The sequence below is a fragment of the Oncorhynchus kisutch genome, linkage group LG13, assembly GCF_002021735.2.
Source record: "Oncorhynchus kisutch isolate 150728-3 linkage group LG13, Okis_V2, whole genome shotgun sequence".
NCBI classification, from domain to species: domain Eukaryota; kingdom Metazoa; phylum Chordata; class Actinopteri; order Salmoniformes; family Salmonidae; genus Oncorhynchus; species Oncorhynchus kisutch.
Window position 1 is genome coordinate 4,829,552 of NC_034186.2, and position 72,089 is coordinate 4,901,640.

The following is a 72,089-nucleotide window of genomic DNA, read 5'->3' on the forward strand; positions in this document are numbered from 1 at the left end:
TGCGTAGGTGTGTCCAAACGTTTGACTGGTACTGTATGTCATTGGCTTCATTCTCATTTACGGAGCTCAAAGATGGGTAAATAACAAAACAGATTTTATATTCTGGACTCATGACGAAGGCTAAAATAAGTCCGTTCTCTATGGCCAAACAGACCATTTTTTTTTGTCTTAATTAGATTTTAGGTTCAAGACATAACAGAGAAGGACAATAGATCTTCGATTACGAATGGACTTGTAAGCCCAAACTCCAGACAGCACTTTCACATAAACATTTATGTCGTCTGAAAAAAATACATTGCACAGTATGATAGAAATCAATTGGATCAAAACAGATACAATCCCACTGTGCAAAAAAAACTGGTTGTAATTTCAACTCTCCCCCCAAAAAAATCCATATGATGATGTGGTATCAATGTGGATTGTTTTTTTGCTAAAAGTCGTCAACGTAAAGTCGTCAACGTAAAGTCGTCAACGTAAAGTCGTCAACGTAAAGTCGTCAACGTAAAGTCATCAACGTAAAGTCGTCAACGTAAAGTTGTCAACGTAAGGTCATCAACGTAAAGTCGTCAACGTAAAGTCGTCAACGTAAAGTCGTCAACGTAAAGTCATCAACGTAAAGTCATCAACGTAAAGTCGTCAACGTAAAGTCGTCGACGTAAAGTCATCAACGTAAAGTCATCAATGTAAAGTCATCAACGTAAAGTCATCAATGTAAAGTCATCAACGTAAAGTCGTCAACATCGTCAACGTAAAGTCATCAATGTAAAGTCGTCAACGTAAAGTCGTCAACGTAAAGTCATCAACGTAAAGTCATCAACGTAAAGTCATCAACGTAAAGTCATCAACGTAAAGTCATCAACGTAAAGTCGTCAACGTAAAGTCATTTTGTCTTTCTTTTCACCCAACTTTTAACCTTGATTTCACGTTGAATTAAATGTTAGTTTACAACTCAATCTAATGTAAATCTAAACTAGACCTCTGTTCCCATTGGGATGTATCTGAACTTAGTGTCTGTACTTAGTGTCTGTACTTAGTGTCTGTACTTAGTGTCTGTACTTAGTGTCTGAACTTAGTGTCTGTACTTAGTGTCTGAACTTAGTGTCTGAACTTAGTGTCTGTACTTAGTGTCTGTACTTGGGACTGGAGTCATACCATACAATACCGATGTCAGATTGTGAATGAAAGTAAACGTTCAGTGGCTTTGTCAGTATCTAAAAACACTGCTACAAAATTAGACAATTACTGCGCCAAGAACCAGTCCAATGACTACTGTATTAGCATAGTAATACACAAAGCCCTGTTTACCCCCTACCACATAGACAGGATATTAGCATAGTAATACACAAAGCCCTGTTTACCCCCTACCACATAGACAGGATATTAGCATAGTAATACACAGGATATTAGCATAGTAATACACAAAGCCCTGTTTACCCACTCCACATTGACAGGATATTAGCATAGTAATACACAAAGCCCTGTTTACCCCCTACCACATAGACAGGATATTAGCATAGTAATACACAGGATATTAGCATAGTAATACACAAAGCCCGGTTACCCCCTACCACATAGACAGGATATTAGCATAGTAATACACAAAGCCCTGTTTACCCCCTCCACATAGACAGGATATTAGCATAGTAATACACAAAGCCCTGTTTACCCCCTACCACATAGACAGGATAATAATCGTAAGTCCATGGACCCAGTGGGTGCATCTGTTTATACGCTCTCTAAAGAAGTAGTACAGGAGATAAGATAGGCAGGGAAAGTGAATGTTTTCACGTGTGTCCTTGGATCTAAACATTTTACTAAAAATAACAGTAGCCTCTTTGGAAAAAAAGCTACAACAAAACAACAACAACAACAACAACTTTACTGCTGAGGTCTCAACTGTAACTACTGTTGACTAAATACAGCCAGAACACATTTTGGCGGTGGCGATAGAATTAAAGATATAGCTTTATTTATTGTACACCCTATTGCACCTGAATTCATATCATATCTACAGCTATCAATTAATGCTGATTCTTGACTGAGGACTCTGAGGGGGTAAGTCGTCTGGTGCGTGGCTCAGTATTCCTCCGTATTATAAACAGCAGCCTGCAGGGTTCCCAAACTCACCTCAGTTCTGACCGTCCAAATCCGCGGTGTTCTCCGTAGCTGTATTGCCTCACAGTACGTTGCTCTCTCTTTCCCTGAGTTCAGCACAATGAAACGTCAGTCTATCAGACATAACATAGTGCATCAGCACAGGCCCATATAGTCTCTCTCTTTGTGAACCTGATTCAGCCACTGTCTGCACACTAGCAGATACTTAAAGGGGGGAGGGGGGGTTTAACTGTAAGAGTTATGGGAATATGGAGTATGAGGGAGACTAGTCTCTACCTGTCGAGCTGGCTCACATCCAGACATCCAAGCTACAGAGGCACAATCTATCCAGACATCCGCCTTGCCTCCCACCATTTTTAAAATTCTCTGGCTTTAACGGCCTAGGGTTTGGTTTTAGAGAGTAAGAAAGGCACGAGAGGACACACGGGGCAGGAAATCACCCAGGAGAGGCCTGTGTCTCCACAGAGGGCCTCAAATCAAATCAAATCAAATTTTATTGGTCACATACGTGGTTAGCAGATGTTAATGCGAGTGTAGCGAAATGCTTGTGCTTCTAGTTCCAACAGTGCAGTAATATCTAACAAGTGATCTAACAATTCCACGACAACTACCTAATACACACACATCTAAAGGGATGGAGTAAGAATATATACAGTCCATATGAATATATGGATGAGCGATGACCGAGCGGCATAGGCAAGATGCAATAGACGGTATAAAATACACTATATACACATGAGATGAGTAATGTAAGATATGTAAACATTATTAATTAAAGTGTCATTGTTAAAGTGACTCGTGATCCATTTATTATAGTGGCCAATGATTTCAAGTCTATATGTTGGCAGCAGCCTCTCCATGTTAGTGGTGGCTGTTTAACAGTCTGATGGTCTTGAGATAGAAGCTGTTTTTCAGTCTCTCGGTCCCAGCTTTGATGCACCTGTCCTGACCTCGCCTTCTGGATGGTAGCGGTGTGAACAGGCAGTGGCTCGGGTGGTCGTTGTACTTGATTCTCTTTTTGGCCTTTCTGTGACATCATATGCTGCAGGTGTCGTGGAGGGCAGGTAGTTTGCCCCCGGTGATCCGTTGTGCAGACCACACCACCTTCTGGAGAGCATGGCAGTTGAGGGAGGTGCAGTTGCCGTACCAGGCCCGACAGGATGCTTTCAATTGTGCATCTGTAAAAGTTTGTGAGGGTTTTAGATTACAAGCCAAATTTCTTCAACCTCCTGAGGTTGTGGGTGGACATTTCAGTTTGTCCGTGATGGGTACGCAGAGGAACTTGAATCTTTCCACCTTCTCCACTGCTGTCCCGTCAATGTGGATAGGGGGGTGCTCCATCTACTGTTTCCTGAAGCCCACGATCATCTCCTATGTTTTGTTGACGTTAAGTGAGAGGTTGTATTCCTGACACCACACTCAGAGTGCCCTCACCTCCTCCCTATAGGCTGCCTCGTCATTGTTGGTGATCAAGCCTACTACTGTTGTGTCGTCTGCAAACTTGATGATTGAGTTGGAGGCGAGCACGGCCACGCAGTCATTGGTGAACAGGGAGTACAGGAGAGGGCTGAACACACACCCTATTGGGGCTCCAGTGTTGAGGATTAGCGAAGTGGAGATGTTGTTTCCTACCGTCACCACCATGGGGGGCGGCCCGTCAAGTCCAGGACCCAATTGCACAGGGCGGGTTGACCTCTGACCTGACCTGGCTCAGGCTAAGACCCAGATGCAGACATGGGAGGCAGATAGTACGAGTCTCAGAGTTTATTATAGTACAAGGGGCAGGCAAAAGGCACGTCAAAGCAGGTAAAGAGTCGTAATCCAAATCAGATTCAGGCAGGTACAAGACGGCAAGCCGGATCAGGGTCAGGACAGGCAGAAAGGTCAGAACTGGGAAGACTAGAAAAACCAAAAAATTAGAGTGCCGGAAACATGCTGGTAGATCTTGACGGGACAAGGCGAACTGGCACAGACAAACAGAAAACGCAGGTATATGTAAATACACAGGGGATAGCAGGGGGAGATGGGAGACACCTGGTGGGAGGGGGGGGGTGGTCTAGCACAAAGACAGGTAAAAACAGATCAGTTGACAGCTGGTGACAGCTGGTCTAGGATCATAATGAGTAAGACAGGGTGGACTAGATACCAGGTCCGCACCCTGGCATTTCCCAGTTTTATTTTACAGGGAAACTGAGTTGCAAGAAAATTCAGCTGAACTGGTGTTGTTTCGACCTTCGACCTCTATTAAAAGCCTGCAAATAACTTGATCTTGTTTTGATGAGGTGGTAAAGTGACATATCCTCCTATGTGATGTTGACACTTACTGAAATATTTTTCATTTTGGGCATTGGTCATATTTTTTTTAAGCCAGGTGCTGGTACCCCAAAACAGTCAAACATTTTAGGAGCTGCCTGGCACTCGGCTCCCGTGTGTACCAGGATGGCCCAATTCAAGCACAGCATGTCTATGACCAGTGCCGGATCACCTCATCTGGGGCCCTGGGGCACCTACCTCCAGGGGGCCTGTCATGCCATATAATGTCCCGCTGCCCAAAAGTGCCCCCCCCCCCCCCCCCCCCCCCGCGTCACAATGGTATTAAAAAAACGATTAGCGTCTGTTGCTATATCAACGGAGTGATAACCCAAATACGTTGAACTATGGAGATCATTACTGCCTAAATTCTGTTCTTTTCATCCCCACTCTGCAAACAAAGCTGATTTCCGTGACATTCTTTTGATAAGCTAATAATATGGAAATATTACTTCAAACTACTTTTTGGGTACCTTGTGAATCAAATCAAATCAAATTTATTTATATAGCCCTTCGTACATCAGCTGATATCTCAAAGTGCTGTACAGAAACCCAGCCTAAAACCCCAAACAGCAAGCAATGCAGGTGGAGAAGCACGGTGGCTAGGAAAAACTCCCTAGAAAGGCCAATACCTAGGAAGAAACCTAGAGAGGAACCAGGCTATGTGGGGTGGCCAGTCCTCTTCTGGCTGTGCCGGGTGGAGATTATAACAGAACATGGTCAAGATGTTCAATGTTCATAAATGACCAGCATGGTCGAATAATAATAAGGCAGAACAGTTGAAACTAGAGCAGCAGCACAGTCAGGTGGAAGTTGAAACTGGAGCAGCAGCATGGCCAGGTAGACTGGGGACAGCAAGGAGTCATCATGTCAGGTAGTCCTGGGGCATGGTCCTAGGGCTCAGGTCAGTTGAAACTGGAACAGCAGCATGGCCAGGTGGACTGGGGACAGCAAGGAGTCATCATGTCAGGTAGTCCTGGGGCATGGTCCTAGGGCTCAGGTCCTCCGAGAGAGAGAAAGAAAGAGAGAAGGAGAGAATTAGAGAACGCACACTTAGATTCACACAGGACACCGAATAGGACAGGAGAAGTACTCCAGATATAACAAACTGACCCCAGCCCCCCGACACATAAACTACTGCAGCATAAATACTGGAGGCTGAGACAGGAGGGGTCAGGAGACACTGTGGCCCCATCCGAGGACACCCCCGGACAGGGCCAAACAGGAAGGATATAACCCCACCCACGTGAACATTTCCACATGAAATCCATGGCTTAAGCGTTGCTACGTTTTGGAAAATAGCAAAGAAAAGTGGTAATCTGCTTGACACATTAAAGTTAAACATTAAACTTACCTTACAGATCACAAGGTCAGCCTCCCGGAGCATTCTATGCAGAGTTCTTCTGCCTCCAGTGTCTGTGTTCTTTAGCCCATCTTAATCTTTTATTTTTTTGTTATTGGCCTGTCTGAGATATGGCTTTTTCTTTGCACTGGTGACTATCAGTCAACATCTGCAGGTCTCACGTCTGTACAGCAGGCGGTAGGACGAGTACTCGGTGGAGGCCTGGATGCTGCTGTTGTGTGGACCGTTCCTGGAACCCATCAAGGGACTTTTCCATGGCAGTCTTGAGGGTCTTGAGGGTCTGGTTGGTCCATTCATCCAAACCTGGAGGAGGGGGTAGGAAAGAAATATCTATTGACAATGTAAGATATTGAAATATATCTGATTATGTACCATGGAAAACAAAAACTAATTGTAAAAAAATCAAACAAACCATTGGTAACAGAATATAACTTATAACATCCGTACCTTGTTCCAGAGTTCACGACCTCGGTCACTCAAGCTGACCTCAGGAGAACCGTGGGTTTTGAAGATGGCCACCTCCAAGGCGATGACGGACTCCCCAGTTTCATCCTTGATGGGTATCATACAAAACAAATATCTGTTTGGTTCCTAGCACCCTATTTAATGGGTTACAGAAGGGAATGGAGAGTAAAACACGTTGTGTTCCTTTTACTGACCTTAATGGGTATTGCCTCAACCCACTTGGTAAAGTGATCAGTCACCGTCAGACACCAGCTGTTGCCAATCCTGGATTTAGTGAAGAGTACGATGAGATCCACCCCAAACATTTAAAGTGTTACAGAGAAGTTGACTTTATTCTCACCCGTATCTGTGTCCTATTGTCACACCTTGATCAGTTTCACCTGTCTTTATAATTGTCTCCATCCCCCTCCAGATGTCCTTCATACAGTATGCAGATTTTCATATGTGTAAGGATACTGACACACAAACACACATTCACAAACACAATATAATATTGAACTCTGTTGTGGTCAAATAAAAGCAGCCATTACAAAACAACTGAGTAAAATGTGACTTGTGCCACTTACTGATCATGTGCCACGGTGAAACAACTGATGGGTTGACCAATCATGTGCCATGGTGAAAGAACTGATGGGTTGACCAATCATGTGCCACGGTGAAAGAACTGATGGGTTGACCAATCATGTGCCACGGTGAAAGAACTCATGGGTTGACCAATCATGTGCCACGGTGAAACAACTGATGGGTTGACCAATCATGTGCCAAGGTGAAACAACTGATGGGTTGACCAATCATGTGCCATGGTGAAACAACTAATGGGTTGACCAATCATGTGCCACAGTGAAAGAACTGATGGGTTGACCAATCATGTGCCAAGGTGAAACAACTGATGGGTTGACCAATCATGTGCCAAGGTGAAACAACTGATGGGTTGACCAATCATGTGCCAAGGTGAAACAACTGATGGGTTGACCAATCATGTGCCAAGGTGAAACAACTGATGGGTTGACCATGTGCCATGGTGAAACAACTAATGGGTTGACCAAGCATGTGCCAAGGTGAAACAACTGATGGGTTGACCAATCATGTGCCAAGGTGAAACAACTGATGGGTTGACCAATCATGTGCCAAGGTGAAACAACTGATGGGTTGACCAATCATGTGCCAAGGTGAAACAACTCATGGGTTGACCAATCATGTGCCAAGGTAAAACAACTCATGGGTTGACCAATCATGTGCCAAGGTGAAACAACTCATGGGTTGACCAATCATGTGCCACGGTGAAACAACTGATGGGTTGACCAATCATGTGCCAAGGTGAAACAACTGATGGGTTGACCAATCATGTGCCAAGGTGAAACAACTGATGGGTTGACCAATCATGTGCCAAGGTGAAACAACTGATGGGTTGACCAATCATGTGCCATGGTGAAACAACTAATGGGTTGACCAATCATGTGCCATGGTGAAACAACTAATGGGTTGACCAATCATGTGCCAAGGTGAAACAACTAATGGGTTGACCAATCATGTGCCACGGTGAAACAACTGATGTGCATCAACTCCGGCGCCACAGTCTTCACCCTCTCAAACTTCTGGCAGACTAGACAGGTGCTGACCTTTAGGCACAACGTGGCACATTGAAACATTGTGTGCTCTCTGATATGACAGTCAATTTCAGATATAATAGAATGTGATTGATAAACAAAAGGTTATTTCACTTTCCCAGCTGTCCACATCCTTGACAATCCCACTCCAGAAGAAGCGTAGGTTTATTTTGCCAAGGATACGGCTTCACTACGAAATGGCCAGCATGCATCTCCATCAGCACGGCCTCCTACTCCGTAGTGAAAATCACCCTCCTGTATGGCTGGTCATCCTTCCCCTGTGATTGCCTAACAAGTTGGAAGAGAAGAGTTGTTGAAATACTCAAGTCTAAGTAAATGTGCACTGCTATTTTTCTTACTTTCTTCATCTCTCTCCCCCCTCTCTCTCTGCCCCTTCTCTCTCTCCCTCTCTACCCCCACTCTCCCCCCTCTGTCGGTCCCCTCTCTCTGCCCCTCTCTCCATCCCCCTCTCTCCCCCTCTCTCTCGTCCCCTCTCTCTCGTCCCCGCTCTCTCGTCCCCTCTCTCTCCCCCCTCTCTCTATCCCCTCTCTCTGTCCCTTCTCTCTATCCCCTCTCTCTCCCCCTCTCTCTATCCCCTCTCTCTCCCCCCTCTCTCTATCCCCTCTCCCCCCCTCTCTCTGTACCCTCTCTCGTCCCTCTCTCTCCCCTCTCTCTGTCCCCTCTCTCTCCCCCCTCTCTCTATCCCCTCTCCCCCTCTCTCTGTACCCTCTCTCGTCCCTCTCTCTCCCCCTCTCTCTCATCCCTCTCTCTCCCCCTCTCTCTGTCCCCTCTCTCTCATCCCTCTCTCTCCCCCCTCTCTCTGTCCCCTCTCTCTCCCCCCTCTCTCTATGTCTGACTGTCTGTCTAGTAAAGACACCTAGTTAAGATCAGTTGGAATGACCATAATGGCTTACACCTATCCATTTGATTTGTCAGGGTTAACTTATAGCTAGATAGCTCATTATGACAGACATATAACTACATGTATAGCTAGTAACACGTAGATGACCAATTAACTAGACTGACAATGGGTTGTTGAAAAATGGTTTGGACACACCTACTCACTCAAGGGTTTTTCTTTATTTTTTTCTACATTGTATAATAATAGTGAAGACATCAAAACTATGAAATAACACATATGGAATCATGTAGTAACCAAAAAAGTGTTAAACAAATACAAATATATTTGAGATTTGAGATTCTTCAAAGTTGCCTCCCTTTTGCCTTGATGACAGCTTTGCACACTCTTGGCATTCTCTCAACCATCTTCACCTGGAATGCTTTTCCAGCAGTCTTGAAGGAGTTCCCACATATGTTGAACACTTGTTGGCTGCTTTTCCTTCACTCTGTGGTCCAACTCATCCCAAACCATCTCAATTGAGTTGAGGTCGGGTGATTGTGGTGGTCAGGTCATCTGATGCAGCATCATCACTCTCCTTCTTGGTCAAATAGCCCTTACACAACCTGGAGGTGTGTTTTGGGTCATTGTCCTGTTGAAAAACAAATGATAGTCCCACTAAGAGCAAATCAGATGGGAGGGTTACTCTGCGTCTTACAAAGACACGGCGGTTTGAACCAAAAATCTCAAATTTGGACTCATACGACCAAAGGACAGATTTCCACCGGTCCAATGTCCATGGCTTGTGTTTTTTGGCTAAAGTAAATCTCTTCTTCTTATTGGTGTCCTTTAGTAATGGTTTCTTTACAGCAATTCGACCATGAAGGCCTGTTTCACTAAGTCTCCTCAGAACAGTTGATGTTGAGATGTGTCTGTTACTTGAACTTATCCTCTGCAGCAGAGGTAACTCTGGGTCTTTCTTTCCTGTGGCGGTACTCACGAGAGCCAGTTTCATCATAGCGCTTGATGGTTTTTCCGACTGCACTTGAAGAAACGCTCACAGTTCTATACATTTTCCGCATTGACTGACTTTCATGTCTTCAAGTAACGATGGACTGTCATTTCTCTTCGCTTGTTTGAGCTGTTCTTCCCATAATATGGACTTGGTCTTCTAATTAACAAATCGGGCTACCTTCTGTATACCACCCCTACCTTGTCACAACACAACTGATTGGCTCAAACGCATTAAGGAGGAAGGAAATTCCACAAATGAACTTTTAACAAGGCACACCTGTTAATTGAAATGCATTCCAGGTGACTACCTCATGAAGCTACACAACAGGTGTAGTAGACCTCACAGTGAAATGCTGAATACAACAGGTATAGTAGACCTCACAGTGAAATGCTGAATACAACAGGTGTAGTAGACCTGACAGGGAAATGCTGAATACAACAGGTGTAGTAGACCTGACAGGGAAATGCTGAATACAACAGGTGTAGTAGACCTTACAGTGAAATGCTGAATACAACAGGTGTAGTAGACCTTACAGAGAAATGCTGAATACAACAGGTGTAGTAGACCTTACAGAGAAATGCTGAATACAACAGGTGTAGTAGACCTGACAGGGAAATGCTGAATACAACAGGTGTAGTAGACCTGACAGTGAAATGCTGAATACAACAGGTGTAGGTAGACCTTACAGGGAAATGCTGAATACAACAGGTGTAGTAGACCTGACAGGGAAATGCTGAATACAACAGGTGTAGGTAGCCCTGACAGTGAAATGCTGAATACAACAGGTGTAGTAGACCTGACAGGGAAATGCTGAATACAACAGGTGTAGTAGACCTGACAGGAAATGCTGAATACAACAGGTGTAGTAGACCTGACAGGAAATGCTGAATACAACAGGTGTAGTAGACCTGACAGGGAAATGCTGAATACAACAGGTGTAGTAGACCTTACAGGGAAATGCTGAATACAACAGGTGTAGTAGACCTTACAGTGAAATGCTGAATACAACAGGTGTAGTAGACCTGACAGGGAAATGCTGAATACAACAGGTGTAGTAGACCTGACAGGGAAATGCTGAATACAACAGGTGTAGTAGACCTGACAGGAAATGCTGAATACAACAGGTGTAGTAGACCTGACAGGAAATGCTGAATACAACAGGTGTAGTAGACCTGACAGGGAAATGCTGAATACAACAGGTGTAGTAGACCTGACAGGGAAATGCTGAATACAACAGGTGTAGTAGACCTGACAGGGAAATGCTGAATACAACAGGTGTAGTAGACCTGACAGGAAGTGCTGAATACAACAGGTGTAGGTAGACCTGACAGGAAGTGCTGAATACAACAGGTGTAGTAGACCTGACTGGGAAATGCTGAATACAACAGGTGTAGTAGACCTGACAGGGAAATGCTGAATACAACAGGTGTAGTAGACCTGACAGGGAAATGCTGAATAGAACAGGTGTAGTAGACCTCACAGTGAAATGCTGAATACAACAGGTGTAGTAGACCTGACAGGGAAATGCTGAATACAACAGGTGTAGTAGACCTGACAGGGAAATGCTGAATACAACAGGTGTAGTAGACCTGACAGTGAAATGCTGAATACAACAGGTGTAGGTAGACCTTACAGGGAAATGCTGAATACAACAGGTGTAGTAGACCTGACAGGGAAATGCTGAATACAACAGGTGTAGGTAGCCCTGACAGTGAAATGCTGAATACAACAGGTGTAGTAGACCTGACAGGGAAATGCTGAATACAACAGGTGTAGTAGACCTGACAGGGAAATGCTGAATACAACAGGTGTAGTAGACCTGACAGGGAAATGCTGAATACAACAGTTGTAGTAGACCTGACAGGGAAATGCTGAATACAACAGTTGTAGTAGACCTGACAGGGAAATGCTGAATACAACAGGTGTAGTAGACCTGACAGGGAAATGCTGAATACAACAGGTGTAGTAGACCTTACAGTGAAATGCTGAATACAACAGGTGTAGTAGACCTGACAGGGAAATGCTGAATACAACAGGTGTAGTAGACCTGACAGGGAAATGCTGAATACAACAGGTGTAGTAGACCTGACAGGGAAATGCTGAATACAACAGGTGTAGTAGACCTGACAGGGAAATGCTGAATACAACAGGTGTAGTAGACCTGACAGGAAGTGCTGAATACAACAGGTGTAGGTAGACCTGACAGGAAGTGCTGAATACAACAGGTGTAGTAGACCTGACAGGAAGTGCTGAATACAACAGGTGTAGGTAGACCTGACAGGAAGTGCTGAATAGAACAGGTGTAGTAGACCTGACAGGGAAATGCTGAATACAACAGGTGTAGTAGACCTGACAGGGAAATGCTGAATACAACAGGTGTAGTAGACCTGACAGGGAAATGCTGAATACAACAGGTGTAGTAGACCTGACAGGGAAATGCTGAATACAACAGGTGTAGTAGACCTTACAGTGAAATGCTGAATACAACAGGTGTAGTAGACCTGACAGGGAAATGCTGAATACAACAGGTGTAGTAGACCTTACAGTGAAATGCTGAATACAACAGGTGTAGTAGACCTTACAGTGAAATGCTGAATACAACAGGTGTAGTAGACCTTACAGGGAAATGCTGAATACAACAGGTGTAGTAGACCTGACCAGGAAATGCTGAATACAACAGGTGTAGTAGACCTGACAGGGAAATGCTGAATACAACAGGTGTAGTAGACCTGACAGTGAAATGCTGAATACAACAGGTGTAGTAGACCTGACAGGGAAATGCTGAATACAACAGGTGTAGTAGACCTGACAGGGAAATGCTGAATACAACAGGTGTAGTAGACCTGACAGGGAAATGCTGAATACAACAGGTGTAGTAGACCTGACAGGGAAATGCTGAATACAACAGGTGTAGTAGACCTGACAGGAAGTGCTGAATACAACAGGTGTAGGTAGACCTGACAGGAAGTGCTGAATACAACAGGTGTAGTAGACCTGACAGGAAGTGCTGAATACAACAGGTGTAGGTAGACCTGACAGGAAGTGCTGAATACAACAGGTGTAGTAGACCTGACAGGGAAATGCTGAATACAACAGGTGTAGTAGACCTGACAGGGAAATGCTGAATACAACAGGTGTAGTAGACCTGACAGGGAAATGCTGAATACAACAGGTGTAGTAGACCTGACAGGGAAATGCTGAATACAACAGGTGTAGTAGACCTGACAGGGAAATGCTGAATACAACAGGTGTAGTAGACCTTACAGTGAAATGCTGAATACAACAGGTGTAGTAGACCTGACAGGGAAATGCTGAATACAACAGGTGTAGTAGACCTTACAGTGAAATGCTGAATACAACAGGTGTAGTAGACCTTACAGTGAAATGCTGAATACAACAGGTGTAGTAGACCTTACAGGGAAATGCTGAATACAACAGGTGTAGTAGACCTGACCAGGAAATGCTGAATACAACAGGTGTAGTAGACCTGACAGGGAAATGCTGAATACAACAGGTGTAGTAGACCTGACAGTGAAATGCTGAATACAACAGGTGTAGTAGACCTGACAGGGAAATGCTGAATACAACAGGTGTAGTAGACCTGACAGTGAAATGCTGAATACAACAGGTGTAGTAGACCTTACAGTGAAATGCTGAATACAACAGGTGTAGTAGACCTGACAGGGAAATGCTGAATACAACAGGTGTAGTAGACCTGACAGGGAAATGCTGAATACAACAGTTGTAGTAGACCTGACAGGGAAATGCTGAATACAACAGGTGTAGTAGACCTGACAGGGAAATGCTGAATACAACAGGTGTAGACCTGACAGGAAGTGCTGAATACAACAGGTGTAGACCTGACAGGAAGTGCTGAATACAACAGGTGTAGACCTGACAGGAAGTGCTGAATACAACAGGTGTAGACCTGACAGGAAGTGCTGAATACAACAGGTGTAGACCTGACAGGAAGTGCTGAATACAACAGGTGTAGACCTGACAGGAAGTGCTGAATACAACAGGTGTAGACCTGACAGGAAGTGCTGAATACAACAGGTGTAGACCTGACAGGAAGTGCTGAATACAACAGGTGTAGACCTGACAGGAAGTGCTGAATACAACAGGTGTAGACCTGACAGGAAGTGCTGAATACAACAGGTGTAGACCTGACAGGAAGTGCTGAATACAACAGGTGTAGACCTGACAGGAAGTGCTGAATACAACAGGTGTAGTAGACCTGACAGGAAGTGCTGAATACAACAGGTGTAGTAGACCTGACAGGAAGTGCTGAATACAACAGGTGTAGACCTGACAGGAAGTGCTGAATACAACAGGTGTAGACCTGACAGGAAGTGCTTACTTATGAGCCCCTAACCAGCAATGCAGTAAAAAAAAAAATACGGATAAGAATAAAAGTCACAAGTAATTAAAGAGCAGCAGTAAAACAACAACAGCGAGACTATATACAGGGGGGGGGGGGGGGGGGGTACTGGTACAGAGGCAATGTGTGGGGCATCGGTTAGTTGAAGTATTATGTACATGTAGGTAGAGTTATTAAAGTGAATATGCATAGATGATAACAACAGAGAGTAGCAGCGGTGTAAAAGGGGGGGGGGGCATTGCAAATAGTCTGGGTAGCCATTTGATTAGATGTTCAGGAGTCTTATGGCTTGGGGGTAGAAGCTGTTTAAAGGTTAGAAGCATCTTGGACCTAGACTTGGGGGTCTGGTACCACTTGCCGTGCGGTAGCAGAGAGAACAATCTTTGACTAGGGTGACTGGAGTCTTTGACAATTTATACGGCCTTCCTCTGACACCACCTTGTATAGAGGTCCTGGATGGCAGGAAGCTTGGCCCCAGTGATGTACTGGGCCGTTCGCACTACCCTCTATAGTGCCTTGCGGTCAGACGCCGAGCAGTTGCCATACCAGAGATTGCATCACCTGTGGATCTGTTGGGGCGGTATACAAAATGGAGTGGGTCCAGGGTTTCTGGGATAATGGTGTTGATGTGAGCCATGACCAGCCTTTCAAAGCACTTCATAGCTACAGATAGTCGTTTAGGCAGGTTACCTTAGTGTTCTTGGGCACAGGTACTATAGTGGTCTGCTTAAACCATGTTGGTATTACAGACTCGGACAGGGAGAGGTTGAAAATGTCAGTGAAGACACTTGCCCGTTCGGTCAGCCCATTGCTCGCAGTACACGTCCTGGTAATCCATCTGGCCCAGCGGCCAAGTGAATGTTGACCAGTTTCAAGGTCTTACTCACATCGGCTGAGGAGAGCGTGATCACACAGTCTTCCAGAACAGCTTGTGTTCTCATGCATGTTTCAGTGTTATTTGCCTCGAAGTGAGCATAGAAGTAGTTTAGCTCGTCTGGTAGAGGGCATAGCGGGATTTCTTATAAGCTTCCCGGTTAGAGTCCGGCTCCTTGAAAGCGGCAGCTCTACCCATTAGCTCAGTGTGGATGTTGCCTGTAATCCATGACTTCTGGTTAGGGTATGTACTTACGGTCATTGTGGGGCCGACGTCATCGATGCACTTATTGATGAAGCCAATGACTGATGTGGTGTACTCCTCAATGCCATTGGAGGAATCCCAGAACATATTCCAAGGGGTCGCTGCAAAACATTCTCTCTGCCCCATGGAAACATTTGTAGAATTGCATGAAACTGGATATAATAAAATAAATAATACAATTGCTACGTTTTCTCTACGCCCCACAGCAAAATGTGTAGAAATTTTAAACTTACATTTTTTTCTCTCTCACTTCGGGCCCCGAAAAAAGCTAGAGCCACGAGACTAAGGGAAGATTTAGACGTTTTACTGCTAATTTCCTGCAGTTGTACACATTATGATGTGTCCATATGCTATTTGCGGGGGGGGGGCTGACCTCCAGGGTGCCCGCAACGGAAGTGTTTATATGTTATCAGGGGCGGCCCTGATCTCCTGTCTATGACCAACTCTATCAGACTTGATGATGAGACATAGGTGATTGACTGGAATTTGTGATTTGGAAATGTTAGATATGATAAATGCAGGGCCGGTCCTGGCCGTTTTGCCTCCCTTAGGAATGCCCATGCCCTCTGTGGTAGGCCTGCCATTTAGACACCAACAAAAAAAGATATCCAAAAAGACATTGGCGTTGGTCCCCGTTTACTGGTGTGTAGCCTAGCATGTCGGGCCCGCAATGGAATTTTATGATTGTCCATCCATGTGGTCCACTGTTTGTAAAACAGGCCGTTGCATTGGCTTTACTTCTGTGAACAATCACTTTGGCGCCCTGTTGATTAAATATAAACCCAAAATACCAATGACAATAGTTATCTTAAAGTCTATCAGGAGCAAATAGTGGTCAGTGGTCACCTGTGATGTGATCTAACTCCTCTCTCTCTGATTGATTTTCTAAACCTTGGCTGGATTAGGGTCTTGAGGTCAGTTGTCAACATGGATGCCTGACTGTCTGAAGGTAGAGAAGTAAAAGCTTGGGAGCAGGGGTCTTGACTTTTTTTGGTGCCATTGTTTGAAGCGCTGTCACTATGAGCATTTAAAAAAAGAATGGGTCTCAGCAGCATACATATTTAATGCAAAGAGGAATGGCCAAGCCTATGGAATAACAGATGCATCGTGCAGAGCCAAGCCTATGGAATAACAGAGGCATCGTGCAGAGCCAAGCCTATGGAATAACAGATGCATCATGCAGAGACAAGCCTATGGAATAACAGCTGCATCGTGCAGAGCCAAGCCTATGGAATAACAGATGCATCGTGCAGAGCCAAGCCTATGGAATAACAGATGCATCGTGCTGAGCCAAGCCTATGGAATAACAGATGCATCGTGCAGAGCCAAGCCTATGGAATAACAGATGCATCGTGCAGAGCCAAGCCTATGGAATAACAGATGCATCGTGCAGAGCCAAGCCTATGGAATAACAGATGCATCGTGCAGAGCCAAGCCTATGGAATAACAGATGCATCGTGCAGAGCCAAGCCTATGGAATAAAAATGGGGCTTTTATTGCTCAATCTAATTCATGCTGATAAAAATAATCCATAAGACTAATGGACACATGCTCAAAGCTTCTGATGGGCTAATTGACATAATTGGAAGGTGTTCCTGTGGATGTATTTCAAGGCCTACCTTCAAACTCAGTGCCTCTTTGCTTGACATCATGGGAAAATCAAACAAAATCAGCAAAGATCTATGAAAAACAATTGTAGACATCCACAAGTCTTGTTCATCATTGGGAACAATTTCCAAACGCCTGAAGGTACAACGTTCATCTGTACAAACAATAGTACACAAGTATAAACACCCTGGGACCACGCAGCCATCATACCGCTCAGGAAGGAGACGCGTTCTGTCTCCTAGAGATGAAAGTACTTTGGTGCGAAAAGTGCAAATCAATCCCAGAACAACAGCAAAGGACCTTGTGAAGATGATGGAGGAAACAGGTACAAAAGTATCTATATCCACAGTAAAACGAGTCCTATATCGACATAACCTGAAAGGCCGCTCAGCAAGAAAGCCACTGCTCCAAAACCGCCATAAAAAAGCCAGACTACGGTTTGCAACTGCACATGAGGACAAAGATCGTACTTTGTAGAGAAATGTCGTCTGGTCTGATAAAACAAAAATAGAACTGTTTGGCTATAATGACCATCATTATGTTTGGAGGAAAAAGGGGAGGCTTGCAAGCCGAAGAACACCATCCCAACCATGAAGCACGAGGCTGGCAGCATCATGTTGTGGGGGTGCTTTGCTGCAGGAGGGATTGGTGCACTTCACAAAATAGATGGCATCACGAGGAGGGAAAATTATGTGTATATATTGAAGCAACATCTCAAGACATTAGTCAGGAAGTTAAAGCTTGGTCGCAAATGGGTCTTCCAAATGGACAATGACCCCAAGCATACTTCCAAAGTTGTGGCAAAATGGCTTAAGGACAACAAAGTCAAGGTATTGGAGTGTCCATCACAAAGCCCTGACCTCATTCCTATAGAAAATTTGTGGGCAGAACTGAAAAAGCGTGTGCGAGCAAGGAGGCCTACAAACCTAACTCAGTTACACCAGCTTTGTCAGGAGGAATGGGCTAAAATTCACCAAACGTATTGTGGGAAGCTTTGGAAGGCACCCTGAAACATTTGACCCAAGTTAAACAATTTAAAGGCAATGCTACCAAATACTAATTGAGTGCATATAAACTTCTGACCCACTGGGAATGTGATGAAAGAAATAAAAGTTAAAATAAATCATTCTCTCTACAATTATTCTGTCATTTCACATTCTTAAAATAAAGTGGTGATCCTAACTGAACTAACACAGGGACTTTTTTACTAGGATTAAATGTCAGGAATTGTGAAAAACTGAGTTTAAAGGTATTTGGCTAAGGTGTATGTAAACTTCCGACTTCAACTGTAATTTAATCCTATTATTATATGTAGTAGAAAGTGATGGGTTAGAAGAAGCCTACATAACCAACCTATAAAATAAAATGTAACATCCATATATGGCCAGCTATGTTAATGTTAACATTGATTTATCCTGCAAATAGATGTCATTCAATTGGTAATATACATGTATGTCTTCTTCTAATGCCTCTTAAGGGGAAAGTAATCTAACAGTAACGGAATGTAATCAGATTACTTTACTGAGTCTGGGTAATCCAAAAATGCTGTTACTGATTACTTGAACAGGTAACTAGTAACGGATTACATTTAGAAAGTAACCGGCTCAACCTTGTATATAAAATGGACATATCTATTTGAATACAGACTAGCTCAAATTATTACCTGTCATTGAAAATTGGCTACCAAATGGATCATAATTTTCTGGTAAAAAAAAGTGGTTGTGCAAAAACACACGTTCGCACCCCTATTTTGGAAGTGGGATGCAGCCCACTTGCTCCATTGCTAAGGCGCCGATAATTGTCAATACTTATTTATCAGAAAGTATCTGTCCAAAAGGTTTATTCGTCATTCATTCATTTATCCTTCATTTATAATGGCGTATTTATAAGGAAATGTGAATGAGTTGGACTATCAAAAATAGATATTCATTTTAAAGCACAGATATGTAAAGTTTAAAAAAAAAGTAAAATGCATACGTGTACATTTGATTATACTAAAGGCGTCATCGAGTGCTTCATTGAATCCTATAGCCACATCATCGACCGAGAACTGGGGGTTAACTATCTGCGACAGTGCAACAACAATGTAACAACTGGTTTAAAACGACACATCGTTGGCTACAATGTTGCAAAACACATGAAATGTCAGCTGAGAATACTTGTTACAGTCACTCATCGCATTTTCGGGCTACAGTTACCGCATCAGAAATAGCGACAAACCCCCCCCCCCCCCCCCCTGAATTGTAGCTACTCGGGGTTTATGAAACGTCATCTTTCGTCAAGAGTTTAATCATGTGTGTTTGATTTCTCAAGCTGTAGCATTTAAAAAAAAAAAAGAAAAATGGTATAAAACTGAAACATTTTCAGATATATACACCACACGATTAAATCATAATCAAATGTAGTCATAGTGAAAGTGTTACAATGAAAATATACTATTTTTTTCCTTCTTCTCACTGTATGACAAATCTGTGATCTGTAATCAGAGGCTCTTTGGCGTGACGTTAGAGGATAGGATTGGAGGGTGGTGCAGGTATATAGCCCTCCTTCGGCCTACACTTCCACCTTCTCGCCAGTGGAGTTTCAGCACAGCTTCTGCACCACCCAGGGCAGACGAGAACATAAACACGAGTAAGTAGCTAAGAAATTGTTTCACAATGTAACGTGTACGAGGAACATTAAAGACGATGTGCTCATTATTACCGTCGACATGTAGCCTATTTGGAGGGGCTGATAGTTTTGTCGAGGACGCAGTGAAATATTATCACTGTCTAAAAAAAAAATGTGCTCTGGCCTGAGTCGACTCCATGTCATTTCTGCCCTTGTTCGGCTGCCTTAATGCCTACGTGGACTTTGTGTAGCTTTTATTGTGGATGCTAACGTTTCCGTATTAAAATGGGAGAATATATGTAGCTATCAATTTTTTTATTTAAAAAAATAATAATAATATGTAAGATCTTAACAATGTTCTCGATTTCATGTTTTTAAAATATTTTTATTACATTTTTAATGATGAGTTTCACTGGTGAAACTGGTTGTTAGCCTCCGGAGCTAGTTAGCCGCTTAGCACTGCAGCTACGTGTCATTACCGCGGACGGTCCAAGTTTTATACCAGTTTTATTACCGAGGAAACTAATGCGACGACACAAAGTTTTTCAGTACAAGTAATGTCTCGCAAACCCAAAACGCAATAGGGCGTTTACATTTATCTTTTTATAATTTTTTTTATTTTTTACTGGAATGCAATTTTTTTATTTTAATATATTTTTTTATAATGTTTCGCAAATAACGTTTTCTATTTAGATGTTTTTATGTTAAATCGTCCATTTGTCGACGCAGTTACTAGCCGTGGTGGTGGGAACCAGGGAATATTGGCTTATCTATTTAACATGTCTTTGGTCGGTTAGCTAGCTACCTTATATATATTCATCTGTTGTCGTGTTATAGTCTGTCATTTTCCACATCGTTTGATTTTTTTTTTTTTAGCTAGGTAATTATGTATTTGTGTTTGTTTTTGGTTCAACGCTAGCCAGCTAACTAGCTATTTTTTTTTTTGCTAGCTTGTGAATGAGGGAGAGAAGTAGGCCAGTGGGCTAGCTAACGTTAGCTAGCTATGTCTTGTTTAGCTTTTCAGCTGCAAAACACCAACACGTTAAATCTATCACGGTTGACGAACTAGGGTGAAAGTTCAATAAATGCCTGTTTATATGAATGAGGCTAATTTCTCATTAGATTTTAAAGGCCAAATTTAATGGAGTCTGTGGTCCTCACTGGAATAGGTATCAACGTACACCTCATTAGGCTAATATGACAAAGCTGGCCAAGTCTAGTAGTAGAATATAATACTTCCCAATGGTCTAATATCAAACAACATTATGTTTAAAACTACATTTTACCTTCAAGCAAGTAGGCCCAGATTTGTATGCTAGCTACTTCTATAGGGGGATCCCTCCAGCCATTAATTGGATGTCAAAGCTTAGTTTAATTTCCCCCCCCCCCCACCCCATAAATCCTCACATGTGAATATACCACTTAATCTATTAATTGAATGTCCAGTATTTTATCACGTGACTGTCTGTGAAACCAGTATGTTTTATTTATTTATTGTGCTTTTCAGGCAAAAGCTGGCAGGCTGACACGAACAGGCAGCTTTACAGGACGGATTATCTGGTAACTGACCATTTAGCTGGTAAGAAGTGACACTACTCTAAGCTCTTAATTATAGCCATGCTGCAGTCCCTTCTAACCTGCAGTTTTCAAATGGAAGGCAGTGGAGTAGATGGCCTTGTTGGCCACATCCACTGGCTCAGTAATTAAAGATCAAAAGCTGACAATTTACTTTTTGAATACTAGAGGGGGGTGGCAGGCTATATATTATTGGGTCAATCACAAACCAGATGCTTGTCAGATTTATCTGGATTTCATTGGGATACTTTGAATCAGTGTATACAGTACCAGTCAAGTAGGTGGACACACCTACTAATTCCAGGGTTTTTCTTTTCTTTTGACCATTTTCTACATTGTAGAACAATAGTGATATCAAAACTATGAAATCACACATGGAAGCATGTAGTGACCAAAATAGTGTTAAACAACAAAATATATTTTATATTTCAAGTAGCCACCCTGTTGCCTTGATGACAGCTTTGCACACTCTTGGTATTCTCTCAACTAGCTTCATGACATTTCAATTAACAGGTGTACCCTAAGTTACTTTGTGGAATTTCTTTCCTTAATAATGCATTTGTGTCAATCAGTTGTGTTGTGACAAGGTATGGGTGGTGTACAGAAGACATCCCTATTTGTTAAAAGACCAAGTCCATATTATGGCAAGAACAGCTCAAATAAGCAAAGAGAAACAACAGTCCATTACTTTGACTGACCCCCATGTCTTAATCTGGAAAATCTCAAGAACTCAAATAATCAAAGAGAAACAACAGTCCATCATTATGTCAAGACATGAAGATCAGTCAATCTGTAAATTTGCAGTCGCAAAAACCATCAAGCGCCATGATGAAACTGTCTCTCACGAGGACTGCCACAGGAAAGGAAGACCCAGAGTTACCTCTGCTGCAGAGGATAAGTTCATTAGAGTTACCAGCCTCAGAAATTGCAGCCCAAATAAATGCTTCAGACTTCAAGTAACAGACAGATATCAACATCAACTGTTCAGAGGAGACTGCGTGAATCAGGCCTTCATGGTTGAATTGCTGCAAAGAAACCGCTACTTAAATGACCTATAAGAAGAGACTGGCTTGCGTCAAGAAACACGAGCAAAGGACATCTGTCCTTTGGTCAGTCCAAATTTGAGCTTTTTGCTTCCAACCACTGTGTCTTTGTGAGATGCAGAGTCTGTGAATGGATGATCTCCATGTGTGTTTCCTACCGTGAAGCATGGAGGAGGAGGTGTGGGTGCTTTGCTGGTGACACTGGGATTTTATTTAGAATTCAAGGCATGCTTAACCATCATGGCCACCATAGTATTCTGCAGTTATACGCCATCCCATTTGGTTTGCGCTTCGTGGGACTATCATTTTTTTTCTCTCAACAGGACAATAACACAAAACACACCTCCAGGCTGTGTAAGGGTTATTTGACCAAGGAGAGTGATGGAGTGCTGCATCAGATGACCTGGCCTCCACAATCACCTGACCTACACCCAATTGAAATTGTTTTGGATAAGTTGGACTACAGAGTGAAGAAAAAGCAACCAAGAACTGCTCAGCATATGTTGAACTTCAAGACTGAAAAAGCATTCCTCGTGAAGCTGGTTGAGAGTGTGCTTGTCTGGATGACAGCTAAGAGAGGGGGGGGGGTGTAAATGATTCCATTTGTTATTTCATAGCTTTGTCTTCACTATTCCACTATGTAAAAAATAAAGAAACCCTTGAATGAATACGTGTCCAAAATTTGACGTACTGTATATAACATTCTCAAATCTTTCTAGAGAAGGCTTGAAACACTTCAGTAGTCTACCTTGTGAAATCTTTTCAACGTTTTACATTGATTCATGCAAGGCTGTTTTTCTTGCTCCATGTTAAACCAATGAGGCGCCGGTAGTATGGCTTTCCTGGGCCGGCCTGTATGTAGTTCACTGTGCTAACGCACCACTGATTCGGCCTGCTCAGCCTTAAAGATGCCTAGCCTAGAAGGACGAGGCCCCTTAAAGGGTGCTGCTCTGGAAAGCATGTGAAAACAGCTGTACTAACGCCATGCTAAGGATCCCAGGCACCACCTCCACTGACTGTGCTGTGTGCCAGTACAAAATATAATTACTAGAGTGGACCTTCCCATTCAAGTAGATTTTCTGTGATTGGTTTGATTCTATTTGATGGTATAAAGTCCCCCCCCACTGCTTCTCATTCATTTGAAGCAAAACTAGTTTGTAGAGGAATAGCCTAGTAAATGTTCTCAGGGGGTCACCCCCCCCCCCCCCCCCCTTTTGCCAAATCCTAACCTTAACCATTAGTGAGGAAAGTACAAAACTGACCCAAGAGGAGTGTCTTGGGACAACTTCACCCTACACCTAGCGCATGTGTTCAGGGTCCAGTCTGATCTACTTGGTTAGGACTGGGGAGGGGGAAGCTGATCCTAGATCTGTACCTAGGGGAAGCTCCAGTGGGTGGATGAACTGAACGGGTCAGTGGGGGAAATCCTCTTAACCTTGGAAAGCTCATTCACCCAGCTTAGAAAGGCCTAGGCCAACAACTCAACTTAGTTGTTCAAATCAATGTATTTGTCAAGTGCCGAATACAACAAGTGTAGACCTTACTGTGAAATGCTTACTTAAAAGCACTTAAACCAACAGTGCAGTTCATGAAGTGTTAAGAAAATATTTACCAAAGAAAAGTAACACAATAAAATAAGAGGCTATATACACAGGGGTTACCGGTACCTAGTCTGTGGGGGTACAGGTTAGTCGCGGTAATTTGTTCATGTGGTGAAGTTTACCCTAGGTACAGATCTAGGATCCTTCACCTAGCCCAGAGGCAGGCAGATGTCAATTTTGATTAGTTTCCATCTTACTGTCCAGATGAATTGCATGCAGCTGGCAATACACTCCTATCTCACATGGACAGGTTTAAACATAGGACTTTCTCCAGTTAGGCTGTAATGGTGTCAATTTCCTCCTTAACTAGACTTTAAAAAAGGGGGGGGTGAAATATGCATTCTTTGTGTAAAACACCATTTTCCATCACTGTGATTAAGTGGCTAATGCCTAGGAATGCTAGTTCTGGATGTTGTATCGCGGTCAGCCAATCAGGTTGCAGCAGTCTGTTTACCTTTTGCTCAACGTAGGGTGCAACATCAGGAAGTAGCATTAGCCACTAACATGGTGGCGGAAATGGCGTTTCATTAAGAAAGTACACGTTTTCCAATATGTATTTTCCTTCTCGCCATTAAATCTAGTTAAGGGGGAAATCGACACTTTTGCAACCTGAATGGAGAATTTAATTTAAAAAAAAAATGTTTTATTGAAGGTACGAACCGGTTCATTGGCTGTGTTGCTTGCTGCGTACAATGCGTTTTGGACGGTAAATTGAAACCATCCACACCAGATTAATATCACTATCAGCTGGCCTTTAGGTTCACCCCCAATCCTAACCTTAACATTTTAGTGTGGAAAATGCTGAACTGAACAGAGATCAGTGTGTAGTGTCAACATCACATGTTGCTACTGCAATGAGTCAGTTTTTTCCTCTTGGTTATGCTAAATTTGCCTAATCGGTGCACTAAAGCTATTTGTCAAGACATTCAAAGAAAGTGTTGACATGTGAAATAGGTAATAGCTAGAACATAGATTATCCCTCCTGGAAAGGCACAGCTTCTTTTGATAACGGTAGATAAGACAGTGGGGCCTAACATCAAAGTCCATTCATGCTGATAAATGTGTTTTTGTACTACTATATATTTAACCCTTCACTATAAGTGTTATTTATTTTTTCGTGGTTTATTGTATTTTCTAGCCATGAGACAAGGCCTTTATAAAGACATCAATGATTTTAATATTCTTTCCCCTTTTGAGTCTGCAATGTCTTCGCTATGCAGGCTATTTTAATTATTATTTTTTTACCCCTGATTTAACAATGTCCTTTTCTCCTTTACTAGTGATACACTCGTACTCCGTGTAAACGTGGGATTTCGACCATGAGCTCAGTCGCTGTACTTACGCAGGAAAGCTTCAACGAGCATCGCTCTGGGCTCGTTGCAGAGCAGGCAGGTGGTGAGTTGGTTTTTATTTGTTCCTCTGGGTAGAGTAGTCTGGCCTTCAGTTATCAATGACCATCTCAACAAATATGCTACCTAGAGCAACAAGACATGAGTTGTGTTAACTGATAATGTACCTGTCATTTATCAGACACTCGTAGTCAGTGAGGTTTTTTAAATATATGGTGGCTTGTTTCTAATGGTTCTGACACAGGGTCTAGTTCTGCTGGAGATGAGGAGGCCCCAGCCTACAAGGATGCCTTCCCTCCGCTGCCTGAGAAGGCTGCTTCACCCGAGGGGACCCAGGAACCAGTCAATGCCTGGACCTCCAAGATCCGGCCCCTCAAATCCTCTGTCATCACCCAGGTAGCTACGCCCCTCTGTCGTCGCCCAGGTAGCTGCAGCGTTTACGCAACACTTTGTTGCATTGGCGGAGTAAGAAACTGTTGTAGCAAATGGTATCCCTAATTCCATATAGTGCACTACTATTGACCAGAGCCCATAGAGCTGTGGTCTAAAGTAGTGCACTATGTAGGGAATAGGGATACCATTTGGGACACGACACCATGTTTGTTGTAGCGAATAACTCTTCCTTCTGCCTTTGGTAAACCTGGGTGTGTAGACCTTTTAAAACGAGTCTATTCAAACATGTGATGTTTGCTCTCTGCTAATTTATGACCCTCGCTAGGTTTTCCACGTTCCTCTGGAAGAGCGCAAGTACAAGGACATCAACCAGTTCGGTGAAGGAGATCAGGCGAAGGTCTGTGTGGACATCATGCATAAGACTGGAGCCCACCTGGAACTCTCCATGGCTAAAGACCAGGGCCTGTCCATCATGGTGTCTGGGAAACTGGACGCAGTGATGAAAGCCCGCAAGGAGATTGTGTCCCGACTGCAGACTCAGGTCTGTGTAAATGGGATGAGTTCTTATTTGGCTGTTGTAGTCATTATAACAATGTAGGTTACATCGTATATATCAGAGATGCATTTAGACTGATCTTTGTGATTTCCCAATGGTTGTACTATTAGTGTGGTTTTGAGGCCCCCACCTCAGGACTCCCTGGGGGGAAAAAGTGTCAATTCTTACTGAGTGGACTATCATGGCTAAATAAATAAAAATGAAATGAGTCATCCCATTTCAATATGAATTCATGCACGGTTACTGAAGTTAATCGAAGGTGACTACTTTTATTTATTTACCTTTGTGGTAATATTAACTTAGGTTTATCAACCTATTTTCCTTCATGTTGCTTTAAAAAAAATATATATATATATTTTTTTACACCAGGCTTCAGCTACTGTGGCAATCCCCAAAGAACACCATCGCTTTGTCATCGGCAAGAATGGGGAGAAGCTGCAGGAGTTGGAGCTCAAGACTGCCACCAAGATCCAGATTCCAAGACCAGATGACCCCAGCAACCATATCAAGATCTCTGGCACCAAGGAGGGCCTGGAGAAGGCCAAGCACGAGATTCTGCTCATCTCTGCCGAGCAGGTAGCCAACCTGGTGTCGTATCAGTTACCTAGTGATCGCTCTAGTGTCATCGTCTAGAACTACTCTCCACTCGCTAAGTTAACTATCACATAATGACCTCTTTAACTCACTATGGAATCCTTTGCGGCACAACATTTTTCTACTTCAGGTCATATCTGTTACCTTTTTATCTAAAACTATCTTTTTATAATATCTGCCATTTTTAAGTTAACCACCCCACTTAATGAACATGCCCCTATAGCACTAACGCTAGCCTTGCTGTTATTACACTGCCATGAACACAGTTCGGAAGCGAGCCAGTTCAGTTTGAAATGTTATATCAGTCCGACGTGTTGGACAACCTAACTGACGACTGTCTGCTCTCTTTCTCCCCCCCCTCCAGGACAAGCGTGCTGTGGAGAGGGTGAACATCGACAAGGTGTTCCACCCCTTCATCACTGGTGCCTACAACAAGCTGGTGGCAGATATGATGCAGGAGACAGGAGCCCGCATCAACGTCCCCCCACCCAGCGTCAATAAGACGGAGATCGTCATTACTGGGGAGAAAGAGCAGGTGGCCCTTGCTGTGGCTATGATCAAGAAGATTTATGAGGGGAAGGTGTGTAGGTCTATGCTCTGTCCTCTCTAACAGCATTTTAATATGAAATGATATGGTCCCTTCAAACCTGCTTCATGGCAAATATTACTATTGCTATGATGATGGTGATTGGAGGGGAAGGTACAGTTGAAGTTAGATTACATACACTTAGGTTGGAGTCATTAACTCGTTTTTCAACCACTCCACACATGTCTTGTTAACAAACTATAGTTTTGGAAAGTTGGTGAGGGCATCTACTTTGTGCATGACACAAGTCATTTTTCCAACAATTGTTTACAGACTGATTATTTCATTTATAATTCACTGCATCACAATTCCAGTGGGTCAGAAGTTTACATACGTTAAGTTGACTGTGCCTTTAAACAGCTTGGAAAATTCCAGAAAATGATGTCATGGCTTTAGTAGCTTCTGATAGGCTAATTGACATAATTTGAGTCAATTGGAGGTGTCTGGTTCATCCTTGGGAGCAATTTCCAAATGCCTGAAGGTACCACGTTCATCTGTACAAACAATAGTACGCAAGTATAAACACCATGGGACCACGCAGCCGTCATACCGCTCAGGAAGGAGACCCGTTCTGCCTCCAAGAGAGGAACGTACTTTGGTGCGAAAAGTGCAAATCAATCCCAGAACAACCGCAAAGGACATTATGAAGATGTTGGAGGAAACGGGTACAAAAATATCTATATCCATAGTAAAATGAGTCCTATATCGACATAACCTGAAACGCTGCTCAGCAAGGAAGAAGCCACTGCTCCAAAACCGCCATTAAAAAAAAATCCAGATTACGGTTTGCAACTGCATATGGGGACAAAGATTGTACTTTTTGGAGAAATGTCCTCTACTCTGAAACAAAAACGACTGTTTGGCCAGAATGACCATTATGTTTGGAGGAAAAAGGGGGAGGCTTGCAAGCCGAAGAACACCATCCCAACCGTGAAGCACAGGGGTGGCAGCATCATGTTGTGGGGGTGCTTTGCTGCAGGAGGGACTGGTGCACTTCACTTAATTTTCCTCCCTCGTGATGCCATCTATTATGTGGTTATATTGAAGCAACATCTCAAGAAATCAGTCAGTAAGTTAAAGCTTGGTCGCAAATGGGTCTTCCAAATGGACAATGACCCCCAAGCACTGAAAAAGCGTGTGAGCAAGGAGGCCTAAAAATCCTGACAGTTACACCAGCTCTGTCAGGAGGAATAGGCTGAAATTCACCCAATTTATTGTGGGAAGCTTGTGGAAGGCCACCTGAAATGTTTGCCTAAAGTTATACAATTTTAAGGCAATGCTACCAAATATTGAGTATATGTGAACTTCTGACCCACTGGGAATGTGATGAAAGAAATAAAAGCTGAAATAAATTATTCTCTATTCTGACATTTCACATTCTTAAAATAAAGTGGTGATCCTAACTGACCTAAGACGGAATTTTTTACTAGGATTAAATGTCAGGAATTGTGGAAACTGAGTGTAAATGTATTTGGCTAAGATGTATGTAAACTTCAGACTTCAACTTATGTCCTGCTAGCTAAAATTGTGCTAAACAGGAATGATTGAGTGTCTGCGTTTAACATGTTTGGAATGTCATGTTGCCCCAGGGTACCAGGGCGTGACTTCAATTGTCTCAGTAATCTGAGGTCTTGTGAAGGTTCCTACTAGTGTCAGTGACACGACTGCAGTCTTTGACGGTCTCTCTTTCTTTTCAGTCTTAACATTTTATTCGACTTGGGACCAATGCATATTCAAAATGTTATATTTGTAACAGTCAAATGCACTGAGTTACACTTGATCTTTACACTAATTTCCAGTGCTCTGTTCACCCTTTACTCCCAACAGAAAAATGCCACCACCATCGCGGTAGAGGTGAAGAAATCTCAACACAAGTACGTGATCGGCCCCAAGGGAAACACCCTGCAGGAGATCCTGGAGAAAACTGGCGTCTCGGTCGAGATCCCACCCCCAGACAGCAACTCGGAGACAGTCATCCTGCGCGGGGAGCCAGACCGGCTGGGTCAGGCTCTCACTGAAGTTTACGCCAAGGTAGATATGTTACACATTGCAACAGAAACACTACTACACAGAACGTACTATACAGGCCTCACTGAAGTTGGGGCCATGGTAGATATACATTACACCTATACGCAGCACCTTTCACATGGCCTGGGCCTGGCATTCACTGACGTTTAGTCCAAGGTAGATGCATTATTATTTTTTAAAGGGTTTTACTTGTAATTTTTGTTTACCTTCCTTAGTTGAATGTACTGATTTGTAAGTAGCTCTCCTATAAGGCTACTTGCTAAATGACTAACGTGTAAACCATAGCACCTTTTCAGGGCCTCTTGGTCCAAGAGGATGTCCCATGACCTCAATGGGTTCTCGGTTTCTAAACGTGACCCTGTTTGTGTGTTTTCCCAGGCCAACAGCTATACTGTATCCTCAGTCGTAGCTCCTTCCTGGCTTCATCGATTCATCATCGGCAAGAAGGGGCAGAACCTGGCCAAGATTACCCAGCAAATGCCCAAGGTGTGTGTGTGTGTGTGTGTGTGTGTGGCGTGTGTTTGTTCCAGAGGGGGATGCAGGTCACGTCTGACTTCTTGTTTTCTCTGTGTATTGCAGGTGCACATTGAGTTCACTGAGGGCGAGGATAAGATCACCCTGGAAGGCCCCACCAAAGACATGCAGATGGTGCAGAGTCAGATGGAAGCCATCGTCACTGACCTGGTAAAGACCGTCCGAATTACAGACTGACCAGGCTAGCCTCGTCGGTCCGCTCCATGCAGACGTCCGTTTACCAAAACCCAGATTATGCCTATTAGATTACTGGGCTAAAGCGCATTCAAGGTAGTCTCCCTTGAGCTTTAGCTTTGTAGTTAAAGAGTTAGACTTAATCTGAGTCTAGGCCTAGTTTGTTTCATTGTCCCAACGACAGACTGTGTAAACCACACTGGTTTCCTTGGTTTTAGGACTTGGTAGTTGAACATGGCAGCAAATGAATGATTGTATTTCCTTTCCCCTACTAGGTGAGCCGCATGGATTATTTGGAGATTAGTGTGGACCCCAGATTCCACAGACACCTGATTGGGAAAGGTGGTGCCAACAGTAAGTTGTGTTTAAAATATATATTTTTTTAAAGCAAAGCAGGGGTTGGTTTGAGAAGTGGGGCGAGTAAAGATGTTAAATACAAAGATATGGGCCTCCTTGGGTGGCGCAGTGGTTAAGGGCGCTGTACTGCAGCGCCAGCTGTGCCATCAGACTCTGGGTTCGCGCCCAGGCTCTGTCGTAACCGGCCGCGACCGGGAGGTCTGTGGGGCGACACACAATTGGCCTAGCGTCGTCCGGGTTAGGGAGGGCTTGGTCTGTAGGGGTGTCCTTGTCTCATCGCGCACCAGTGACTCCTGTGGCGGGCCGGGCGCAGTGCACGCTAATCAAGGTGGCCGGGTGCACGGTGTTTCCTCCGACACATTGGTGCAGCTGGCTTCCGGGTTGGATGGCGCTGTGTTAAAGAAGCAGTGCAGCTTGGTTGGGTTGTGTATCGGAGGACGCATGACTTTCAACATTCGTCTCTCCCGAGCCCGTACGGGAGTTGTAGCGATGAGACAAGATAGTAGCTACTAACAAATGGATACCACGAAAAAAGGGTAAAAAAATAATAATTAAAATAAAATAAACATTCCAAAGATACACAAATGTCTGAAGATATTTAGCGTATTACTAAATGGTGGTTAACTTTATTCTCCTGCCCTGTTCAGTAAACCGCATCAAAGATCTGCACAAGGTGTCTGTGCGTATCCCCCCTGACAACGAGAAGAGCCACCTGATCCGCATCGAGGGAGATCCCCAGGGGGTTCAGGAAGCCAGTAAGGAGCTGCTTGAGCTAGCGTCGCGCATGGTGAGTATCACGATACTCTCTCTCACGTCACCATAAATGTCCCCGTGGGAGTTGTCCCTCAACCTTTCGTCTCTCTCTTGCAGGAGAACGAGCGTACAAAGGACCTGATCATTGAACAGCGTTTTCACAGAGCCATCATTGGCCAAAAAGGGGAGAAGATTAAGGACGTTCGTGACAAGTTCCCTGAGGTGAGTCACAAACCGTGTTGCCGTGGCAACGCACCCGATGACGCCGTAGACCGTGGCTCAGTAAGACTTCAGTCAGCAAGGCTCTATTTACACAGGCAACACAATTCTGCTCTTTGGCCCAATTATTAACAGAGCAGAATATATATATTGATATTTTATGGCTCAAAAGACCAATTAGTGGGAGAGGGGGGGGGGGGGGGGGCTCAGAATCGGGCTGCCTGATTTTAAACGCAGCCTTCGAAGCCATGACGATCGTGTGTGGCAGATCCATATGTTTAGACTAGCTGTACGTGTATGGCTCTGGTAAATGCTATATAATGCTTCAGTGTATACAGCTATAACATTTTGCTGCATAGTTACAGGAAACAACTATTCATTTTGGTTAGGATGAGCACTTAAAATATATATTTTATGAGAAGGTATATATTTAAACTTTTCCAAGCTGTACATAAAGTGTTTGTGTTTAATGTGTCGATTTTTGCAGGTCATCATCAACTTCCCAGACCCGGCAGCGAAGAGTGACATCGTTCAGTTGCGTGGTCCAAGAAATGAGGTGGAGAAATGCTCCAAGTTCATGGCGAAGATGGTTGCTGACATGGTATGTAGATCATGAAACAAAAAGTCTAAACGATCGACTCTCTGTGACAACTAGGTTTAACTTATTTAAATAAATAAAACAAAATGTTCACATTGCATGAGGTTAGTGTAATTGTGTTAAGTACATTTGGCTTTCAAGACATTGTGCTGGTAAAGCACTTCATTTGATAGCTCTTAAGTGTATTGAACATGTCAAATTTTGCTTTGCTGGTTTCGAAAAATGTTTTCACATTAACCGTTTCATCTATGATATGATTTTTGTCTTTTTTTTCAGGTGGAGAATGGCTTCTTTCTCTCAGTTCCCATCTTCAAACAATTTCACAAGAACATCATTGGGAAAGGTGGCGCCAACATCAAGAAGGTATATTCTCATTTAATAAGATTATGAATTTAAACTTCGTTTAGGGGACAATTCTTTCACAATTTCAGGATTTTTTAAAATAAGGAGGAGGAAATGGTATTACCTGACAAAGGAATTCCCTCCATTTCCAGATTCGTGAGGAAACGAACACCCGGATTGACCTGCCTGCCGAGAACAGCAACTCTGAGATGATCGTCATCACTGGCAAGAAGGAAAACTGTGAGGCCGCAAGAATCCGCATCCTGTCTATCCAGAAAGAACTGGTAACTTACTGGCTTTTCTCAGGATGATTGCCTTCTAAGATGGCCTGTGTTCTTCTATGGCAATGCCGATAAGGATAGAATGTTCGTACGTTTCTAATTTCTCTCTCCCTTACAAAACCATGTTTCCATTCTGTGCCCGGTGAACTACATTTGTACACTGTTGTGTCCCTCCCACCCCAGGCAAACATTACAGAGATGGAGGTGTCCATCCCTTCAAAGCTGCACAACTCCCTGATTGGCTCCAAGGGCCGTTTCGTCCGCTCCATCATGGAAGAGTGTGGCGGCGTCCATATCCACTTCCCCACCGAGGGCTCCGGCATCGACACGGTCACCATCAGGGGCCCTGCTGAGGAGGTGGAGAAGGCGAAGAAACAGCTGCTCTCTCTGGCCCAGGATAAGGTTTGATCCTGTTCTTATCTTATTTAGGCTTTTACTTATCAGTAGGTTGAGGACCAGGTTAGTTTTTCTTTGTTCATTTTGGCTATGGTTGTCATGAGAGTTGGGTTCAGTTTCAGGGAGTAAACTGAAATTCCCAATTTTCCTTCACTAAAAAGCAATTGAAATTGAATTCATCCCAACTAGGGTGACCACATTTTAAAATGCCCAAATATGGGATGATTTTGAAGCGCAAAATTCGGTGATGCAGAAATGAGACTGGCTGTTTTTATAAAAATTTGGGAATATTTAGCCACAGTAAGAATTCTGGTTGGTCTCAGGAATGTAAAACTGGTAGGATTTCTTTTTAACGGAGTTGAGACTTGAGTATGTTGAATGAGCAACCAATGCTCATTGAGAGCCTACCAAGTGTGGTGAAATGACCTCTTTGTCTAAGGCTACAGCTACTTGGGCCTACTTACTATGGTAGTTATTTGTTTTGAAGCACACTTTTTGTAAGTAGTTAGCGGTCCTCCAAGTTTTTAGCTGGAATTTAGCCCAAAAAGGATTCGACAAATGTGATTGGTTGACGATGTGTCATCTTGCGCTGCACAGAATATCAGTTCTCAATGACGATTGGAACAGTGTTAAACCTCACCAGCACCACGTCCTTAAGATATATCTGGTCATAAGCACAACATGAACGCGTACCATACCGGTTAGAATGTCTGAATGAAATACGGGACATATGGACTTGTTAAAAACCCTCTCTGGCCCTGGGACACACAGCCACAAACTTCAGAGAGAAACTCTCCAGCCCAGCAGAGGCTACCATCCCCTGGTTTTGGACCTCTGGTGTTGTTAGGGGGTTGCCAAGGGCCCTTCTAGAACACTCCCCTGCCTGTGATTGGCTGACCTGGTCTGTGAAGGGGTCTCAAACCCCTAATAGTTGGACACAGAGGTCCAGAGAGACAACTGGTCAGAACTCTGCACCACCTCAACACAACTCAATACTGGACCCTCCCTGAACAACCTTCCTAACTGTGTTAGTGGTTGGATGACCATAAACCACTATACACTACCTCACTCACCCTACTGCCAGTCTCCTCGTGTTTCCTTATGATGATTATCAGTCCTCTTAACAGGAACTCTGGGACAGTTGCACCTATAATTGAAACCGACACCTCTGAGACGGCAATTTATTTGATGAAAATGTAATTTGTTGGTATTTTATTTGATAAAAATATAGCACATAATTGTTTGGTAGGGGGATAAAGAGCCAAAAATGCGAGACTGTCCCAGTACAATCTGGGACGTGGTCACCCTAATCCCAAACCTGGTCGTCAGTAGTCCATCTACACTTTTTAAAAGAAGTAACCTGAACTAAACAGCTCCACCATTATGTCTCCCCCCTCTCTCTTTCCCTTAGCAAACCAAGAGTCACACGGCTGAGCTGAAGGCCAAGCCAGAGTACCATAAGTTCCTGATTGGTAAAGGAGGCGGTAACATCCGTAAAGTACGTGACAGTACTGGAGCCAGGATTATCTTCCCGGCACTTGACGACGAGGACCAGGAGCTGATCACCGTGGTAGGGACAGAGGAGGCCGTCAGAGAGGCCCAGAAGGAACTGGAGGAACTCATCAAGAGCTTGGTGAATCTTTTTTTTTTCTTTAAATTTATTTTTTAACAATATATTTTGTTGATTTGATTAGTCAATTTCTCCTGCATTTTTCCCCCCTATCAAAAGATTCTCCTGACAGCATTGTTTTGTATTGATTTTACGTACAGAATCATACTCGCCTGTATTTTTTTGTCATTTTTAGAGTGTAAGGAAACGGTCATTTTGATACTGACCCCAAACTTTAGATTATACACTCACTGTTTTGTTTGACACATTTTTGAATATTAAACCCCGTCCCTCAGGATAACGTGGTGGAGGATGTAATGAATGTGGACCCCAAGCACCACCGGTACTTTGTGGCTCGCCGTGGGCAGGTGTTGAGGGACATCGCTGATGAGTACGGCGGCGTGATGGTGAGCTTCCCCAGGAGCGGTGCCAACAGCGACAAGGTCACTCTGAAGGGAGCCAAAGACTGCGTGGAGGCAGCCAAGAAACGCATGCTGGAGATCATCGAGGACCTGGTGAGTTCACAGGGCTTTACTAACTTATTTATGACCGATTTTCCACGGGAGGCTTACCTCAGTGTTTTACCTAAAAGTGCTGTCCTTTTGATTCCACTTCCACGGCCCAGCTCCAGTCTCTCAAGGCCATGGCCTTTGTGGACCTGCTCTTAACTGGGGCCAAAAGTACTTGTGGTCAGGTTTTCAGCTGGCATTTACACTGAAATTGTTGTAATTTAAATTTTTGTTCAGAGTTTACAGTTCAATATAAGGAAATCTGCCAATTTAAATAAAATTCATTAGGACCTAATCTATCGATTTCACATGACTGGGAATAGATATGCATCTGTTGGTCATAGATGCACTGTACCTTAGAAAAAAAAAAAAGTAGGGTTGTGGATCAGAACCAGCCAGTTTCTGGTGGGACCACCATTTGCATCATGCAGCGCAACACATCTCCTTCATCAGGCTGTTGATTGTGGAATGTTCCACTCTTCAATGGTTGTACAGTTGCTGGATATTGTCAGGAACTGGACCACGCTGTCGTACATGTCGATCCAGAGCATCCCAAACATGCTCAATGGGGTGACGTGTCTGAGTATGCAGGCCATGGAAGAACTGGGACAATTACAACTCCCAGGAATTGTGCACAGATCCTTTGAGAATGGGGCTGTGCATTATCATGCTGAAACATGAGGTGATGGCAGCAGATGAATGACACTACAATGGCCCTCAGGATCTCATCACAGTATCTCTGTGCATTGTGTTGGTTGTCTGTAGCTTATGCCTGCACATACCATAACCCCACTGCTACCATGGGACACTCTGTTAACAAACTGCTCGCCCACACGACGCCATACACGTGGTCTGCGTTTGCGAGGCCTGTTGGACGTACAGCCAACTTCTCTAAAAACGAGTTTGGAGGCGGGTTTATGGTAGAGAGATGAATATTTGATTCTCTGACAACCGCTCTGGTGGACATTCCTGCAGTCAGCATGCCAATTGCGCACGCCCTCAACTTGACATCGGTGGCATTGTGTGATTATTTTTAAACTGCACATTTTTAAAGTGGTCTTTTATTGTCCCTGGCACAAGGTGCACCTATGTAATGACCATGCTGTTTAATCAGCTTCTTGATAAGCCACACCTGTCAGGTGGATGGATTATCCTGGCAAAGGAGACATGTTCACTCAGGGATATAAAGAAATTAGTACACAGAATTTGAGGAGCTTTTTGTGCTTAAGGAAAACAATTGTTTTTAATATATTTTGTTCAGTGTGTGTGTGTGTATAGATATCTATCTCTGAACATGGGTTAACACCTCAGAGAGCAACGGTCTTGATGCAGAGGTTGTTCACCACAGGTCTTTGGTGTCACTCCTGATGGGAACACAGTCACACTAGATTTAACATAGAATACTGGTGACCCCACTGGTGAGGGGGGAGTCTCAGGCGGGACTGCCTCAAAAGACTCGTCCCTTGGGACATAAGGACGCATCAATCTTTTAGTCTCGTTCACCCAGTACCATGATACCCATGTCATAACTAGCCTGTCCTCTCTGATTGGCTAACGGTCCTCTGTCTCCAGGATGCCCAGGTGACCATGGAGTGTGTGATTCCTCAGAAGTTCCACCGTTCCATCATGGGACCCAAAGGTTCCCGTATCCAGGGCATCACCAGGGACCACAACGTTCAGATTAAATTCCCCGAGCGAGTGGACGGCCCGGGGAAAGGAGGCCCAGCGGGTAAAGCACCCTGTTGTTCTCGGGCAGTAATTCAGAGTCAGAGGAGTGCTGATATGGGATCAGTTTTGACTAGTTTAAGATCAGCGCTCAAGACTTTACAGGCAATGACGGTTTTATATGGTTTTATCTATTTATTTATTTTCTTTAGTTGAATGCACTGTGTAAGACATTCTGGATAAGAGCGCCTGCTACATGACCTAAATGTAATGATCCTAGATTGTTAAGAGATGTCTCAAGGTTGTTTTGAAGCAAGTCTTTCAGATTTCTGCTTTTCCAACAGGCTGGTTCATTCTCTCTAATCAACCCCCCCCCCCCCCGCGCCTCTTCTTCCCCAGCTCCCCCGGCCGAGGCTGCAGTGCAGGAGAATGGAGAGGCTAACGGAGAGATGGTTGAAGAGCCTGCAGCACCTGTGGATCCCACTGCACCGAAGAAGTGTGACGTCATCGTGCTTTCTGGCCGCAAGGAGCGATGCGAGGCTGCTGTGGAGGCACTCAAGGTCACTCCTCTTCTTGAACATTTTTGAAATTGTCTGTCTGTGTACTGTCAATAAACTCACGGAAGGTTATATGTGACTCGTATAGAGCAGTGTTTATTTTTTCTCATGTATAGTTCAACTTGTTTCACTGCCTTTCTTCCTCAGGCTTTGGTCCCTGTCACCACTGAAGTGGAAGTGCCTTTTGAGCTTCACCGTTACATCATTGGGCAGAAAGGAAGTGGAATTCGTAAGATGATGGATGAGTTTGAGGTACGTATGAGTAGTTTCATTGTCACTTAAAAAAAAAAAAGTGGAGTAGCTGAAATGGGACTCATTTAGGATACAGTATCTTCTGTTTGGATATTTAGGATACAGTATCTTCTGTCTGGATGTTTGGATATTTAGGATACAGTATCTTCTGTCTGGATGTTTGATTCAACATTAATGGTTTTTAAATTATTATAATTTTTTACTATTGCCTCCACCTCCAGGTTAATATTCAAGTGCCTGCTCCTGAGCTGCAGTCCGACATAATCTCCATTACTGGCTTGGCCAATCACCTGGACCGCGCTAAGGAGGGTCTCCTAGAGCGCGTTAAAGAGCTGACTGCTGAGCAGGAGGATCGGGTACGTGTTGCTCTCTTCACTGCTCTTCTACATCTCAGAACCACAGTATTAAAACGTGTTGGACTGTAAGTCAATCACAAGTTACATAGTCTGTTGCCGAGTCATTGTTATGCCATCTGGCGTTCGGCCCCCCAAACCGGCTGTAAGACCAGGCGAACGAGTGACATGGTTCTGACTGGGGATGTTTTGTACTCGTCATTCGTTTGCAGTCCCTCAGGAGCTTCAAGTTGACCATCACTGTGGATCCTAAGTATCACCCCAAGATCATTGGCCGTAAGGGGGCCATAATAACCAACATCCGCACAGAACACGACGTCAACATCCAGTTCCCAGACAAGAACGACGACAACCAGGTACACCGTCTGTGGTCAAGTCTTCTGTCCTCAAGACACTTGTCCTTTACAAAACCCAAAAAAACCATTGAAAGTCAAAGGAGAGTAGTCTTGGATCTTCTCCAATTGGGGGGGGGGGGGGGGGATTTATGCAAGTAATTGAGGAAATGCTCATTGAGAGAGCCTTCAACTTGATGTCTCCTTCATGTAAGTTCTATAGACCTGACATATACCCCTCCCCCACCAGGACCAGATCACCATCACGGGGTATGAGCACAAGGCTACAGCTGCCAGGGATGCCATCCAGGCCATCGTGGACGAGCTGGAGGAGATGATCTCCGAGGATATCACCCTGGACGCCCGCGTCCACGCCCGTATCATCGGGGCCCGTGGCAAGGGCATCCGCAAGATCATGGATGAGTTCAAGGTGAGGCGGCGGGGGGGGGGTGGCCTTTATCAGTGGGCTAGTTTCCCTGATACATAAAGCCCAGTCTTGGACTCAAACGCATGCTCCATGAAAATTGTCTATTGAAATAGGATTTTAGTCCAGGGCAAGCTCGTCTGTCTTGGATAAGGTTGTGAGAACAGATCTTACAGGATCGTCTTGCCTTGTTCCTTTGAATTCTGGGAATCCATTCAACATATTCCGTCTGTACATACTGTTTGATGCGTTTCAGTAGTCCTCATATAAAAATGCCCCCTTTTTGGCTTCATTTGAAATGGACAAAAGACAAGAATTTATCAATAAAATATATTTATTTATTAAATGCTATTTTTGTTTCTGGAGGAACATCATAGGACCTCCACTTTTAAAATGGCCAGATAACAACATGATCTTTTTTTTTTTTTTTTTAGGTGGATCTGAGATTCCCCCAGCCCGGAGCTGCTGACCCCAATCAGGTGTTTGTTACTGGTCGTCCTGAGCTGGTGGACGAAGCCATCGACCACCTCCTCAACCTGGAAGAGGAATATGTGAGTACTCTTGTCGAAGTGCTGCAGGGTGAATTTACCCCTAAATGCTGAACTTGGGTTCCCCTCCCTCTAATGGGTAAGGTTAGGATTTCAGGAAGGGAAGCTGATTCTTGATCTATACTTAAAGGAAACTTCACCCTGGGCTTTGAAAGCCATTTTGGGCATCCTCCATTGAGTTAATCCTCTTGGCCCTTGGTGTCCACCACGGCTCTCCGTATCCTCCGTGATTCGTTGTATTTTACCGTTTTCTTTTTTTTCCTGTCTGGTCAATGTTTAATCTTTTTATTGGTCAGTTTATTGATTGACCTGTATCATTGACAAAGCATTTACCTAGACCCCCCCCCCCCCCCCCCTAAGGTAATCTTTGGTTCTTCATTTGACTGTTGAACACACTTTCTGATTCCCTTGGAATGTAGAGTACCTTCAACACCCGCCCCATTTTAAAAATCAAACCTGTTTTCAGATGGCTGACGTGAATGAGAATGAATCTAAGATGACGTACATGAAGCCCACTGGTGACCGCGGTGCGTCCTCGATGGATGAGGGAGGACGAGAGCGAGGCTCCTCCAAAGGCTTCGTGGTGAGGGAGGCACCGTGGCAAACTGGCAGTGAGAAGGTGAGAGAGGTGATGAATCTTTAATTTTTTTTCTCCTTTGACAAATATGACCCATTTTGTGCTAGCCTGGTCCCGTACCTGTTTGTACAGTCTTGCCATACTTTTTCCTGTGGTCATTGTATTTAGCACAGATCTGGGATCCAGGCTACGTTAGTGTATTGTCCTTATATTTTTTCATTTTTTTGTTGTAGTTTTGGAATGCAGTCATTCGATGATCACTGACATGTACTTGTTTTTGCTCTCGCTCTGTCTCTTTGTCTCTCCAGGCCCCAGACATGAGCAGTTCAGAGGACTTCCCCAGCTTTGGGGCTCCTGTGGCTGCCACCAACAAGGCTTCTCCCTGGGGACCCAAGCGCTTCTGAGCTGAGCTGTGCTGCTACGAAGGAGACAAGACGGCCCTCACCTCCACCTGACGACACAATCTTCCCCTCCATCGCCTGCCCCAACCCTATGGACCTGGACTGACCGCTGACCCCCCCCCCCCCTCCCTCCCCTCCCAGAAGTCTCTGCAGTCCTGGAAATGTTTCATGCTTCTCTCTTCTGTCTACATAACTTGGTTTGCCTTTTTGTAGATTTTACAGTGTAGTCTGAAATGCTTTCAACCAAACTGTATTTGGACCTGTAACTTAAGCTTTGTGTCTTCTTGCATTCAGTAATGGGTCTTTCTGTAACAAAAAAACAAAAACAAATTATACTTATTATAAGAAACATTGCTGAGTTGTTGGGTTATGTCTATATTCAGGTAGACGTTCAGTGTTTTCCGAGACTTGACATTTCATAATGATTTGAAATGTGTTACCAAATCCAAAGCTGTTAAGAGAACCCATGTGTGGGGCTGGGGGGAGGGAGGGAGTTGACTTACCTCTGGCGACATGTTAACGCATGTCTGTCCATTTTCAGCTTTTGATTTGAAGTGAAGAAGCTTGACCACCGTGGTGGCCAGCTGTCTGTTTTCAACTCTACTCCTCGTGGAACTGTGTACGTCATCTCATTCAGGTCTCAGTCTTATTGCTGCATCTGAGTGGTTCTGTCCTCCAGTCTTTCATCCTGTCTGCTTGTTACTGTGCTTGTGAGGTGTATGGCCAGGTAGTGATGTGTTGTAATCATGCAGCCTTATTAATTTGTTGAACTGTTTTTTGTTTTGGAGGGGTGATTCACTACAGATATACTATTTCACACACTCTCTCTCAAACTGCCAGATGCTTTTAGAGATTGTACTGTAATCATCCTACTGCAACACTAGAGCTCCAGAAGTTTCAATACCCTACACACTAACTGTTAAAGTACCATACTTGTTCCATACTGTAGTTTTTTTTTTTTTGTGTGACATTTTGAAAATGAAGTTTTTAACTCTCTACTCATGGCTTTTGGAAGCAAAAGAGCAGACCATTCTGTGCCAATGAACTGTCTTCTGTCTAGTGATGTTACTCATCCTGCTACCTACCCGGGGTCAGTGTCCAGTCCCTTTTTGTCTTCCAGTTGCTATGCAGATTGTTCTGTAACCATGGCAATGGCCCTCTTATCAGCCTTAGCTCTAGAGTGATATAAACCAGACCCCAGAGGTGATGTCACAGTCCCGAGGAGATCAGGAGGCGTACAGTACAATGCTGTGGATAAATGTTCAATCGTCTCATTCAGTTCATGGCAGTGGGTGGTGATTTTTTTATTTTTTTTCCTGGTGATGCACACTTCCTGAAAGATATGACATCATTGTCTAATCCTGGTCTATATCATTCTAGCCTTATATGAAAGATTATGCAAAAACCATTACAAGAAGAAGTGAAACAAATATGGATGACACTGGAAATGAAATTGTCCAAAAAGTCAATAAAAATTGAAAATTGTATTTTTTTTTAGTTGAACATGTAGCTAGCTACTTTAACTAGTAGCTACTACCCCCCCCCCCCCCCCCCCCAGTTGCAAGATGACTGGTAATTGTACTTGTTTTGAGCTGCATTTAAAGTGCACCAGAGCAGGAAACTCACATGGTGAGAGAGAGCACAGAGCAGAACCACATGGTGAGAGAGAGCACAGAGCAGAACCACATGGTGAGAGAGAGCACAGAGCAGAGCCACATGGTGAGAGAGCACAGAGCAGAGCCACATGGTGAGAGAGCACAGAGCAGAACCACATGGTGAGAGAGCACAGAGCAGAGCCACATGGTGAGAGAGCACAGAGCAGAACCACATGGTGAGAGAGAGCACAGAGCAGAACCACATGGTGAGAGAGAGCACAGAGCAGAACCACATGGTGAGAGAGCACAGAGCAGAGCCACATGGTGAGAGAGAGCACAGAGCAGAACCACATGGCGAGAGCGCACAGAGCAGAACCACATGGTGAGAGCACAGAGCAGAACCACATGGTGAGAGCACAGAGCAGAACCACATGGTGAGAGAGAGCACAGAGCAGAACCACATGGTGAGAGAGCACAGAGCAGAACCACATGGTGAGAGAGAGCACAGAGCAGAACCACATGGTGAGAGAGCACAGAGCAGAACCACATGGTGAGAGAGCACAGAGCAGAACCACATGGTGAGAGAGCACAGAGCAGAACCACATGGTGAGAGAGAGCACAGAGCAGAACCACATGGTGAGAGAGAGCACAGAGCAGAACCACATGGCGAGAGAGCACAGAGCAGAACCACATGGTGAGAGAGAGCACAGAGCAGAACCACATGGTGAGAGAGAGCACAGAGCAGAACCACATGGTGAGAGAGAGCACAGAGCAGAACCACATGGTGAGAGAGAGCACAGAGCAGAACCACATGGCGAGAGAGAGCACAGAGCAGAACCACATGGCGAGAGAGATCAGGAGATTAAGGCAGAGGGTCTGACATGGCAACGCCTGGAGTAGAGAGCACAAGACCTGAAAGGGATGAAGGTGCTTCATCGATGGCTTATGTTCTGTAAGGAATACAAAGTCCTAGCTAGGTAAAAGTAAGCTATGGGTATGAGTACTATACAGTCCTAGCTATGTAAGAGTAAGCTATGGGTATGAGTACTATACATTTGCAATGCATTTTGTTTTGTCATTTAGCAGATGCTCTTTTCTAGATCTTAAGATCGCTTGGTGGAAAACAGACTACATGGCCAAAAGTATGTGGACACCCCTTGAAATAAGTGGATTTGTCTTTCAGCTACACCCATTTGCTGACAGGTGTATAAAATCGAGCAGGCATTCTCCATAGAAAAACATCGGCAGTAGAAGGGGCTGTACTGACGAGATCAGTGGCGTTCAACGTGGCACCGTCCTAGGTTGTTCAAATATCTGTCCTGCTCAACTAAGTGCTGTTATGGTGAAGTGGAAACTTCTAGGAGCGGCTCAGCTGAGAATTGGTAGTGGTATGGACACACAAGCTCACAGCCCCGCCGAGTGCTGAAACAGGTAGCGCGTAAAAATCATCTGTACTCGATTGCAACACACTACCGAGTTCCAAACTACCTCTGGAAGCTATGTCAGCAAAATAAATGTTCGCCAAGAGCTTCATGAAATGGGTTTCCATGGCCGAGCAGCCACGCACAAGCTTAAGATCATCATGTGCAATACCAAGCCGTGGCTGGAGTGTTGTGAAGCTCGCCGCCATTGGACTCTGGAGCAGTGGAAACACGTTCACGTTCTTCTTTGGCGGATGCCAGGAGAACACTATCTGCCCTAATGCATAGTGCTAACTGTAAAGTTTGGTGGAGGAGGAATAACGGTCTGGGGCTGTTTTTCATGGTTCGGGCTATGCCCCTTAGTTCCAGTGAAGATAAATCTTAATGCTACAGCATACAATTACATTGTAGATGATTCTGTGCTTCCAACTTTGTGGCAACAGTTTGAGGAAGGCCGTTTCCTGTTTCTTTCCTATTTCCTGTTACCAGCATTGAAGGGATTGGATTGCTGTATTCGGCGCATATGATCAATACAATTTGATTTGAGGTGAACGTCCAGCGTACTTAACACTTCCTGCACCGGAAGCTGACAGAAGTAAAACTGTCTGCATGGAGTCAGAGACATGAAATGGTAGGTGAATGTGTAACACATGGTATATCATCATCATCATCATAATAATGTTATATTAATTGTAGTGTAACCCCGGAGTGAATATTTCAGAAGCCGGAGTTGATAACGAGCCAGCCAAGTGTTCGTTACTAGCTAACTAAAGACTTAAAAAACTGTTCTTATACTGTAATGCATGTAGCTAGCTAGCCAAAGACAACTTACTAGCGAATGCAACTGCATTTTGCCACCAGAGAGCCGTGAAGCACAACGCATTCATCATCTTCTTATCTTGATAGCTAGTTATCAAGTTAGCCTCGGCCCCATTTCACGTTGAAACAAATATACGCGATGAAAACCTGTGACAGAGGCTACTAGCAAGTAGCTATAAATATAATTAAAAAGCACAACTCGGTCACTTCAAAGCTAGCAGAGAACAAAGCCAAATGTTATGTAATTAATTATATAATGTAACACAGATATTTCACCGAATGTATAAATGTGAAGCATCCGGTTGTTGTTTCCACTCACTACCAAATATGGTGGTGAGAGGAAACCCAGTGGCCGGCAGTGGGAGAAAATGGAGCGAGATGGATTTTGGCCGACTTTTTTGGCAAATTTTCTCATCGATGTAATATTTCATACATGTCAATACAGTTTTCTGTTTCCAAAACTAAAATCTGTAAGGAACTGAGTGAACCTGCGTTGTTTAGAGAGGGCGATTTGAGTAATTGCACACGCCCACTTCACAGAGTAGGCGTTCCCTAACGGAAATGTGCAAAATAAGCTTCTCTCTGCCCACGAGGAGTAATTTGCTTCCGTTAAAAATGACAGGCAGTTGTCTATCTATGTCCATCATGGAATAGCTCTAAGTATCTGGTTGTAATGTGTTATTGACCTTTTTAGCCTATTGAGGTTGTATTGGCTCGTTGGTCTAGGGGTATGATTCTCGCTTTGGGTGCGAGAGGTCCCGGGTTCAAATCCCGGACGAGCCCAACATTTTGAAGCTCAACGGTACATTGAAAATCAACATTTTTGAAGAGATACTATTTAACTAGCTATTATGCTAAGGGACTCCCTAAAAACACACCACTTTGATACAGCTGCAACTGAAGTTACTTATTTGTAGCAGATTAGGAGAGCATTTTCCATAATCAATCAATCAATGTATTTATAAATCCCATTTTACATCAGCCGATGTCAGAAACCCAGCCTAAAACCCCAAACTGCAAGCAATGCAGATTTTTGAAGCACTGTGGCTAGGAAAAACTCCCCAGAAAGGCAGGAACCTAGGAAGAAACCTAGCTAGGAGCCAGGCTCTGAGGGGTGGCCAGTGGTCTTCTGGCTGTGCTGGGTGGAGATTACAACAGTACATGGCCAAGATGTTCAAACGTTCATAGATGACCAGCAGGGTCAAATAATAATAATCACAGTGGTTGTAGAGGGTGCAACGGGTCAGCACCTCAGGATTAAATGTCAGTTATCTTTTCATAGCCCTTTTCCTGACCTTAACCTAATTCTCCTAACCTGCTATGTTAATTATCCTAACCTGCTGCGTAAATTCTCCTAATATCGGAATGTGTTTTTATGGAATCTCATGATACTAAGATTATGCGAATTACTATTGCGGAGACAACCTCTGCACACATTCAACTGGGAACATTCTCATCAGATCTCATGCGTTGGTGGTATGGTGGTCAGCATGTATAGCCGAAAACAGACATTTTGGTGACCTTATTTTAGAAATAGAATAGAATAGAAATAATGCACATAGAATATATCTACTGCTTATTAGACTTGTTTTCAATGAGATGTATCAGATAACACATATTTCTATGTGAATTTGGTCGGGTTGCCCAGAAATGGACTTATTGCAGCTTTAAGTAAAGCAGGTGATATATGAGTTGCTAGGGAGACAGCAGTGCATCTTTTAAATGAGTTGCTAGGGAGGCTGCAGTGCATATTTTAAATGAGTTGCTAGGGAGGCTGCAGTGCATCTTTTAAATGAGTTGCTAGGGAGGCTGCAGTGCATCTTTTAAATGAGTTGCTAGGGAGGCTGCCGTGCATCTTCTAAATGAGTTGCTAGGGAGGCTGCCGTGCATCTTCTAAATGAGTTGCTAGGGAGGCTGCAGTGTATCTTTTAAATGAGTTGCTAGGGAGGTTGCAGTGTATCGTTTAAATGAGTTGCTAGGGAGACTGCAGTGCAGCTTTTAAATGAGTTGCTAGGGAGGCTGCAGTGCATCTTCTAAATGAGTTGCTAGGGAGGCTGCAGTGTATCTTTTAAATGAGTTGCTAGGGAGACTGCAGTGCAGCTTTTAAATGAGTTGCTAGGGAGGCTGCAGTGTATCTTTTAAATGAGTTGCTAGGGAGGCTGCAGTGCATCTTTTAAATGAGTTGCTAGGGAGGCTGCAGTGCATCTTTTAAATTAGTTGCTAGGGAGGATGCAGTGCATCTTTTAAATGAGTTGCTAGGGAGGCTGCAGTGCATCTTTTAAATGATGTTGTCTTTGTGATTGCCTTAAATAGGTCAGCAATATATCATTGAGTGGCTATAGTTGGAGCGATTGATCCACGTCTGACATTGTAGCAAATAGCAATGCTTGCATTTAGCTATAGATTTTACTTTCATTTTGACTTTCCGTTTCATATCATTTTCTTCTACTCAAATACAATATTCTGAGAAAAATACAAAAGTGTGTCAGTGTCACAACTAGCCGTAATCCCTCCTCTCTTCAGAAGGCTGACCTTGGAGTCGTATGGAGGTTAGACACTGACTTTACGTCTCAAATGGCACCCTATTCCCCATAGGGCTCTGGTCAAAAGTAGTGCACTACATAGAGAATAGAGTGCCATTTGGGACACAGCCGTGCTAAGGGGATCTGTCAAAGCTGATGCCTGGATGGGAGTAGCCAGGAGACAGACACTGACTGCTAAATCCCCCCCCCCCCCCCCCGCCACAGGGGCCCAGCACACTAGCGGAAAACTGAGAGGCTTCAAAACCTCCTCAGGACGCCCTGGCTTTAAGGTAAACCTTAACCGCATCACATCACCACCAGCCCGCCATCTTGATTTTCCATCACAAGACCTTTGTTAAGTCCCCTCAGTACAAGGCCTTTTCTGGTCTTTAAGTACACAGATACAGCATGCCTCACAGTTTCTTTCTATGCCAATCTAATTCATAACCTAGCCAAACAGTTGCACAAAATACACTGGTAGAATTGAAATATCTTGTTCTATATGATGTAAGGTAAGACTGCAAATGCATGCGGTTTTGCATTTGATATCATTTTAAATGCATTGTAATTTTTTATGAAAAATACACACAAGTTAGTTCCCACAGAAAGGAACTAGAACATAACAGCAGTATGTGGACACCCCTTCAAATGAGTGGATTGAGCTATTTCAGCCAAACGCGTTGCTGACAGGTGTATAAAATCGAGCACACAGCATTGCAATCTCCATTGCAATCTCCATCAGCCTTACAGAAGAGCTGAGTGACTTTCAAAGTGGCACCATCATAGGATGCCACCATTCTAACAAGTCAGTTTGTGAAATTTCTGCCCTGCTAGAGCTTCCCCGGTCAACTGTAAGTGCTGTTATTGTGAAGTGGAAACTTCTCGGAGTGGCTCAGTTGAGAATTGGTATTGGTAGGCCACACAAGCTCACAGGACAGGACCGCCGAGTGCTGAAGCCTGCAAAAATGGTCTGTCCTCAGTTGCAACACTCACTACCGAGTTCCAAACTGCCTTTGGAAGCAAAGTCAGCACAAGAACTGTTCATTGGGAGCTTCATGAAATGGGTTTCCATGGCTGAGCAGCCACACACAAGCCTAAGATCACCATGCACAATACCAAGCCTTGGCTGGAGTGGTGTGAAGCTCGCCGCCATTGGACTCTGGAGCAGTGGAAACACGTTCTCTGGAGTGATGAATCATGCTTCACTTTCTGGCAGTCCAACGGAAGAATCTGGGTTTGGCGGATGTCAGGACAACTCTACCTGCCCTAATGCATAGTGCCAACTGTAAAGTTTGGTGGAGGAGGAATAATGGTGTGGGGCTGTTTTTCATGGTTCAGGCCCCTTAGTTCCAGTGAAGGGAGATCTTAACGCTTAAAGCATACAATGACATTCTAGACGATTCTGTGCTTCTAACTTTGTGGCAACAGTTTGGGGAAGGCCGTTTCCTGTTTCAGCATGACAATGCCCCTGCGCACAGTACTTGACTGGCCTGAGCTCTGACCTCAACCCCATCGAACACCTTTGGGATGAATTGGAACGCCGACTGCAAGCCAGGCCTAATCTCCCAACATCAGTTAGGGCATGATGGTCTACTGTTGTTAGGGGCATGATGGACTACTGTTAGGGCATGATGGTCTACTGTTGTTAGGGGCATGATGGTCTGCTGTTGTTAGGGCGTGATTGTCTACTGTTGTTAGGGCATGATGGACTACTGTTGTTAGGGCATGATGGACTATTGTTGTTAGGGCATGATGGACTACTGTTAGGGCATGATGGACTACTGTTAGGGCATGATGGACTACTGTTAGGGCATGATGAACTACTGTTGTTAGGGCATGATGGTCTACTGTTGTTAGGGGCATGATGGTCTGCTGTTGTTAGGGGCATGATGGACTACTGTTGTTAGGGGCATGATGGACTACTGTTGTTAGGGCATGATGGACTACTGTTGTTAGGGCATGATGGACTACTGTTGTTAGGGCATGATGGACTACTGTTGTTAGGGCATGATGGACTACTGTTGTTAGGGCATGATGGACTACTGTTGTTAGGGCATGATGGACTACTGTTGTTAGGGCATGATGGACTACTGTTAGGGCATGATGGACTACTGTTAGGGCATGATGGTCTACTGTTAGGGCATGATGGTCTACTGTTGTTAGGGCGTGATTGTCTACTGTTGTTAGGGGCATGATGACTACTGTTGTTAGAAGCAGACTACTGTTGTTAGGGCATGATGGACTACTGTTGTTAGTGCATGATGGTCTACTGTTGTTAGGGCATGATGGTCTACTGTTGTTAGGGGCATGATGACTACTGTTGTTAGAAGCAGACTACTGTTGTTAGGGCATGATGGACTACTGTTGTTAGGGCATGATGGACTACTGTTGTTAGGGCATGATGGACTACTGTTGTTAGGGCATGATGGACTACTGTTGTTAGGGCATGATGGTCTACTGTTGTTAGGGCGTGATTGTCTACTGTTGTCAGGGCATGATGGACTACTGTTGTTAGTGCATGATGGTCTACTGTTGTTAGGGCATGATGGTCTACTGTTGTTAGGGGCATGATGACTACTGTTGTTAGAAGAAGACTACTGTTGTTAGGGGCATGATGGACTACTGTTGTTAGAAGCAGACTACTGTTGTTAGGGGGTGATGGTCTACTGTTGTTAGAGCATGATGGACTACTGTTGTTAGGGCATGATGGACTACTGTTGTTAAAAGCAGACTACTGTTGTTAGGGGCATGATGGACTACTGTTGTTAGAGGCATGATGGTCTACTGTTGTTAGGGCGTGATTGTCTACTGGTGTTAGGGGCATGATGGTCTACTGTTGTTAGGGCATGATGGACTACTGTTGTTAGGGAATGATGGTCTGCTGTTGTTAGGGGCATGATGGTCTACTGTTGTTAGGGCATGATGGACTACTGTTGTTAGGGCATGATGGTCTGCTGTTGTTAGGGGCATGATGGACTACTGTTGTTAGGGCATGATGGTCTGCTGTTGTTAGGGGCATGATGGACTACTGTTGTTAGGGCATGATGGACTACTGTTAGGGCATGATGGACTACTGTTAGGGTATGATGTTCTACTGTTGTTAGGGCGTGATGGTTTGCTGTTGTTAGGGCGTGATTGTCTACTGTTGTTAGGGCATGATGGACTACTGTTGTTAGGGGCATGATGGACTACTGTTGTTAGGGCATGATGGACTACTGTTGTTAGGGCATGATGGACTACTGTTTTTAGGGCATGATGGACTACTGTTGTTAGGGCATGATGGACTACTGTTGTTAGGGCATGATGGACTACTGTTGTTAGGGTATGATGTTCTACTGTTGTTAGGGCATGATGGTCTGCTGTTGTTAGGGCATGATGGACTACTGTTGTTAGGGCATGATGGACTACTGTTGTTAGGGCATGATGGTCTGCTGTTGTTAGGGCATGATGGACTACTGTTGTTAGGGGCATGATGGACTACTGTTGTTAGGGCATGATGGACTACTGTTGTTTGGGCATGATGGACTACTGTTTTTAGGGCATGATGGACTACTGTTGTTAGGGCATGATGGACTACTGTTGTTAGGGCATGATGGACTACTGTTGTTAGGGCATGATGGACTACTGTTGTTAGGGCATGATGGTCTGCTGTTGTTAGGGTATGATGGACTACTGTTGTTAGGGCATGATGGACTACTGTTGTTAGGGCATGATGGACTACTGTTGTTAGGGCAAGATTGTCTACTGTTATGGCTGGGTCAATCATAATAGTAAGGCCTGGCCTTTTCCCACTGTAGTAAGGCCTGGCCTTTTCCCACTGTAGTAAGGCCTGGCCCTTTTCCACTGTAGTAAGGCCTGGCCCTTTTCCACTGCAGTAAGGCCTGGCCCTTTTCCACTGCAGTAAGGCCTGGCCCTTTCCACTGCAGTAAGGCCTGGCCTTTCCCACTGTAGTAAGGCCTGGCCCTTTTCCACTGCAGTAAGGCCTGGCCCTTTTCCACTGCAGTAAGGCCTGGCCTTTCCCACTGTAGTAAGGCCTGGCCCTTTTCCACTGCAGTAAGGCCTGGCCCTTTTCCACTGCAGTAAGGCCTGGCCTTTTCCCACTGTAGTAAGGCCTGGCCTTTGTCAGTGACAGGTTGACGGCTTTGATCTCTTCTTTCACTGTCATAACTGACAGAAGCAGAACTCTTATGTCTCCTGTCACATCCCATGTCTTCTGACAGTGGGTGGTTGAAGTTGCTCAGGTGATCCTTAGTAGTTGGCCTGTTTCTACCGGATTGATTTATGAGAGAGTGTGTGTGTGTGTGCTTGTGTGTGCGTGTGTTCTCGTATTTACAGAGTAGTAACCTAAGCCAAACCAGATTTTGGGATCAATTTGAATTGAAGTCTTTCAATCCAGGAAGTAAACTGGCATTCCAATTTCGTAATTGAAAAAAAAAAGGGCATTTATTTTCAATGACTTCTTAATAAGCTGAAAAGTAGGAGGTATTTATTTCAGAAGTAGTACCTTGTTTTTTTCCCCCCATTTTAAATTCAAATCACTTCCTGAATTGATTGGCTTCAATTCGAATTGACCCCAACCCTGCCACATACTTTAGAAAGCACTCCATCCCTTCTGTGCCTTTTTTAAAAAGGAGCTATGTACAGTAGGTATGGTATACCTACCTCTCACCAAAGCTTAGAGGCATAATCATGGCACAATTAAGATAATTTCTCGACGACAGCTGGTGGGTAGAGAAGTAATTTCCACGCCTCCTAATCGAGTCTGGCTGTCAGATTAAGATAGAGAAGTGATTGGAGGGAAATTGTCTTGGCGAGTGCTACGTCCCAAATGACACTCTATTCCCTATATATATAGTGCACTACTTTTGACCAGAGCCCTATGGGGCATTGGTCAAAAGAAGAGTGCTACGTATATAGGGAATAGAGTGTCATTTGGGACGCAGTTTTTGACAGTCTTTGGAGTCAGACCCAGGTGGCCCTAGGTATCTCTGTCTCTCTCTTCCTCGTTGATGGCTGCCTGGAAGGAAGGAAGGGAATTTGGTTTCGATTTGCTACACTGGAAAGATCATTCGAGTGGTGGGCAGCCGGGCGCTCTCTGTCTGTCTGTCTGTCTTTCCATGAACCTGTCATCTTATTACCAGTCTCTCTGCTGCCGAACGTCTGCTTCGGTCTGACACTTATAACTAAAATAAGTCTACTGGGCTATGTCTCCTTATTAATCTCTCTTTCTTTCTCTCTCTCTCTCTCTCTCTCTCTCTCTATCTCTCTCTCTCTCTCTCTCTCTCTCTCTCTCTGTGTCTGTCTCTCTCTCTCTCTCTCTCTTTGTGTCTCTCTCGCTGCCTCTCTCTCTCTCTGTCTCTCTGTCTCTGTGTCCCTCTCACTCTTTCTGTCTCTGTCTCTCTGTCTCTGTCTCTCTGTCTCAACTCCAGCCACTTTAATAATGGGAATTGATGGGAAATGATGTAAATATATCACTAGCCACTTTAAACAATGCTACCTTATATAATGTTACTTACCCTACATTATTCATCTCATATGCATACGTATATACTGTACTCTATATCATCGACTGCATCCTTATGTAATACATGTATCACTAGCCACTTTAACTATGCCACTTTGTTTACATACTCATCTCATATGTATATACTGTACTCTATATCTACTGCATCCTTATGGAATACATGTATCACTAGCCACTTTAACTATGCCACTTTGTTTACATACTCATCTCATATGTATATACTGTACTCGATATCATCTACTGTATCTTGCCTATGCTGCTCTGTACCATCACTCATTCATAGATCCTTATGTACATATTCTTTATCCCCTTACACTGTGTATAAGACAGTAGTTTTGGAATTGTTAGTTAGATTACTTGTTGGTTATTACTGCATTGTCGGAACTAGAAGCACAAGCATTTCGCTACACTCGCATTAACATCTGCTAACCATGTGTATGTGACAAATAAAATTTGATTTGATTTGTCTCTCTCTCTCTCTCTCTCTCTTTCTCTTTGTGTCTCTCTCGCTGCCTCTCTCTCTGTGTCTCTCTTGCTCTCTCTCTCTCTCTCTCTCTTTGTGTCTCTCTCTCTCTGTCTCTGTGTCTCTCTTGCTGTCTCTCTCTCTCTATCTCTGTGTCTCTCTCTCTCTCTCTCTCTCTCTCTCTCTCTCTCTCTCTGTGTCTCTCTCGCTGCCTCTGTGTCTCTCTTGCTGTCTCTCTCTTTCTCTTTGTGTCTCTCTCGCTGCCTCTCTCTCTGTGTCTCTCTTGCTCTCTCTCTCTCTCTCTCTCTTTGTGTCTCTCTCTCTGTCTCTGTGTCTCTCTTTGTGTCTCTGTCTCTGTGTCTCTCTCTCTCTCTGTCTCTCTCTCTCTCTCTCTCTCTCTCTCTCTCTCTCTCTCTCTGTGTCTCTCTTGCTGTCTATCTCTCTCTGTCTCTGTGTCTCTCGCTGCCTCTGTCTCCATCACTCTCTCATCACCATCTTTCTTACTTTGTCATTGTCTCTCTCACTCTTTCTCTCTTTCTCTTTCATCACTGTCTTTCTCACTCAAGCTCTTGAATACTAATTAAAATGTCTGTCCATGATAACAATGTGACCAATATTTCCTTTGTATCACACCTAATTGCCTTAGTAAATTTGATAACATTTGTTGTAGAAATGTATTTCATGATGTAAATCTACTACCACTATGCAACCACACGTCACATCCCTGTGGTACAACATTTGAACTTATTAATAATAATAATAATACAAATTTTAAAAATGTGCACAAATTGCATCTTTAAAAAAATATATTTTTTTAAACGAATGATTTGACAAGAAACCAAACCAAATGTAAGCCATGGTCTTACCATGCCATAACCTAACTTTACCCCTGGAGGGCGCACCTTCCCCACGTTTACTGAAAGCAGTCTCCTTACTTGTTCACTAGATGGCAATAATTTACTTCCAAATTGAAAGTCTTTTTTTCTCTCTCTCTGACATCAGTTTGGTTCATGTCTCCCGGATACAGGGCATGTTTCGACACTGCGGCCTGGCACCTAGAAGGTAGCCTACACGTTTACTATGTATGTAGATACATGGCATTTATCAGTTTTGTTTCCTGATCACCCCCCCCCCCCCCCCCCCCCCTATATGATGTCACTTGGCGACAAGTATTGGACATGACATTGAGTCTGTGAATAAATATGAATGCCAAACTAACAGTAATCTGTGTAAAAGGCATTTTATGACAATGATTGTGTCAGCCTGTTAATGACGTTTTATAATCATGAGTATGCATTTGAATAATAGCTTTGCTTGATTCATTTGTTACATTTGTTGTCATTGAGTGTGATGTATTGAATGTCTGTTTTGTCTGTTTTGTAGTTGTACTTGGATGTGCCTATACAAACTGATGATCATGATGATATATTATGTATTATGGAACAGCCGTTAGTTTGTGTCTCCAGGTCATTGTGGATTTTTGTTATTTCTATGGGCGGGCTAGTAAATGGTAGACAGACACATGTTTGTATCCCAAATTCCCAATATAGTGCACTACTTTTGACCAGGAGCCGTGGGGCTGTGAGAAATAAAGTTCCGTTTGGGACGCATCAGACTGCGGACTCCCCAGTCCGTGTTTTCCATTAGCGCCGGCTGTCGGCTAATCAGCCGGTTGCAGATCCATTTTCAGCCGGCTACATTTTCCACTTCATATTAACTAGGCTACTTTTTTATTTAAAAGTTTCAGTTCACTAGTAGGTCAAGCCCTGTCCCACTGGAATTAACAATATGCACCTTCTGACGATCTACTAGTAGGATAGGCGCCTGTCAGTCACAAAGCAATCCGTGACAGGGTAACGCTGCGGAGAGGAAGAGGCGAAGCGAGAGGTTTCACTCTCGCCAAAATCTGTCCAAAATATCTCAACGCTTTTCTATGGGCTTATTTTGGACCTAAGCTTGTCGCCTGCCTTCCTGCCTTTGAGAAAACGACTCCCATTGTTATGGCGGAGACATGAGCATCTCGTCATATATGTGGTTAGTCACATTTCTTTACACGGAGGCGCGATGCTCGTGAATTTGCACATCTTATGTAATGTCGTAACGACGAGGCAAAATCAACAACTTAGCCTAATCACTATTTCCTGACATTCATTTATTTTCTTTCGTGTGTTTCACATAGCCAGTCACACGGAGTCCTGGCGCACAGTAGACTATTTACTGTGCATTGATTGACAACTGAACAGCAAGTGTTGACTAGTTTATAAAAAGGTGTCAAATTGACTGAAATAAATTCGATCTATATCCCTTTGCCATCCATAAATCATGCAACGTGGTTATATGTTCATTGTATTGCATCGGGACAAGTAAACCCAATTATTTTATTGGTTTCTTTTGCAAACTCTAGCATCACATGCGCTGTAAAAACCCAGCAAACAGCCTCTTGCTAGTTTTGAAGTTTAAGTTTAAGTTTTGCACTTGAATTAAGGGTAACTACACACCAACATCTACATTTCTCTGATTTTTCCGAGACCTCAAAAGTGTTCTCCTGGTGTGATTATAAGCGTTGTTGTGGACTTAAAACATCAAATTCAGTTGTTTTTCTATAACATTTTTTTTTAAAGATTTGAGAGCGAAAACAACAAAAATCGATCTAATTTATTTTTCAAGATAATGTGGGCTATTTACTTCATTTGTCTGTTTTTAATCAAATAAATAATTTTAAGAACAAACATCATTGTGGCAAATTCATATCTTGCAAGTAAAATTGTAAATAACATTTTTTTTTATCTCAAGAGAAGACAGATTCAATGTTTTAAAAAGTGATCTTATTTAGAAAATAGTCCTGATCATATAGACCTAGACAATATCCAAAACAATTAGTAATACATTTTGAATTCATACATTTTCCAGTCATTTTAAGTTGTAAAGTCATGTCTTTCTACCCAATTACAAAAGAAAATCCAATCTGGGAGGTAAAAACGATAAAGTATTCCATAATTTCGCTGTGTATTTCAGATCAAGGCATTAGAATGTACCAGAGGCCTGCTGAAATAGGAAGAATGAGGATACAATGTGCCCTGACAGAAAAAGGCTAAATCATTTCAAATGCCATCAAATGACAGTAAATATTCTGGGTTATTTTTCTTTACTCTCTTTATGATTTAGACTTGGTTGTGTTGGGCCAAGTTGTGCGTAACCATTTGCCAACAATATTAATGGATTGTTAAATCCCAATAATTGACATTCCTACAAGCCTTCCTACAAGCCTTCCTACAAGCCTTCCTATACAAGCCTTCCTACAAGCCTTCCTACAAGCCTTCCTACAAGCCTTCCTATACAAGCCTTCCTATACAAGCCTTCCTATACAAGCCTTCCTACAAGCCTTCCTATACAAGCCTTCCTACAAGCCTTCCTATACAAGCCTTCCTACAAGCCTTCCTATACAAGCCTTCCTACAAGCCTTCCTACAAGCCTTCCTATACAAGCCTTCCTATACAAGCCTTCCTATACAAGCCTTCCTATACAAGCCTTCCTACAAGCCTTCCTACAAGCCTTCCTACAAGCCTTCCTACAAGGCAACATATTTGAAAATATTAATTTGAGGCCCTGGGTGGTCTGAGGAGCTTACAATAAAACTTTACTTTATCTACATATTAAAATCATGACATTTCTCTGAGGAATCTCAGAGGAGTTGAGTCCCATAAAGAGAGTGATAAGCAATGTGTTTATAGTGAGCTAATCACCTGGCTGGGTTTGAAGCAGAGCTGTTTCTCTTTGATATCTACAGAGGTGTAAAACAGCGATAACAACACGCTCTTGCATGTTCTGACCTGTGGCCGTCGGGATCTCTGGCTGGGCTTTTCTTCTGTTTTTACTATTGGCCATGACTGGCTTTTGTTCTTCCACTCATGGAGCCCGATTCAGACTTAGAATATCATTATTTATTTATTTCTTGGTCTGCAGATCTATTTGCATGTTTAAACATTTTTTTTTTAGACTTGACCTATGCAGAATCGCACAATACTTGTCATGACAATTGTTCCGGAAAATAAACCCACTGGGAATCTGCTGTTAGTTCTTGGGTTGCTCTTGCGTTCAAGTGAGGACACACATGGGCTATTATCTCACAAAAGGGTATGGTGTGATGTTAGGGTCTGACATCAGTCACCGGCTTCATTAATAATAAGTGCACCGATGATATCGTCCCCACAGTTGACCGTACGTACATATTCTAACCAGAAGCCATGGATTACAATCGACATCCGCACGGAGCTTAAGGCTAGATCTGCCTCTTTCAAGGAGCGGGACTCTAACCGGGATGCTTATAAGAAATCCCTCTACGGCCTCAGACGAACCATCAAATGGGCAAAGCGTCAGTACAGGGCTAAGATCGAATCCTAATACACCGGCTCGTCAGATGTGGCGGGACTTGCAAACTATCATGGATTACAAAGGGAAACCCAGCTGCGAGCTGCCCAGTGATGCAAGCCTATCAGACAAGCTAAATGCTTTTCCATGCTCACTTCGAGGCAAGCAACATTGAACCATGCTTGAGAGCACCAGCTGTTCTGGACGACTGTAAGACCTTTAAACAGTTGATATTCACAAGACCAGGCGAATACGTACATGTTTCAAGCAGACCACCACAGTCCCGGTGCCCAAGAACACCAAGGTGACCAGACTAAATGACGTTCGCCCCAAAGCACTGACATCTGTAGCCATGAAATGCTACACATCAACGCCATCATCCCAGACACCCTGGACCCACCCTAATTTGCATACCGCTCCAACAGATCCACAGATGATGCATAGGGACACCTATGTAAGAATGCTGTTCATTGGCTACAGCTCAGCATTCAACACCATCACTGTATTTAAAAAAATAAGTTTATTATTTAACCTTTAACTAGGCAAGTCAGTTAAGAACAAATTATTATTTACAATGATGGACTAACCCGGGCCAAACCTGGACAACCCTGGGCCAATTGTGCGTCGCCCTATGGGACTCCCAATCACGGCCGGATGTGATGCAGTCTGCATTCGAACCAGGGACTGCAGTGACGTCTCTTGCACTGAGATGCAGTGCCTTATACCGCTGCCCCACTCGGGAGCCCTCTGTACACTGTACACCTCCCTCAACTGGATCCTGGACTTCCAGACGAAACGCCCCCAGGTGGTGAGGGTAGGCAACACATCCGCCACGTTGATCCTCAACACGGGGGCCCCTGAGGGGTGCGTGCTTGGTCCCCTCCTGTACTCCCTGTTCAGCACGACTCCAACACCACCATTAGACGACACGATGGTGGTAGGCCTGATCACTGACGACGATGAGACAGCTTATAGGGAGGTGGTCAGAGATCTGGTAGCGTGGTGCCAGGACAACAACCTCTACCTCAATATCAGCAAGACCAAGGATCTGATCATGGATAACAGGAAAACAGAGGGCCGAGTACGCCCCCATCCACATCGACAAGGCTGAGGTGGAGAGGGTTGAAAGTTTCAAGTTCCTCGGTGTCCACTTAACTAAATATATATCATGGTCAAAACACACCAACACAGTCGTGAAGACGACAATGTCTCTAGTTAGTTTGTTAGTTAACCAATAGCTTCCCATGACTGTGCACCCTTGAGTGGCCCAGCCAGAGCCCAGACTTTAACCCGATCGAACATCTCTGGTGAGACCTGAACATAGCTGTGCAGCGACACTCCCCATTCAACCTGACAGAGCTTGAGAGGATCCTGCAGAGACGAATGGGATAAACTCCCCAAATACAGGTGTGCCAAGCTTGTAGCGTCATACCCAAGAAGACTCAAGGCTGTAATCGCTGCCAAAGGTGCTTCAACAAAGTACAGAGTAAAAGAGTCTGAATATTTATGTAAATGTTATTATTTCAGTTTTATTTGATACATTTGCAAACATTTCTAAAAATCTGTTTTTGTTTTGTCATTATGAGATTTTGTGTGTAGATTGATGAGGGGGAAAAAACAGATTCAATCCATTTTAGAATAAGGCTGTAACGTAACAAAATGTGGGAAAAGTCAAGGGGTCTGAATACTTTCAGAATACACTGTATATGTACATATCTACCTCAATTACCTGGTACCCCTGCACATCGGTGCTGGTACCCGGTGCATATAGCCATGTTATTACCTCATACCCCTGCACATCGGTGCTGGTACCCTGTGTATATAGCCATGTTATTACTTCGTACCCCTGCACATCGACTCGGTGCTGGTACCCTGTGTATATAGCCATGTTATTACCTCGTACCCCTGCACATCAACTCGGTGCTGGTACCCTGTGTATATAGCCATGTTATTACCTCGTACCCCTGCACATGGACTCGGTGCTGGTACCCTGTGCATATAGCCATGTTATTACCAGGTACCCCTGCACATGGACTCGGTGCTGGTACCCGGTGCATATAGCCATGTTATTACCAGGTACCCCTGCACATGGACTCGGTGCTGGTACCCTGTGCATATAGCCATGTTATTACCTCGTACCCCTGCACATCGACTCGGTGCTGGTACCCTGTGTATATAGCCATGTTATTACCTCGTACCCCTGCACATCGACTCGGTGCTGGTACCCGGTGCATATAGCCATGTTATTACCTCGTACCCCTGCACATGGACTCGGTGCTGGTACCCGGTGCATATATCCATGTTATTACCAGGTACCCCTGCACATGGACTCGGTGCTGGTACCCTGTGTATATAGCCATGTTATTACCCCTGCACATGGACTCGGTGCTGGTACCCGGTGCATATAGCCATGTTATTACCTCGTACCCCTGCACATCATCTCGGTGCTGGTACCCGGTGTATATAGCCATGTTATTACCTCGTACCCCTGCACATGGACTCGGTGCTGGTACCCGGTGTATATAGCCATGTTATTACCTCGTACCCCTGCACATGGACTCGGTGCTGGTACCCTGTGTATATAGCCATGTTATTACCTCGTACCCCTGCACATGGACTCGGTGCTGGTACCCGGTGCATATATCCATGTTATTACCAGGTACCCCTGCACATGGACTCGGTGCTGGTACCCTGTGTATATAGCCATGTTATTACCCCTGCACATGGACTCGGTGCTGGTACCCGGTGCATATAGCCATGTTATTACCTCGTACCCCTGCACATCATCTCGGTGCTGGTACCCGGTGCATATAGCCATGTTATTACCTCGTACCACTGCACATGGACTCGGTGCTGGTACCCTGTGTATATATCCATGTTATTACCTCGTACCCCTGCACATGGACTCGGTGCTGGTACCCGGTGTATATATCCATGTTATTACCTCGTACCCCTGCACATGGACTCGGTGCTGGTACCCGGTGTATATATCCATGTTATTACCTCGTACCCCTGCACATGGACTCGGTGCTGGTACCCTGTGTATATATCCATGTTATTACCTCGTACCCCTGCACATCGACTCGGTGCTGGTACCCTGTGTATATAGCCATGTTATTACCTCGTACCCCTGCACATGGACTCGGTGCTGGTACCCTGTGTATATAGCCATGTTATTACCTCGTACCCCTGCACATGGACTCGGTGCTGGTACCCTGTGTATATATCCATGTTATTACCTCGTACCCCTGCACATGGACTCGGTGCTGGTACCCTGTGTATATATCCATGTTATTACCTCGTACCCCTGCACATGGACTCGGTGCTGGTACCCGGTGTATATATCCATGTTATTACCTCGTACCCCTGCACATGGACTCGGTGCTGGTACCCGGTGTATATATCCATGTTATTACCTCGTACCCCTGCACATGGACTCGGTGCTGGTACCCGGTGTATATATCCATGTTATTACCTCGTACCCCTGCACATGGACTCGGTGCTGGTACCCGGTGTATATAGCCATGTTATCACCCCTGCACATGGACTCGGTGCTGGTACCCTGTGTATATATCCATGTTATCACCCCTGCACATGGACTCGGTGCTGGTACCCGGTGTATATAGCCATGTTATCACCCCTGCACATGGACTCGGTGCTGGTACCCGGTGTATATAGCCATGTTATCACCCCTGCACATGGACTCGGTGCTGGTACCCGGTGTATATAGCCATGTTATCACCCCTGCACATGGACTCGGTGCTGGTACCCGGTGTATATAGCCATGTTATCACCCCTGCACATGGACTCGGTGCTGGTACCCGGTGTATATAGCCATGTTATCACCCCTGCACATGGACTCGGTGCTGGTACCCGGTGTATATAGCCATGTTATCACCCCTGCACATGGACTCGGTGCTGGTACCCGGTGTATATAGCCATGTTATCACCCCTGCACATGGACTCGGTGCTGGTACCCTGTGTATATAGCCATGTTATCATTACTCATTGTGTATCTATTACTTTCATTATTAAATGTTTTACTTCTCTATTTTCTTTCTCTCTGTATTGTTGGGGAAGGTCCGTAAGTCAGCATTTCCCTGTTAGTCTACACCTGTTGTTTACCAAGCATTTCACTGTTAGTCTACACCTGTTTACCAAGCATTTCCCTGTTAGTCTACACCTGTTGTTTACCAAGCATTTCCCTGTTAGTCTACACCTGTTGTTTACCAAGCATTTCACTGTTAGTCTACACCTGTTGTTTACCAAGCATTTCACTGTTAGTCTACACCTGTTTACCAAGCATTTCACTGTTAGTCTACACCTGTTTACCAAGCATTTCACTGTTAGTCTACACCTGTTGTTTACCAAGCATTTCACTGTTAGTCTACACCTGTTTACCAAGCATTTCACTGTTAGTCTACACCTGTTGTTTACCAAGCATTTCACTGTTAGTCTACACCTGTTGTTTACCAAGCATTTCACTGTTAGTCTACACCTGTTTACCAAGCATTTCACTGTTAGTCTACACCTGTTGTTTACCAAGCATTTCACTGTTAGTCTACACCTGTTTACCAAGCATTTCACTGTTAGTCTACACCTGTTGTTTACGAAGCATTTCACTGTTAGTCTACACCTGTTGTTTACGAAGCATTTCACTGTTAGTCTACACCTGTTGTTTACGAAGCATTTCACTGTTAGTCTACACCTGTTGTTTACGAAGCATTTCACTGTTAGTCTACACCTGTTTACCAAGCATTTCACTGTTAGTCTACACCTGTTTACCAAGCATTTCACTGTTAGTCTACACCTGTTGTTTACCAAGCATTTCACTGTTAGTCTACACCTGTTGTTTACCAAGCATTTCACTGTTAGTCTACACCTGTTGTTTACCAAGCATTTCCCTGTTAGTCTACACCTGTTGTTTACCAAGCATTTCACTGTTAGTCTACACCTGTTGTTTACGAAGCATTTCCCTGTTAGTCTACACCTGTTGTTTACGAAGCATTTCACTGTTAGTCTACACCTGTTGTTTACCAAGCATTTCACTGTTAGTCTACACCTGTTGTTTACCAAGCATTTCACTGTTAGTCTACACCTGTTGTTTACCAAGCATTTCACTGTTAGTCTACACCTGTTGTTTACCAAGTATTTCACTGTTAGTCTACACCTGTTGTTTACGAAGCATTTCACTGTTAGTCTACACCTGTTGTTTACGAAGCATTTCACTGTTAGTCTACACCTGTTTACCAAGCATTTCACTGTTAGTCTACACCTGTTGTTTACGAAGCATTTCACTGTTAGTCTACACCTGTTGTTTACGAAGCATTTCACTGTTAGTCTACACCTGTTGTTTACCAAGCATTTCACTGTTAGTCTACACCTGTTGTTTACCAAGCATTTCACTGTTAGTCTACACCTGTTTACCAAGCATTTCACTGTTAGTCTACACCTGTTGTTTACGAAGCATTTCACTGTTAGTCTACACCTGTTGTTTACGAAGCATTTCACTGTTAGTCTACACCTGTTTACCAAGCATTTCACTGTTAGTCTACACCTGTTGTTTACCAAGCATTTCACTGTTAGTCTACACCTGTTTACCAAGCATTTCACTGTTAGTCTACACCTGTTTACCAAGCATTTCACTGTTAGTCTACACCTGTTTACCAAGCATTTCACTGTTAGTCTACACCTGTTGTTTACCAAGCATTTCACTGTTAGTCTACACCTGTTGTTTACGAAGCATTTCCCTGTTAGTCTACACCTGTTGTTTACGAAGCATTTCCCTGTTAGTCTACACCTGTTTACCAAGCATTTCACTGTTAGTCTACACCTGTTGTTTACCAAGCATTTCACTGTTAGTCTACACCTGTTGTTTACCAAGCATTTCACTGTTAGTCTACACCTGTTGTTTACCAAGCATTTCACTGTTAGTCTACACCTGTTGTTTACCAAGTATTTCCCTGTTAGTCTACACCTGTTGTTTACCAAGCATTTCACTGTTAGTCTACACCTGTTGTTTACCAAGCATTTCACTGTTAGTCTACACCTGTTTACCAAGCATTTCACTGTTAGTCTACACCTGTTGTTTACCAAGCATTTCACTGTTAGTCTACACCTGTTGTTTACCAAGCATTTCACTGTTAGTCTACACCTGTTGTTTACCAAGCATTTCACTGTTAGTCTACACCTGTTGTTTACCAAGCATTTCACTGTTAGTCTACACCTGTTGTTTACCAAGCATTTCACTGTTAGTCTACACCTGTTGTTTACCAAGCATTTCACTGTTAGTCTACACCTGTTGTTTACCAAGCATTTCACTGTTAGTCTACACCTGTTGTTTACCAAGCATTTCACTGTTAGTCTACACCTGTTGTTTACGAAGCATTTCACTGTTAGTCTACACCTGTTGTTTACGAAGCATTTCACTGTTAGTCTACACCTGTTGTTTACGAAGCATTTCACTGTTAGTCTACACCTGTTGTTTACGAAGCATTTCACTGTTAGTCTACACCTGTTGTTTACGAAGCATTTCACTGTTAGTCTACACCTGTTTACCAAGCATTTCACTGTTAGTCTACACCTGTTGTTTACCAAGCATTTCACTGTTAGTCTACACCTGTTTACCAAGCATTTCACTGTTAGTCTACACCTGTTGTTTACGAAACATTTCACTGTTAGTCTACACCTGTTGTTTACGAAGCATTTCACTGTTAGTCTACACCTGTTTACCAAGCATTTCACTGTTAGTCTACACCTGTTGTTTACCAAGCATTTCACTGTTAGTCTACACCTGTTTACCAAGCATTTCACTGTTAGTCTACACCTGTTTACCAAGCATTTCACTGTTAGTCTACACCTGTTTACCAAGCATTTCACTGTTAGTCTACACCTGTTGTTTACCAAGCATTTCACTGTTAGTCTACACCTGTTGTTTACGAAGCATTTCCCTGTTAGTCTACACCTGTTGTTTACGAAGCATTTCCCTGTTAGTCTACACCTGTTTACCAAGCATTTCACTGTTAGTCTACACCTGTTGTTTACCAAGCATTTCACTGTTAGTCTACACCTGTTGTTTACCAAGCATTTCACTGTTAGTCTACACCTGTTGTTTACCAAGCATTTCACTGTTAGTCTACACCTGTTTACCAAGCATTTCACTGTTAGTCTACACCTGTTGTTTACCAAGCATTTCACTGTTAGTCTACACCTGTTTACCAAGCATTTCACTGTTAGTCTACACCTGTTTACCAAGCATTTCACTGTTAGTCTACACCTGTTTACCAAGCATTTCACTGTTAGTCTACACCTGTTGTTTACGAAGCATTTCACTGTTAGTCTACACCTGTTGTTTACGAAGCATTTCACTGTTAGTCTACACCTGTTGTTTACCAAGCATTTCACTGTTAGTCTACACCTGTTTACCAAGCATTTCACTGTTAGTCTACACCTGTTGTTTACCAAGCATTTCACTGTTAGTCTACACCTGTTGTTTGCCAAGCATTTCACTGTTAGTCTACACCTGTTGTTTACCAAGCATTTCACTGTTAGTCTACACCTGTTTACCAAGCATTTCACTGTTAGTCTACACCTGTTTACCAAGCATTTCACTGTTAGTCTACACCTGTTTACCAAGCATTTCACTGTTAGTCTACACCTGTTTACCAAGCATTTCCCTGTTAGTCTACACCTGTTTACCAAGCATTTCACTGTTAGTCTACACCTGTTTACCAAGCATTTCACTGTTAGTCTACACCTGTTTACCAAGCATTTCCCTGTTAGTCTACACCTGTTGTTTACCAAGCATTTCACTGTTAGTCTACACCTGTTTACCAAGCATTTCCCTGTTAGTCTACACCTGTTTACCAAGCATTTCACTGTTAGTCTACACCTGTTTACCAAGCATTTCCCTGTTAGTCTACACCTGTTTACCAAGCATTTCCCTGTTAGTCTACACCTGTTTACCAAGCATTTCACTGTTAGTCTACACCTGTTTACCAAGCATTTCACTGTTAGTCTACACCTGTTTACCAATCATTTCACTGTTAGTCTATACCTGTTTACCAAGCATTTCACTGTTAGTCTACACCTGTTTACCAAGCATTTCACTGTTAGTCTACACCTGTTGTTTACCAAGCATTTCCCTGTTAGTCTACACCTGTTTACCAAGCATTTCCCTGTTAGTCTACACCTGTTTACCAAGCATTTCACTGTTAGTCTACACCTGTTTACCAAGCATTTCACTGTTAGTCTACACCTGTTGTTTACCAAGCATTTCACTGTTAGTCTACACCTGTTGTTTACCAAGCATTTCACTGTTAGTCTACACCTGTTTACCAAGCATTTCACTGTTAGTCTACACCTGTTTACCAAGCATTTCCCTGTTAGTCTACACCTGTTGTTTACCAAGCATTTCACTGTTAGTCTACACCTGTTGTTTACGAAGCATTTCACTGTTAGTCTACACCTGTTTACCAAGCATTTCCCTGTTAGTCTACACCTGTTTACCAAGCATTTCCCTGTTAGTCTACACCTGTTGTTTACCAAGTTTTCACTGTTAGTCTACACCTGTTGTTTACCAAGCATTTCACTGTTAGTCTACACCTGTTTACCAAGTATTTCACTGTTAGTCTACACCTGTTGTTTACCAAGCATTTCACTGTTAGTCTACACCTGTTTACCAAGCATTTCACTGTTAGTCTACACCTGTTTACCAAGCATTTCACTGTTAGTCTACACCTGTTGTTTACCAAGCATTTCCCTGTTAGTCTACACCTGTTTACCAAGCATTTCACTGTTAGTCTACACCTGTTGTTTACCAAGCATTTCACTGTTAGTCTACACCTGTTGTTTACCAAGCATTTCACTGTTAGTCTACACCTGTTGTTTACCAAGCATTTCACTGTTAGTCTACACCTGTTGTTTACCAAGCATTTCACTGTTAGTCTACACCTGTTGTTTACCAAGCATTTCACTGTTAGTCTACACCTGTTTACCAAGCATTTCACTGTTAGTCTACACCTGTTTACCAAGCATTTCACTGTTAGTCTACACCTGTTTACCAAGCATGTGATGAATAACATTTAAATTTGATTTGACAAAGGTCTCGGCCAAGTCTGGAAAAAAATGCAGTACATGATATAAATACCAATGTTTATATCAATTATGAATGTGTCTCTTAGTAATGAGTATAGTCTCTTAGTAATGAGTATAGTATCTTAGTAATGAGTATAGTCTCTTAGTAATGAGTATAGTATCTTAGTAATGAGTATAGTATCTTAGTAATGTGTATAATATCTTAGTAATGAGTATAGTCTCTTAGTAATTAGTGTAATATCTTAGTAATGAGTATAGTCTCTTAGTAATGAGTATAGTATCTTAGTAATGAGTATAGTATCTTAGTAATGAGTATAGTATCTTAGTAATGTGTATAATATCTTAGTAATGAGTATAGTCTCTTAGTAATTAGTGTAATATCTTAGTAATGAGTATAGTCTCTTAGTAATGAGTACAGGACCTTAGTAATGAGTATAGTCTCTTAGTAATGAGTACAGGACCTTAGTAATGAGTATAAGACCTTAGTAATGAGTATAGTCTCTTATTAATGAGTATAATATCCTAGTAATGAGTATAGTCTCTTAGTAATGAGTATAGGACCTTAGTAATGAGTATAGTCTCTTAGTAATGAGTATAGGACCTTAGTAATGAAGGACTATTGATTGTTGTCTTTTCAAGTGAGCGTCGTAGTCCGGCACTAAGATTCATGTTATTAACATTCCATTTACTGCTTCTAGAAAAGAGGATTTGGCAAGACGGTCTCTAGTACAATGACATTGATTGTCGTCCCAAATGGCACCCTATTCCTTATATAGTGTACTACTTTCGATGAGAGACCCTATGGGACCTGGTCAAAAGTAGTGCACTATATAGGGAACAGGGTGCCATTTGGAACGTATCCATCGTCTGAACTACAGCGTCCTCTACTTGTTTGGACACCAGCGAAAAGCCCTTTTTAGTATTTCCTGTCAAACATGGCATTCCTTCCTTTCGTTCATCTTAAGTGTCTAGACAGTGGTTTTCTTGCTTCGTTGGTTCTCTTGGACAGAGGCCAAATCTCTCCTCTTGGAGGTGATACGAGAGCTGTGTTATCTTCTTGTTTGAGGAGCTAGGAGGAGGGGGGGGGGGGGGGGGGGGGGGTTAGAGCTGAGCAGCAGAGCCCAAGCGAGTGTCACTCAGGTGGGAGTTGAGGGCAGGACTCCTACGCCTCTCCCTTGGAGCAGCTGGGGGGGAGGTGGTGGTGGGCACACAGAGAGAAAAAACGTAAATGGATGGCAATGTCTTTATAGAAACTCAGGCATATACAAATAGTACTGCCTCATGTATGTGGTGATGGATGAACTATATAGGCTACTTCTCTTATTCGCCATATTTGTCAGATAATTATGGTCATTTCCTTTTATTGTTCTTGAACTTACTTTCTACTAGTTTATCGACACATTTATTATCTTCCTTCTATTTGAACATCATCCTAACTATAGTCTACGTCAGTGATTCCCTTAACTTTTTATAGTCCCGTACCCCTTCAAATATTCAACCACCAGCTGTACCCCATCTAGCACCAGGGTCAGCTGTGTACCCCATCTAGCACCAGGGTCAGCTGTGTACCCCATCTAGCACCAGGGTCAGCTGTGTACCCCATCTAGCACCAGGGTCAGCTGTGTACCCCATCTAGCACCAGGGTCAGCTGTGTACCCCATCTAGCACCAGGGTCAACTGTGTACCCCATCTAGCACCAGGGTCAACTGTGTACCCCATCTAGCACCAGGTTCAGCACACTCTCAAATGTTTTTTTGTTGTTGCCATCATTGTAAGCCTGCCACACACACACACTATACGATACATTTATTAAACAATAATGAGTGTGAGTTTTTGTCACAACCCGGCTTGTGGGAAGTGACAAAGAGCTCTTATAGGACCAGGGCACAAATAATAATATAATAATAATCAATCATTTTGCTGTTTATTTAACCATCTTACATATAAAACCTTATTTGTTAATTGAAAAAAGTGAAAAACCTCACCACAGGTTAATGAGAAGGGTGTGAATAACTCACCACAGGTTAATGAGAAGGGTGTGAATAACTCACCACAGGTTAATGAGAAGGGTGTGAATAACTCACCACAGGTTAATGAGAAGGGTGTGAATAACTCACCACAGGTTAATGAGAAGGGTGTGAATAACTCACCACAGGTTAATGAGAAGGGTGTGAATAACTCACCACAGGTTAATGAGAAGGGTGTGAATAACCCACCACAGGTTAATGAGAAGGGTGTGAATAACTCACCACAGGTTAATGAGAAGGGTGTGAATAACTCACCACAGGTTAATGAGAAGGGTGTGAATAACTCACCACAGGTTACTGAGAAGGGTGTGAATAACTCACCACAGGTTAATGAGAAGGGTGTGAATAACTCACCACAGGTTAATGAGAAGGGTGTGAATAACTCACCACAGGTTAATGAGAAGGGTGTGAATAACTCACCACAGGTTAATGAGAAGGGTGTGAATAACTCACCACAGGTTAATGAGAAGGGTGTGAATAACTCACCACAGGTTACTGAGAAGGGTGTGAATAACTCACCACAGGTTAATGAGAAGGGTGTGAATAACTCACCACAGGTTAATGAGAAGGGTGTGAATAACTCACCACAGGTTAATGAGAAGGGTGTGAATAACTCACCACTGGTTACTGAGAAGGGTGTGAATAACTCACCACTGGTTACTGAGAAGGGTGTGAATAACTCACCACAGGTTAATGAGAAGGGTGTGCTTGAAAGGATGCACATAACTCTGCAATGTTGGGTTGTATTGTCAGAGAGTCTCAGTCTTAAATCATTTTCCACACACAGTCTGTGCCTGTATTTAGTTTTCATGCTAGTGAGGGCCGAGAATCCACTCTCACATAGGTACGTGGTTGCAAAGGGCATCAGTGTCTTAACAGTGTGACTTGTCAAGGCAAGAAACTCTGAGCGTAGCCTTATTCAGAAATCTGTCAGTGACTTCTGATTAAATAAAATGTTCACAGAACCGCTTGTTGCAGTTTGGATGAGGATCTCTTGTTCAGATATCGTTAAGTGGACTGGAGGCAGGGCATGAAAGGGATTAATGAATCCAGTTGTTTTGTGTTGTCCGTTTCGGGAAAGTACCTGCGTAATTGTTCACCCAACTCACTCGGGTGCTTCGCTTATATCACATTTGACATTGTCCGTAAGCTTGAGTTAATTTGCACACAAAAAATCATACAATGATGGAAAGACCTGTGTGTTGTTCTTGTTAATGCAGACAGAGAAGAGCTCCAACTTCTTAATCATTGCCTCAATTTTGTCCCGCACATTGAATATAGTTGGGGAGAGTCCCTGTAATCCTAGATTCAGATCATTCAGGTGAGAGAAAACATCACCCAGATAGACCAGTTGTGTGAGAAACTCGTCATCATGCAAACGGTCAGACAAGTGAAAATGATGGTCAGTAAAGAAAACTTTAAGCTCGTCGCTCAATTAATAAAAAATGTGTCAATACTTTGCCCCTTGATAAACAGCGCACTTCTGTATGTTGTAAAAGCGTTACATGGTCGCTGCCCATATCATTGCATAGAGCAGAAAATATACAAGTTCAGGGGCCTTGCTTTAACAAAGTTAACCATTTTCACTGTAGTGTCCAAAACGTCTTTTAAGCTATCAGGCATTCCCTTGGCAGCAAGAGCCTCTCGGTGGATAATGCAGTGGCGCCCAAGTGGCGTCGGGAGAAACTGCTTGCATGCGCGTCACCACTCCACTATGTCTCCCTGTCATGACTTTTGCCCCATCAGTACAGATACCAACACATCTTGACCAAAGTCCATTTGATGTCACAAAGCTGTCCAGTACATTAAAAATATCCCCTCCTGTTGTCCTGGTTACCAGTGGTTTGCGAAAGAGGATGTCTTCCTTAATTGACCCCCCCCCCCCATAAACGTAACGGACATATACCAGGAGCTGTGCCAGGCCCGCCATGTCTGTTGACTCATCTAGCTGTCACGCATAGAATTCACTGGCTTGTATGCGAAGCAGTAATTGTTTCAAAAACATCTCCTGCCATGTCAATGATGCATTGTAAAACAGTGTAGTTTGATGAAGACATTGTCTGTATAGTTTTTTGGGCCTTTTCCCCCAGCATTGTCCCAGCCATATCTGCGGAAGCAGGAAGAATGAAGTCCTCCACAATAGTATGGGGCTTGCCTGTCCTAGCCACTCGGTAGCTCACCATATAAGGCGCTTCTAGCCCCTTCTTATTAATGGTATCTGTTGCCTTTATACATGTCTTACTACTGGAAAGTCCTCTTTATTCTCACTCAACAAACTCCCATCTTATTTTTCAAATTGTCATGTTTCGTTTCTAAATGTCTGTGGAAGAGTGAAGGTTTCCTGTGAGAGAGTAACGGTTAATGTGATTGGATGAGTAACGGTCAATGTGATTGGATGAGTAACGGTCAATGTGATTAGATGAGTAACGGTTAATGTGATTGGATGAGTAACGGCTAATGTGATTGGATGAGTAACGGTTAATGTGATTGGATGAGTAACGGCTAATGTGATTGGATGAGTAACGGCTAATGTGATTGGATGAGTAACGGTTAATGTGATTGGATGAGTAACGGTTAATGTGATTGGATGAGTAACGGTTAATGTGATTGGATGAGTAATGGCTAATGTGATTGGATGAGTAACGGCTAATGTGATTGGATGAGTAACGGTTAATGTGATTGGATGAGTAACGGTTAATGTGATTGGATGAATAACGGTTAATGTGATTGGATGAGTAACGGTTAATGTGATTGGATGAGTAACGGTTAATGTGATTGGATGAGTAACGGCTAATGCGATTCGATGAGTAACGGCTAATGTGATTGGATGAGTAACGGTTAATGTGATTGGATGAGTAACGGTTAATGTGATTGGATGAGTAACGGTTAATGTGATTGGATGAGTAACGGCTAATGTGATTGGATGAGTAACGGCTAATGTGATTGGATGAGTAACGGTTAATGTGATTGGATGAGTAACGGTTAATGTGATTGGATGAGTAACGGTTAATGTGATTGGATGTTAATTATTTGACTAGGTTACCTGTATTTGTTATTGTGTGGTTATTTCGCTGAACACTAGATGGCTTAATTTTATTTTTGGCCGTGAAACTAGACAACGCAGGCGAGGGGAAAAAAAACTCACCCAAATGTATAGCCTCATTGGAAAATATAAATGAACATGTGAAAAATGTGAAGAAAGAAAAGCGAATCACAGTTTTATTTGGCGTACCCCAGTTTGAGAATACCTGGGTCTACAGTATCCTAATGGTTTAGTACTCAAGGTAAAGTCCTGTGACAGTCGGGGGAAAATAAATGTTTCCAGAGTTTTTATTATTCTGTCTCCTCCACAGGGAGAGTGCAGTCATTTCCTGTTATTCTGCTTTGTCTGTGTGTTTCCCTCCCCAGAAATTTACAATTCAGCATTAGAAAATTCAGTACAATACACAAGGGTGAAGTGAAGGTGGTAGCGAAACAAAAAATATGACAGAAAACTTTCAAAGTTGTGTTCCATACCAAATAGCTGCCAAACAATGTAAGACAACAGCGTTCAAAGCAGAATTCTGCTTTCAGAAATCACAATAGGAAAGTATGAGATTGAGGTCACCTATTGAGGTGTGCTTCAACAGCTCCTATATTCCTCTCCCACAAAGGCCAGAGGGGTAATACAGCGACTATTCAGACCATTCATCTCTTTATGCCTGTCTTCCCAGGATATTGTCTGTTGTGAAAAGTCCAAGGTCCCTGAAGTAAAAATCAATGCATGAATGGTGCGTTGGTCCTTGTTTGAAGTCCATTGTGGCTTTAGTCCCTAGCCAGGTAACACAAGAATACCCCTTTTCTTCAGTGCATAGTTGATCCACAATATTGGCAACTGGTCCTAATTCCTTTCTATGCTAGGTAACTCTCCATCTCAAAGTAATTCAGAATCTTTTCTCTCCGTTTTGAATAGAGGTCTTGTGTTGTGAAACCGAAAGGATTCCATAGACGTGGATGATTTATTCAAGGAAATAGCATCAAGACTTCGGAATGAGAAGCACAGCTGTATTCTCTTTTCGAAGGACACACGTTAGTTTCCTGCAGCAACGACAGAAATTCTATGACTGCTTTCAATCCATTCTGTGTTTAAAAAAAGATAAGATAAAAGCTAGTGTGTGTGTGTGTGTGTGTGTGTGTGTGTGTGTGTGTGTGTGTGTGT

At 43.5% G+C, this 72,089-nt stretch overlaps 2 protein-coding genes and 1 non-coding gene across 4 annotated transcripts in view; 2 read left to right on the plus strand and 1 right to left on the minus strand.

Annotated features, from left to right (window-relative positions):
• LOC109903060 (ephexin-1) overlaps window positions 1-2,298 on the minus strand; it is a 33,121-nt gene extending 30,823 nt beyond the window's left edge. Inside the window, exon 1 of the mRNA XM_020499720.2 lies at window positions 2,128-2,298. The gene's annotated coding sequence lies outside the window, so the exon portion shown is untranslated. The remainder of the gene's footprint in view (window positions 1-2,127) is intronic.
• Window positions 2,299-19,340: 17,042 nt separating this feature from the next.
• Window positions 19,341-41,543, plus strand: hdlbpa (high density lipoprotein binding protein a). Of its 2 annotated transcripts, none has more exons than XM_020499593.2 (28): window positions 19,341-19,471; window positions 20,958-21,029; window positions 24,950-25,064; window positions 25,263-25,414; window positions 25,737-25,952; window positions 26,337-26,543; window positions 26,926-27,141; window positions 28,975-29,178; window positions 29,554-29,661; window positions 29,755-29,859; window positions 30,159-30,237; window positions 30,888-31,027; window positions 31,111-31,215; window positions 31,700-31,813; window positions 32,087-32,173; window positions 32,305-32,436; window positions 32,617-32,835; window positions 34,241-34,462; window positions 34,735-34,953; window positions 36,520-36,676; window positions 37,012-37,172; window positions 37,317-37,421; window positions 37,643-37,777; window positions 37,987-38,130; window positions 38,357-38,536; window positions 38,965-39,081; window positions 39,545-39,706; window positions 39,964-41,543. In XM_020499593.2, exons 3-28 carry the CDS (start codon window positions 24,989-24,991, stop codon window positions 40,057-40,059), a joined length of 3,858 nt encoding a protein of 1,285 aa, XP_020355182.1. In that variant the 5' UTR covers window positions 19,341-19,471; window positions 20,958-21,029; window positions 24,950-24,988; the 3' UTR covers window positions 40,060-41,543. The 2 variants fall into 2 exon arrangements, with proteins under 2 accessions (XP_020355182.1, XP_020355183.1); XM_020499594.2 differs by having other exon boundaries at window positions 19,403-19,471; window positions 39,545-39,697.
• A 3,059-nt stretch (window positions 41,544-44,602) lies between these two features.
• trnap-ugg (transfer RNA proline (anticodon UGG)) lies at window positions 44,603-44,674 on the plus strand. Its single transcript has one exon. It is a non-coding gene; the product is annotated as a tRNA-Pro (tRNA).
• Window positions 44,675-72,089: the final 27,415 nt, after the last annotated feature.

Excerpts from the sequence above, each read along its gene's own strand:
- hdlbpa (XM_020499593.2), top strand. The coding sequence starts at position 24,989 with ATGAGCTCAGTCGCTGTACTTACGCAGGAAAGCTTCAACGAGCATCGC. Across the intron at positions 25,415-25,736 it reads AATCCTCTGTCATCACCCAG|GTTTTCCACGTTCCTCTGGA; the intron begins GTAGCTACGCCC and ends GACCCTCGCTAG. Across the intron at positions 37,173-37,316 it reads CTGCTGTGGAGGCACTCAAG|GCTTTGGTCCCTGTCACCAC; the intron begins GTCACTCCTCTT and ends TTTCTTCCTCAG.